At 49.3% G+C, this 69,668-nt stretch overlaps 4 protein-coding genes across 14 annotated transcripts in view; 1 reads left to right on the top strand and 3 right to left on the bottom strand.

The window, feature by feature from the left end:
* Window positions 1-13,733, bottom strand: part of SRC (SRC proto-oncogene, non-receptor tyrosine kinase) — a 26,706-nt gene extending 12,973 nt beyond the window's left edge. The window contains exons 1-2 of one of the 2 annotated variants that reach the window (XM_054845609.1): window positions 13,584-13,733; window positions 142-217 (exon numbers count right to left, since the gene is read on the bottom strand). The gene's annotated coding sequence lies outside the window, so the exon portion shown is untranslated. The remainder of the gene's footprint in view (window positions 1-141; window positions 218-13,583) is intronic. The other variant, XM_054845610.1, reaches the window with a different exon arrangement.
* Window positions 13,734-21,917: 8,184 nt separating this feature from the next.
* MANBAL (mannosidase beta like) lies at window positions 21,918-30,904 on the bottom strand. Of its 9 annotated transcripts, none has more exons than XM_054845064.1 (5): window positions 30,847-30,890; window positions 30,324-30,450; window positions 28,922-28,970; window positions 26,979-27,176; window positions 21,918-24,398 (listed from the first exon to the last, which is right to left on the bottom strand). In XM_054845064.1, the coding sequence occupies exons 4-5, from the start codon at window positions 27,126-27,128 to the stop codon at window positions 24,291-24,293; spliced, it is 258 nt and encodes an 85-aa protein (XP_054701039.1). In that variant the 5' UTR covers window positions 27,129-27,176; window positions 28,922-28,970; window positions 30,324-30,450; window positions 30,847-30,890; the 3' UTR covers window positions 21,918-24,290. The 9 variants fall into 9 exon arrangements, with proteins under 9 accessions (XP_054701039.1, XP_054701038.1, XP_054701046.1 ...); XM_054845063.1 differs by having other exon boundaries at window positions 30,324-30,453; window positions 30,847-30,888; XM_054845071.1 differs by lacking the exon at window positions 28,922-28,970.
* Window positions 30,905-40,886: 9,982 nt separating this feature from the next.
* GHRH (growth hormone releasing hormone) lies at window positions 40,887-44,671 on the top strand. The gene is made up of 5 exons (XM_054845061.1): window positions 40,887-41,360; window positions 42,188-42,319; window positions 43,160-43,264; window positions 43,846-43,983; window positions 44,323-44,671. The coding sequence occupies exons 1-5, from the start codon at window positions 41,281-41,283 to the stop codon at window positions 44,384-44,386; spliced, it is 519 nt and encodes a 172-aa protein (XP_054701036.1). The 5' UTR covers window positions 40,887-41,280; the 3' UTR covers window positions 44,387-44,671.
* A 3,722-nt stretch (window positions 44,672-48,393) lies between these two features.
* On the bottom strand, window positions 48,394-68,607 carry RPN2 (ribophorin II). 2 transcript variants are annotated; one of them, XM_054845059.1, is made up of 18 exons: window positions 68,335-68,607; window positions 68,023-68,225; window positions 66,179-66,274; window positions 65,288-65,463; window positions 64,375-64,450; window positions 63,853-63,987; window positions 61,604-61,780; window positions 61,132-61,250; window positions 60,618-60,723; window positions 58,131-58,222; window positions 57,151-57,265; window positions 56,282-56,476; window positions 55,661-55,747; window positions 54,981-55,076; window positions 53,826-53,901; window positions 52,804-52,933; window positions 50,849-50,935; window positions 48,394-48,768 (listed from the first exon to the last, which is right to left on the bottom strand). In XM_054845059.1, exons 1-17 carry the CDS (start codon window positions 68,345-68,347, stop codon window positions 50,884-50,886), a joined length of 1,944 nt encoding a protein of 647 aa, XP_054701034.1. In that variant the 5' UTR covers window positions 68,348-68,607; the 3' UTR covers window positions 48,394-48,768; window positions 50,849-50,883. The 2 variants fall into 2 exon arrangements, with proteins under 2 accessions (XP_054701034.1, XP_054701035.1); XM_054845060.1 differs by lacking the exon at window positions 50,849-50,935 and having other exon boundaries at window positions 68,335-68,485.
* Window positions 68,608-69,668: the final 1,061 nt, after the last annotated feature.

The raw sequence follows: 69,668 nt of genomic DNA, 5'->3' as shown, positions 1-69,668 counted from the left end.
AAATCCAGCTGTTGCTGAGTGCCTGGCACCCCAGATCTGAGCCCCCCCAGGGGGTTGGTTGGGAGGATTTCCCTTCTCCGGGGTGGGTTCATTCAGCAAAGCAGGCTGGTCCCCCTCCCCAGGCCATCGAAGATCCCTTACCAGCGCTTTCCGGCTACAGCCTCGCCGCGGGGTGGGGAGGGGCCGCCGGCAATGTCAGCTCAGCTCCTGCCGCAGCCTGCAAGACAGAGGGGATGTCAGCACCCGCGGCAGCTGCCGTCCCCGTGCCCTGCTGCCCTCTTCCCCCCACATCACGGACCAGCACCCAGGGCTGCTGCCGCCGCCTTCCTCTTCCTCCTCCTCGCCATCCCTCCAGCGTGGGGCCGGCAGCTCACACCCGCTCGCTCTGATCTCTCATGTGTGAAGAGGGGACAATTCTCTGCTCCACTTCATCAAACCCACCCAGGGACGGGAGAGGAGGCGGCTGGAGCCACCCTGAGTGATGTCCCAGGGTGAGAGGGGAGCACAGCCACCCCCAGCCCACCGTGACATTTTTGAAGGGAGAAGCAGAGATGGTTCCTCCGGATACACCAGCGTTTCCAGCCCAGCTGCTCCATCTCTGGACAGCCAGGACCAGTGGCAAAGAGAGTCGGCCACCAACCAGGGAGGGACCTTGTCCCCAGGGATGAGGGTTGCCTTCTCCATCCCTAACAGCACAGATGTGCTACGGCATGAACCAAGCACAAGGTCTGGGAGCACCTTGTGCTGCTCAAGCCCTGACTCAGCCAGAAAAGCACATTTTGGCCAAATTTTTTGTAGGTTTTTGCTACGCTGCCATCTAACCCTGCTGGGAGCAAGCCTGGAAGAGATCAGCTGCAGTCTCCTGCCTTTATGTCCTTGGCCACCAAGGTGTAGCGAGAGGAGGGCTTGCACAGAGACAGCAGCAAAGCAGCAAAGGAGAAAGAGCTGCTGCTCCCCCAGTACCGCTGGCTGCCATCGCAGCCTCCCCTGCCCCAGCTGCCCCGACCTGACCTGTTCAGCCTGTGCATTACCCGGATCACAGCACGCTGTCCCATGGCACGCATGCCGGGCTGGTTACCTTGCAAACACCGTGGTGCGATGGTGGAAACCACCAAGCAAACCTCCATGGGGGTCAGCGTAATGCCACCCTGTGTCCCTCTCGCTGGGTGGGCGCCTGCGGCGGTGGCTGCCATGCAGAGGATGTGCCACACCGCAGGTTTATTTTGATGGCCTCCCCCTTCCCACTGCTAATAAGTTTTGTCACTATTTTTAGTGCATTTGATTAGGATAATAAGCAGCAGCTGATTGACAGCTCTTTAAGACTTTGAATGGTTAGTAATTTGTACTTGACTAATATTCGCTGGCAATAATTGCACAGCGGGATGGAAGGTGGGGGAAGCTGCAGTCTCAACTCCAGGCTGCAGCACATACAAATAAGGCTGCGCTGCGTACGCACGTGGTGCCCGTGTCCCCGCTGCCTGCGCGCGCTGTGCCACTCGGGCTCCCGGGCACGCGCTGCGAGGCCACGGCCGTGTTTAGACAAAATAGGACCAAAATAGCCACTGGGGAAACCCAAATCTGCCACAGGCTGAGGTGAGCCATGCCCGGGGCAGCGAGGTGCAAGGTCCTCCGAAGGGGAAGGGACAGGTCCCCGCGCAGCTGCCAGGCGGATGGATGCACCTGCATCCCTCACGCTCCCAGGTTTGGGTATTTGGTGGCTGAAAGCAGCTGCAGCTCGGCACAACCTTGCTGTCGGCTCCACAGCAGGGCTGCGGTCCCAGCCGGCGCACCACCCACGTGGCCATGGCTGGGCTCAGGTACCATCCAGTGCTGCCACCCCCGTGCGCTGCTGGGTTCTGCATTTGGGGTCTTCCCGGCCCCCCCAGTTCCCCCCTAGGCAGCGGCTCCAGAGGAGAGAGTGCCAGGGCTGAGCCCAGCCGCACACCCTGCCCCGGGCAGAGGCTGCAGCAAGAGGCCACCCCCACCCTCCCCTCTCCAAAAGCAATTAAAAATGAAGCACACTCAGCTGCACAGCTCAGCTCGGATCAGATCACGGCACGCGAGACAGCGGCGTCCCCGTCCTCCCCCGCCGGCGCTGCAAATGCCGCCTGACCTGCCCAGCATCCCCGCTCCTCTGACACCCGCGTCCCCAGGGTCTCTCCCACCCCAAAAAAAATTAACTGGCAAGTTGGGATGCAGGAAAAGGCTCCATCCTCTGCCCTACCTCCCCACGGCAGAGATGCTCTTGGAAACACAGCAGCGACGGGAACTGCTGCTCTTCGTACGACCCGCTCTGGCTGTTTTCCACTGCGCGGATCGCTCAAGGATACAATGGCCGTGGTAACGCCAGGCTGATAGCGGGGCTGGCGGGGAAGCGATCTTATCTTCTTTTCAAAGACACTAACAAAAGGCACTGATTGGGAGCAGACAAAACACAGCAGTACGGCTTCTGCCAGGCAGAAACCTTGGGAAATGCCGCGACAGGCTGGGGCCCAACGCCAGACGCTGGGCCGTGGGGAGGGAGATGTCTCCGGCAAAACAGGCTCCGTCCTTGGGGCTGCTAAGGAGCCGGGTGGGTGCTGAGCGGCACCGCGGGCAGATGGGATGGGGTGGGTGCTGGGGGAGAGGTGGGCGAGGGGCCGGGGGCACCAGCACCCACCCGCTGCCGGAACAAGCCGAGCCGCATCCCCAGCTCGCAAAGCCCCGGCGAGATTAATAACGGCACCTGTCTCACGCCAGACTGAAAAATGAAGCGTGCGGGACGGCAGGCGAGACAAAGCAGCTTTGCAGCGCCCAGCCCACGGCAGCAGGCACTGGGGATGGGAAGGAGCAGAGCGCGGTGATCCCAAACCCACCCTGACCCGCTCCATCCCCCTTTGCGCACAACCGACCCCGTCCCAGCAGGACTGGGGTCCCGCCGGGGCAGATCCATGCAGGACAACCAGAATCCACCTACGAGGTGTGCCATTCAAACCAGAGATCCCAGGCTGGAGGCAGGCAGGCGAGAGCCAAAGGGCACTTCGCCATCCGCCGCGTCCCCCCCGTGCAGGCAGCACGAAGAGGCGGCAGCGCTGCCCCCGCGATCATGGCAGCCCAGGCAGTGGGGTCAGCGCCGCAGCACGGCGTCACGGGGAGACGGTGGCTGCCGCGCCAGGACGATGAATTGCTGCTCGGTCGGCGCTGCCGTAACCGCTGTGAGGGTGGTCCCCGAATGACCAGTGCCCCGTCCCCCTCCCTGCATCACCCCCTGCTCCCTCCCTGCATTTTGGTAGGACAGTCCTGGACACACTCACACAGCAGTTTCCCCCTCGGTCCCAGGGGATGCTACTGAAGTTTTGCCTTTCCCCACGGCAAGCATCACGGCCGGGGGGTCAGTGAACGGCAGCACAGCCCCCGGTGCTTTGGGGAAAGCCTCGCTGCCCCGGCTCAGCCCACCAGCCCCTCCTGCCACCCAATACACCAGGTCACCATGTACCCCGCGGAAAAAGCAATTCCCGTCCCCTGTCCCGTTCCATCGGGCTTTGCTCGGTACAAGGGGGGGGACACAGAGGCACGTCTCTGCCGGGCTGGGACCAGCCCCGCTGCACTGAGTCCCAGGTGCTGGTGAAAAAGGGGGAGCTGCTCCCGCAGCCCCGCAAACCAGGGTTTGATGCTGCAGACCCTCTCCCTGCACGGCTGATGCAGCGAGGGCACGCCTGGGTCACACCTCCAGCCCTTCTCCTCTGCAAGGACACTCGTTTCTCACCTGCACTGACTCCTAAAACAAGGAGAGATGCAGAGATGCTCACTTCATCTCTCAGCTCCCACGTGGGGACCAGGGAAGCCACGGACGGGTGCCCTTGATGTGCACCCCAGCTTCGCCCAGCGACCGCGTGTGGAAGACACCTGAGTTAAGGCACCCCGGCCCTCCCCTGGCTCCCCCCAGCCGATGGAAAACTCTCCCAGATGAAAGGAATCGCAGACGGAGGAGAGGGGAGGGCGGCATGGCTGCTGCACGGGGGCCCAGCTGCATGCTCCCCACATATGTAAGTCCCAGCCCCTCCCATCCGACCCTGTCAACTCCTGTTAAATTTTAAACCATCTTAATTAAAGCTCCACAGCCCCAGCTAACAGGGGCCAGTGGGTCATGAAAAGGGAAAGGATAATTAAATCAACCATCCAAATTCACCCCCCCAAGCATGGGGGAGAGTCACAGTCAGGAGTGATGCAAAATACCTCCAAAAAGACATGTCAAAACAGGGAGTTTAAAAGACCAAAACAACCCCCTGAGAAGCACAAAAGCAGGTTCTGGATATTTATCTGGCCGAGAAGTTAGGAAACACCAAACACATCCAGGGAGCCGGGCAGGGAGCTCGAGCTCTCCCCACCATCGCGGAGCCAGCCCCTCGATACGCCGTTTTTGGCTTGCCGGGGCGATGGGCAGCGGCTCTGCCAGCACCAGGATCTGCCCACAGGCAGTGCCCCCCGCTACCCCCGCAGCACCCCGAAGCTGGGCGAGGGCAGGGGAAGCCTGACAGCGGGTGCCCCACCAGCACCGTCTTGCTTAGGGCTGGCGAGAAAAAGTTGCAAGCCTTATCTCCCCGAAAGAACGCAACCAGCTGCCTGGAGCGAGTGGGACGTGCGGCAAGTTCTGCTTGCTGGTGCTGAGCCGCTGAGCGCTCGGGTTTAAGCCTTTTTCTCCCGCAAGGGACGGGAGAAGGGAAGGTGGCCTTTGCCACGCCGTGTCACATCCCCACCACCGAGCTGCAGCAGACCCGGGTACTGATGGGGCCACATCTTCAGATGCCCCTGGGCTGACCCACCGCGATGCTCGCCCACGGCCCCTGGGAGCTGGCAAAGCTTCACACACGCAAAGCCTCCTCCGAGGCAGCGGGTTTTTAACGTACATCGCCGAGCGGCGCGGACGGCTCCAGAGGGAGCTGGCAGCCGTCTTTCCCGACCGACGTGCCACCGAGCGAAGCTTGCGGGAGCTCTCAGCACACTGCTCCCTGGTGTCACACGCAGAGCTGTGTGTCACGACCTAATGTGTCACCGAGCATCATCGCAGACACACAAAGCACTGGCCGTCCTACCCAGCCTTGCGCAAACGCACCCCGCAAATCTAGGGGGGAAATAAAGCTGCTGGAAGACGGCCCTCGGCACAGGGTCAGCCCCCATCTCCAGAAGGACAAAGCTGGATTTGAGCCTCCTCCATGACCGAGAGGCTCAAGAAGCTGCCTGGCTCAGCCCTGGCCCCCGCGGAGGGTGGCTGCTTTGCTGCGGGACAGCAGCCAGCCCAGGGGCGAGAGGGGTGCCCAGCGCTCCCCGGCTCAGCAGCCCTTTGGTGCGGCAACCGGGCTGCAAGATGGAAGGCGGCAAGATTTGATGCGGCGGCTTCACGGAGGGGAGAGCGAAGCCAATGCCCTTCGCCGGCAGAAGCAGGGCACAGCTGGGGGCTTGGGGCACCGGCACAGCCCCCTCCCTGCCAGCACCAGTGAGCTGAGCGTGCCCGTGCTCAGCAGGACGCACAGGGGCTTTGGGACAGGCGGAGAACACGCACACGGGTCCCGCAAACCCAGCCCGAGTCCGCTGCTTGCACACACGGAGGAAAGGGGAGCCAGGGGGAGAGGGGAGCACCTCGCTTCCCGGCCAGCACACATCCTTCATCCCCTTCCGTACTGCCAGGGCATCCTGGCAACTGGAGATGGAAAAACAAGTTTTTTCACCACGAGGGTGGTCCAGCACAGGAACAGGGGCTGGAGAGGAGGTGGGATCTCCAGCAGGCGATGCTCAAAGCTGGCTGGGTGCTGTGCAGCCTGACCTCGCTGGCACTGCTCCGGGTCGGAGCAGGGATGCCTACCGGTGCCTCTCAGCCTGACTCAGCCTGCGCTTCCAGCATTCCCACCAGGACACCAGCCAAAGCCAGGAATTGCCCAACCAGCTCCAGCAAACACTTTCCAAAGGCACACAAAGCCTTTGGCCTTCGTTAACCTGAAATCGGCTTCTCCCAGACAGGTGATGAGGGCACTGCTCTCCTCCTGCCAAGTCCAGGAGAAGGAAACAGAAAGGAAATGCTTCCAGGGTGGGAGTGCCCGTGGGGCCGGGAAGTGCCGACGTTGGGCGAGGAAGCACCGATGTTGTGCTGGGTTGGCACTAGGAGACGGAGCTCCCAGCCCTTGGACTGCCTGGAACCATGGGGTGATACTTCCCCAAAACAGCACTCTAGCTCAGCACTGGGGGTTCAGTGTCCCCCAAAACACACATTTTTAATACTAACCCCTGGGCATGCTGGCATCCCTGAGGTCCCACTGCCCACCACCTACTTCTCCAGCTTCCCACAGCCCCATCACACCGACGCTGTTCCCGTCCTCCTCCAGGCGAAGCACCGGAACAAGGAACTGGCTGGCGGAGGGGGTGACAGAGACGTGGTGACACGAGCTGGCCTCTTGAGGAGGAGCAGGGGATTTCTGTTCTCCATTTCTGCAGCGCCTCTCCCAGCAGGGCCAGCCTCGGGCTCCAGGAAATAGAGTTTGCTTCTGCTTTCTGGAAGGGGACATCTGCCCCAGGTCCTCCCCGGGGATGGCCGCGGTGCAGCGCCCAGCCTGCCCCACACCTGGCTCTTGGGGAAGGCGGCAGCGAGAGGCTGATGTGATTCACGGGTGGCTCAGATCCGGCCAAAACGGTGCTGCCACCTGCGCGTGTGCCGGCTCGAGGGCTGCCGCACCCAACAGCACCCATCAGCGCCGCAGCAATTTCACCCCCGGGGCGAGGACGGCGGCGCAGGCGGGTGGCAAATCTCCAGGGCAGAGGGAGGAAGGGGGCAAGGAACACGCAGGAGGCAGAAAAGCTCCGGATCTGAGCAAGTTACAACCACCCCTGGCCACGCTGGCGTCACTGCTAAAACATTTCCACTTTCAGAGAAACCAGCCCATCCAGTCCAGCGGGGAGAGGAGCTCCCTGGGGCTCCAGCGTCCCTCCAGCACGGGGCCGAGCCCTGCCAGCCCTGCAAAGGGGTCCTGCGGGACCTCCACGGCACAAAACCTGCCAGCAACCCTCCTGACGCCCTCTGACGTGGCACAGGAACCGAAACACTCGCTGGTAAAAGAGGGAAAATGCAGGGAGGGTATTTGCACCCTCGACACAAACCCTGCGGGGCCGGGCATCACCCCGCTCCCGGCCAGGAGCCATGGGGACTTGGCAGGACACGTACCGGGGTTCACTGCGACGGGAGGGTATGAAGGAGAAGCCAAGCAGAGGCCAAGGGTCTTCCATCACTGATTTCCAACACTTCGCACTTTGCAGACCCTTGAACAAGTTTCAAATGAAAAAGCAAGATCCCACGCAGCAAATTAATGCTGATTATCGGCTTATTTTCCCAGGTTACTTTGGGACTCTGGGGCATCTGCCCAACACAAGCCACGTGCTCCGGGGAACCCTGGGGCCACCAACACCAGCACACATGCTATGGGGCCAGTGGGTGGCTGAGGGTTACAAAGCTGGGTGACAGGACCGTGAGGACAGGATCAGTCTCCAGTGATGCGCGCTTGACTCCCGCTTTCACTTCCATGGGCATGGATGGGACCAGGAGCAGCTCCTGTGGCAGTGGGCACAGCCCAGGACCGTGGCTTTGGTCTCGGCACCATCAGACCGCACGCCGAGGAATGCCCAGGGAGCCTGGACTTTGCTGGTGGCAGAGCCCAGAGAGATGCTGGTCCCCACGGCCACTCCCATCCGCACCACCAAAACAAAGCAACTCGCTCAGGATGCGTCAGAGGAAGCAACCGGGGAGGGTCTTGAGGGGCAAACAGAGATCAGCCAGCCCTGGACAGTGTTTTCATGCCCAAAAAGCTGCGTCGGATTCCCCAGCCGCTCCTGGGGCAAGTGGGATGCTCAGTAGCTCTGACGGAGCTGCCGGGAGAGGAGCTGGCCAGGAGAGGAGCTGGCCCCAGACAGCGCTTGCTATAAACAGCCCGAGCAGATGAAAAACAAAGAAAAACGCTGAGCTGGTGTCTTTTATCCCCGCCACTCCTGGAGGGGAGAGCTGGGCTCCGCACACCTCCCGGCCCCCCATTGCTCGCTGCAGCAGTGGTGGGGAGCGGGGCCGGGCTCTGGGCGAGGTGGATGGGACCTGCCCTGAGCTGCCGACACCAGCCAGCAGCGTGGGACGAGCTGCACGTGGACCTTGCACCCTCCCGAGGTATCTCTCCAGCCCTCCCTTCTGTGGGTCTTCCTACCCAAAACAGCCATCCCGAGCTGGAGCTGCCCTCGGGCAGAGCCTGCGGGGACAGGATGAAGGGACAAAGGGACAAAGGGCATCGCCTCTGCTCACTGGTGGCTCACAGTGGCTTCAGCACAGCCCACCCAGACCACGGCACGAGAGCTATGCCCATCCCCAAAGCAGCAAGAAGGGCTCAGATTAGTGTATGCACACACACGTGCACGCACATCCACGCACGGCTGTGCACATGTGCAGGCAGCCGGGGGGAGCAGGCAGCTGCCCCCACACGCGGCTCTCCTTGCCCAGCCCCAGCTGCGCACACCGGTCCCGGCACCCTGAGCCTTCCTCCCCACAAGCTTCCAAACTCAACTGTCCGTGATACTGGAGCATGACGCTCATCCCGGTCGCGGTGATTTTTGCATTCGCACACGCACCCTTCCTTCTCCCAGGTCCCACGACACCCTCCCTGCCTGGCGCAGCAGGGTGCTCACCGGCAGCTCCCCCCACCCCACCGAAGCTTCCCGATCCTTTCCCCGGCACAGCGGGGTCCCGCCACGCTCGCCCAATGGGCAGGGGAAGGAAAGGGCCTGGCCGAGCTCCCACAGCCTCTTCGTGCTGGTTTTTTTTTTTTGCAGAACTAACCAACAGCCCATTTCCACCCCAGGAGCATCCCAGAGCCCCCGATGGCACCACCTGACCCCGCTGTCGCTGGCACCGGCTGCAGCCCGACGGCACCGCAAAACCACCAAGCTGTGAGGGTTGGTTTCGGCTGGGGAAGCTGGTGCCCAGCTGGGCCATGGTCCGGGAAGGAAACTCTTGAAAACACCGTCGGAGGGGCTGGAGCTGAGCGGGCGAGGGAGCGGTGGTGCTTCACGGAGACCAGGTTATCTTGCAGGGCAGTGCAGCGGCGGAGTGAAGGGGGGGCGGGAGGGGAAAACTGAGGCACACACTCGGTATAAAGCCTCACCAGCCTCCGATGGTGGTGTGCACATCCTCCCTGTCCAGGCAGCTTCCCAAGTGCTGCCAGGGGAAACTGAGGCACGCGATGCTCCTTACCAGGTGGGGAAGCAAGGTGGAGCAGTGAAACCCAGACAGCCAAATTCCTCCATCCCCAAATTCCTGCTAAAGGTGCCCCGAGGTGAGACATTTTTAGGATCGATTTAGCGCCAACACCACCCTGTCACGCTGCCCCCAAACCAGGGCATGGCGTGGGACGGGGGATGCTGCGTGGGAAGAGGGCACGTGGCTCGGGGCAGGCTGGATTTGTCAAGTTCCATTTCTTATATTTTTGCCTTCAGTGCTCAGACAGTTCTGTTCCCCAAATTCCTCCAGATGAGCCCGCTGACCCTGCACGCCAGCCTACAGATATCTCAGATGCTGCATCTCCACCGAGACCACCTGGAGCCAAGGGGCTCGGGCAGATTTCTTTAAGGTCTGAATTAAAATCAACCAGCATCCCCCCCAGCAGCCGATGCCCCATGGCAGCCCCGCCAGCCCCCAGCCCTCCCGAACACCTCCCCGCTCCGCAGCGAGGGCAGCCAGGAGATACGTAGCCTGAAGGGAAGTCAGTGCAAGACGCAGATTCACAGGTCCTGGTTCCTGGCCCACGTTCAAACCACATTTGTTCCTGAAATCTGTTTCAGGGCTTTATTTTCAAAGCATGCATGTGCGGAGGCATGTGCAAAGCAGCACCGGTTCCTGCTGCAGCCAGCGCCGAGGTCGCCTGTGCCAACACGGGGCCAAGTCAAGGACCTGGGTGCACCCGAGCACCGACCGCAGCTCACACCAATGTAGCCACATTCGGCCAATTAATGATAGTATTTTTTTTCCCCTCCCTCCTACGTGGATGATACTGGACTATCTCACAGCCCTCTGCCTATTTAAAAGATAAAGGACCAAAAAAGCATTATGATTTTTCTGAGGCCCACTTTGAAATCACCCCGTGACACACTTCACATTTTTTGCTGATGGGCGGAAACTTCAGCAAAACGCGAGCCCCGGGGGAGTTAGTCCGCACCACCCGCAGCTACAGGCGGTCGAAAAGGGAAGGAGGTTGGACTGGAAACAGCAACAATCTGCCCTCCCATCCCAGGAACGGCCACGCAAGGATGGTTATTTCCATCCAGAGGTCCGAGCTGCTCTCCAGGCATGGGATTAAAGGCACCTCTCCCGCACGGAGCAGCGTGGGACACGCTGCCGTCTGCCGAGGCCGTTTCCCGCGGCCGATGGATGTGTCTCCAGGCGGGCTCTGGGGCGAAATGTGGAGTGCTGCGGAAGTGAGCTCAGATGGGAAATTGTTCCAAGAGATAAAGGAACAACTTGGAAACCGAGCTGCAAAATAGACAGTACAGGAAACAATAGTGCTTCAGATAGGCTTTCAAATTTCCCCCAGTGATGCCAGGAGCGCAGTGCTTCGTCCCAGCGATGCTCGGGGGTTTTCCCCCCCCTTAGACACGCTGGGAGAAGGCGCAGACTGTTTGCTCGCTCCTACCTTTTCTCTTTCAAAATGTTTGCTGGTCATTAAAACAAGATGCTATGGGCCAAGCCCTTCGGGTCTGATGAGATAAGAGTTTTAGCTCTGTGATGATCCTTGCACCAGCAGCAGGGAGAGGCGGACGGGAGTTTGGAGGCACGAGAACCTCACGGTCTGTCCCCTCCTCGCCTGGGTGAGCCCAGCAAAACGACGCCGCTTCCCGGGAGCTGCACACTCCGCTAAAGGCCATTCCCGCCTCGGGACCACTGACGTCCCCTTCGTGCCACCAAGGCAGCAAAGGAGCCTCCTGCCTCCGCAGCAGAGCCTGGGCGTAAGTCGGTCACCACGAACCACAGCTCTTTTCCTCTCGTCTCATCCCTCAGCTCCCCGGCCAGGGGCTGGGACGGCCCCTTCTGCCTCCCTGTGGTACCTCCGTGATTTTTCATCACTCTGGCACAAAGTCATTAAAGGGCAGAGCTATCGTTAGGGCATCTCCATCACACAGGGAGCACTGCAAGGCCACTAACGATCGAGACAGGGAACATTGGACTTCCCTTAGCTGCTGCTGCACCAGCCCATAAATAACCCCATCTCCAAAAAATCATCGGGCTGCATTTTGGCAGAGCCACCCAGGCGAGGTGTTCGGAGGAGCCTCTGCCCTGCTGCTCTCGGGTCAAAGCTTGGAATCAGGAATCGACCCTCGATCTTTCAAGCAAAGGTGCCCTTCTCTGACAACGAGCATTAACTGGCTAATGATTACAGAGACGCGGCTCCCCAGGGAGCCAGCACACAAGCCTCATCTCAGAGACACTGAACGGCAGAGGTTTTGCTATGGGCCGGATCCTGAGCCAACACAAAGTGGTGCAGAACAGCTGGCTGAGCCCAGGGCGGCCCAGGATCTCTCAACAACAAAAAGGATATTGCTTTAACATGCAAGGTCGCTGATGTCCCCATCCTCACACCTCCCCCTGCCAGCCCCTTGCCCTTGTCTGACCAACCCGTGCTGCATGGGGGGGCCTCTGAGCCTGGCAGGGACGATGGGCTTCCCACCATCAACGGCTGGACCCGGGGCGAGGTTGTCATGGCTCAGTTCTCCCACCCACACACCGGTCGCTGCTGGCAGCGGGTATCTGCTCGGCTGAGAGAAGAGCAACAAAGCCCTCCAGCTCCCTCCTGCCGTACACCTCCTCCTCTGGGGAGCACCACCCGGGAAGGAGGAAGAAAAACCAAGTCTTTTGTTGCCACCTTCCCGCAGCACAGTTTGCATACAGCACTGCTGGGGACATGCTGTCCTGTCCCTGTCCCCGCCGCATAGGCGGCACCAGCCCCAGGCAGGAGCTCGCCCCAGGAACCCCCAGGGCTCTACACCCTCCACTGCCCCCAGCTCTGTCTTGGGGCCCCCTCCCCAGCTCCACTGAGCAACCACATCATGTCCCTTTGCATCACTCCAGGGGAGCCAGGAGGACGGCGAGCCAGCAGCACACACAGGGAAGCATGACCCACTCCCTGCCACCTACAACCTTTACTGATCCACTGCTGCTCAACGACACTGGGACCGGGACCAGGACCGGGACTGCAGTCACCTCCCAGCCCCAGGCGCGGGGGGCTGAGCCCCGGCGCACCGCAGCAGTGGTGGTCGGGGTGGGGAAGGGCTGGGGGAGGAGTGCGCTGTGCAGGGCCAGCAAACCGTGGGGAGATGCAGCAGATCCCCACTCATTTCCAGCGGGTCTCGCGGGAAGCTGCACAGCTCAGCACCAGACAGGAGGGTGCCAGGGTCAGTGCTGCAAGACACCATCCCCCCTCCAGCCCCCGTCCCCAGCGCACACAGCCCTGCACAGTGGGCCCCATCCTGGCAGGCTGCTCCCCGTGCCCATCCCAAACAGCCCCAGGACGCAGCACAGCCCGCCCGAGCTCCTGCACAGCCCCCAGGCAGTGAGCAGGGATAAGAGCCCACCCCGACCCCAGTGTGGCTCTGAGCAAAACCCACAATGCTCTTCCGTGACACTGGGGGCTGTGACACGGACGGTGGGGACACACCAATGCCACCGCTCGCAGCCACACATGGGGGTTGGATCGCCCAGGCTGTGATGGGGGAACTTTCCGCTGGATAAAGCCTTTAATCAGACAAGCCGGGGCTCTGCAGCCCCCCAGCAGGCTGGAGCCAGCCAGCCCCGGCGAGGGGCACAGCGAGGAGCCTGGCCGAGCACAGCTCTCCAGGCCCACCAAGGCTGGACACGAGCGCCAGAATTACCGGTGAGCAAACACGACAAGGGAAGCGGATCAGGAGACATCAAAGCAGGGGGGCAATGAATATTTCATGTCTTGGCCTACATACAGCCCGGCTCTCCCCGCCCTGCGCTCCCGGGGGTCCCCCGCAGCCCCTGATCACAACAAAGGGGAGTTGCAGGCAGGCGGTGCCGCCCCACTGGACCCTACGGCCGCCCCGCTGGACCCTCAGCATCCCTGGCTGGGCCCATAGCTGCCCCGCTAGGTCAGATGCGACCCCAGCCAGACCCACAGCTGACCCACCAGACCATGTGCATCCGCTGCTAGACCCACAGCCGCCCCACCGAAACCCATAGCCAGACCGTGAGCATCCCCGTCTGGATCTACAGCCAGCTGACTGGACTGCGGGCATCCCCCGCTGCCAGACCCACAGCTGCCCCACCGGAGCCTGGGCATCCTCGGCTGGACCCATAGCCTCCTTACCAAATTGCCAGCATCCCCGATCGGACCCACAACCAACTCACCCCACTGTGGGCATCCCCCCGCCGCCCCGCTGGACCCCACGGGCGGACCCTGGGTATCTCCCGCCGCCAGACCCCACGGCCGGACCGCGGGCATCCCCCACCTGCCCCATAGCGAGGCATCCCCCGCCGGCCCCACAGCCGCCCCCCGCCGCTGCCCGCTCACCTCCCGCCTGTGCGTGCAGCGGGGCCGGCCCCGCCGCTCGCCTCCAGCGCTCGGCCCCGGCTTTGTCTCCGCGCCGGGGGCGCGGCCGCCGCCGCCGCCCCCCGCCGCCGCGCTGGGTGCCCGCACCGGGCCGTGCCGAGCCGAGCCGAGCCGGGCGCTCAGGGCTGCGCCGCCGGCAGCAGCATCGCGTAGCACCGCGGATCCGGCGCGCCGCTGCCTCGCCGCCCCCGCTCACCCCTTCTCCGGGGCGGGGGGGGGGGCAACCCACGGGGAGGGGAAAAAAAAAAAAAGAGGAATATGGCAGCAAACCGGAAACGGCGGATAGGGGAAAAAAGCAGCAGCCCCTCCCCTCCGTGGTTTGGTGTTTTTTTTTTTTTTTTTTTTTTTTTTAAGGGAGAAGGCTCCGGGCAGCCGGGCTCCGCGGGGCGCGCAGCGGGAGAGGGGCCGCCCCCGCCCCGGGCTCAGCCGGCGCGCCCCGGCCCGCGGCGGAGGGAACCGCCTGGTCGCGCCAGGGACACGCGTGGGAGCGGCGGCCCTGGTTCCCCTGGGTGCGTCTCCCGCGGGTGAGGGGCTGGGGGGGGAGCTCTGGGCTCCCCGCGGCGCTGGCGTTCTCCCACCCGAGCCCAGCGCTCCGAGCCCCGGCGGGCTGCGTTGTTGTGTTTACCTGGAAGCCAGAGCTGGTAACAGAAGAGAGAAGTGATTTTCAGAGGGTTAAAACCTGGCTGATTTTGGGGTTTGCTTTATTAAACCGTTCTAACGCACGCAAATAAGCAGGGCAAAATGGTATTTTGTCAGATTCTGCATTTGAATCTGTGCATTTCTGTTCCCAGGAGGGATGCCTCTCCATCCCAGGGGGGCTACAATCCATGTTCCCCCATCTCTGAAGTCAGAAGGAGGCAAAACTTAAGTGTAGAGGAAAAGCAGGGAAAGATAAACCAGGTCCTGGCCCCCCCTGGGGAACCCCAGGTAGCTGCGAGGCCCTTTAGAGGCCGTGCCCCACTGGGGCATCTGCCCCGTCTTTGCTGTGTCCCTCACTCACCTGTGCTGGACAAACACCTGGGGGGTTAATAGACACCCAGGTTGCTCCTGCAGCTGGTGCTGGTCTCCAAAATGAAGCAGAACAGAGCTGTGGGTGTTCGTGGGGTGCCCAGTCCCTGGCTGGCAGCCTCACCCCGTGCAGGGCCAGGCGAGGTGCGAGTCCCCCAAGTCCGGCTCGGGCAGACTGGGATGGTTCCAGCCCTGCGGCCGTCCTTCCCCTCACTGCTCAGCACCTTCCCTTTCCAGCGCGGGGAGGGGGTGGAAAATGCCCAGCTTTCCCCTGGCGCAGAGCACACCGGGGTGCACAGCTCAGGGCTCGGCCGGGCGCCCCGACACCTGTCCCGAGCCCGTTGGGGCTGCCCGACCAGCTCAGCAGTGCTGGCAGCCCTCCCGCCTCCCCCATTAGCCATCCACTAAGGTGTTCCCTGTCACTTCATCCTCCGGGAAGAAATGGGGTGAAGCAGTCCGCTCCTTAAACCCCCATTTAGCCGGTTTCCAAGGTGCTCTTGCCTGCTGGCTGGCTCTGGTGACCCATGGGCTGTATTTCCACATCCAGCACTGCCTCCATCATCCCCTGCCCACCCCTCCAACCAAGCCTTACAGCCCCTCAGCGGGGATTTCTGAAAATTCCATTTCCCTGAGCAAGACCTGACACTTCAGAAACAATTTGGGAAGTTAAGTTTCAGAGAACTATGTGGCAGAATTTTTCTTTCGGTTTCCCACTCCCCCCCGACTTGTTCTTTTGAGTTATTAAAAAAATATTTCCCATGACACTGGCGAAGGCCAGCGAATCTATGAGTCACCAGGAACAAGGAGTCACGCACACACGGATCCATCACTCCTGGCCAGCACATCGTGAGGGGCCCTTCCCTGGGAGGAGCCGCCCGCTGATAAGGTCCCTGCAGCCGTGCTGAGCCGGGCAGACGCTTTCCCTCCTGCCTCTCGGTTCCCTCCCACGGCTGGGAGAGGGTGGCCGGGCTCCCTGCACTCCCGTGGGGCAGCTGGTGCTGGAGAGCAGCCGGGGTAGGGGCAGCAGCCCTGCTTGCTCCTTGCCGGAGCATCAAACTGCAGCCCGGTTTGTACTGAGGCTTTTTGGGGGGGTGTTAATTCATCGGCATCCCCTCCACTATTCGGCTGGTGTAGGGGTGCGTAGGGAGGGATTCTTTGATTCCTAGGGATTCCTCCTAACATCCAACGTGGGATTAAGGAATTAACTGCACGGCATGGGGCAGCCCCGGGGTACCGCTCTGCTCGTTCATACTTCGGTCATACCGGAGGGCAAAGAGGGGGGCACGTCAGTGCCCAGGGTCCCCCACAGCTTCCACCCCCTGCGCCTGCACAGGGACACGGGGACGCTCCCCTCTCCCTCCCGATCCCAGGAGCACCCGCCGTCCCAGGGCAGGCGTGAGGAGCTGCTGCCGGAGGGGAGAGCACCCCGGGGGAGCGGGGACTCGGCCCCAGCCCCGGGTGAGCTGGTTAGGGTGACTCAGCCTCTACTGGATCCAGACCCAAATCTAAGATACAATTATGACTTATAAATATTTTAATTTTGTTTTCCTCTTTTGCAATCAACTCCTTTTCTACAGGCTGTCCTACAATCGTAGTTTCTATCTCTGGCGATGCTGGCCTGTTGCTAGAAGGCAAACAGCAAAGGCGCTGTGCCGTTTCACATGCTGGACCAAGTCCACGACACAACGTCTTCTTCGAAGAAGATGCCAACGTACAAATTTAAAATGGCAAAGAGATGCTGTCTAAACCCAGCCTCTTATCTTTTGGACTCGGATTCAGGAATGTGCCCTCACAGGACTCTGACATTAAACATGCAGCACCGGTGATAATGCGATTTAAGACCGTTTTAAGTTTAAGCAACCCAGCACACCTCAGTGCGTCCCTGGCTCGCCCGCAGGTCCTGAGCCTGACGGACACCCCCAGCCGCCCGCTTTCCTTTCCCTCCTGCCCCACTCCAAGTATTTATCTTCCGTAATTATTTTTTTTTTACCCAACTAGGGATTTCAGTCACTTCCCTGAAACTTATTTTCTTGAAATGATTCTTTCTCTTCACTTTTAAATAGCACTGATAACTCCACCCTGAGGAGGGGAAGAGGGTTACAGAAACTGAAAACCAGGTACTTTCAAATTAAAAAAAGTAGCATTGAATATTTCTGGTGGCTCAGTTATTACAGCACATCTTGAAATGATATTCTAACAAGAAATCAAGACACGGTCAGGTATTTCTGAGCTTTCTTGCAGACCTTTACACAAGTTTTATCAGGAAAAATGAGAGTTACTACAGGCATGAGTAAGTAAGTATGTGGCTCCTTCCCCCTCCGGGTGTGCAGATCAAACTGCTCCACAGGGCTCCTGAGATCTTCCTGCAAAGTAAGAGGGTGCTTTTTGGGTCCAGTAATTGATCTGAGTCCTGACCTCTCCAACGTAGCTGTGGATTTGCAACAAAACATCTATTCATCTCCAGCCAGATTTATTTTTAAGCATCCCCTTGGCAAGTGTGAATAAGTTTTGTCTAATAGATTCTGTTCCTGAGGCTAGCTGCATTTTCTTCACTGCAAATTCCAAATATATTTGCAGGAATTATTACTATTAATAATGTAATGGTTCTGTTCAAGATGCTGGACAAACTCAGAAGCAGCCACGGCTCTTGCCCTGAGATTTTACAATCATTGAGCTTTACAGCCTTGCAAATAGTGAGTGTGCGACGGCAAACGATCGGCACCACCAGCCCCGTTAGGGAAGCTGCAGTTACGGGCTGATTTACTAAGGGGGACTGACCAGAATAACTCCTGCAGTACGAGCCATTTGGCAATATTTCATGCTAGAAACACTAATTCTGGTCATTCTCTCCTGTACTGAGCATCAGGGCTGCAGGAGCAGAGCGGAAAATGCCAGTGTCCCACGGGCTGTGGGATAAAGAGGGGCAGCTGAGAAGAAGTCACCAGGAGGAGTCCGGACAGCTCAAGACCCGTGGGGTCCCTCAGTGCAGTGACAATATGCCCTGCAAAAGGGGCCCTTAACCCAGGCACCCAGGCGGCCCCAGCCAGGAAGTGTCACTGCAAAATTCCCTGGGGGAAAGGACGGAAGGAAACCACCGACTTGGTGATGTGCAAATGTTTGATAAGGAGCCACCGAGTTCAACAGCTATGGGGGGAAATTATCTGCATGTTCAATAGAGGCACGACGTTTCCCGTCAGGTTTCTGACTGATAAAATATGATGTTTTGATACAATCTGAATTAGGTCTCTTGGAATAGCTCATTTGGGCAAAAATCCGACACTTTCTGCTTCTTGCCTCAGCTCAGCAGAAAAGCCGCACGCAAAATGTTAGCATTTCCCAGAGGCGGAAATTCTGCTTTTAGGCCAGTCTTAGTATCAATAGAAAAGAGCGGTTCAGAAAAGCCCACGGAAACTTGTCCAGATGAGATTTATAGCCCTCGTTCCAGCTTGCTTTGCTAACAGAGCAGCAGAGGGATGGCTGGCTAGTGCAGAGCTCTGGTAGCCACATCCCGGTGACCCCCCCCGCGGCGGCAGAGGAGTCCCAGGCAGCCCCCCTGCCAGCACCCGGCCGCAGCCTGCGCCAAGCGGACCCGGAGCAGACACAAGGGTGTTTCCCCTTAATCATCCAGCCTTGGTCCTTCGAGCGAGGGATGGGCTAAGAAGGCCAAAGTCTGACTCTGAAAAATTTAAACCATATGATGTTTGGATCCATACTCATTTTAAAGTGAGCTAAACAAAGGGGGAGGTAGGGAGCAGAAATGGTTGCGGCTTCTCCCCTTCTCTCCAAAACTGCTCCCCCTGCGATTCCCTTCACCGCAGAGGCCTGACCCTCGGGGACATCTCCCAAAGGAGCCGCCGCCGCATCAGAAGTAGCCGCTCCACAGGGACCACAGCCTCGAGGACCCTCTCCTGTGCAGACCCCAGCAGCCACGGTCCAGCCGTTCGGCCACAGCGCGGGCCCACCCAGCGCACGCCGACAAGCAGGACCTGCCCTCGAGGAGCAGGAGGGACGCGACCCCACTAGCCCCACGTTGGCCCCACGGCTCCTGCCCAGAGCTGCCGGAGCAGAGGCACAAATAACAGCAGGAAACGTCTGGAGTCGGTTCCCTGACGGAGAACTCGCCGGTGCCTGTTGTAGTCTGGACTTTGGCTTTTGGCGAGGTGAATTTGCAAGCTTGGGATGGCTTTTGCAGAAGCAGCAGCCAAAGGGAAGGCAGTAGGAACTGCCTGTGAGAGGTCTTAGCCCAGTGCTGATGCCTTCCGAGGCCCCAGTCCATGAACTGGGTCTGGCTGAACTTGACGCTTACAGGGCTGGCACCTCAGAGGCTCAGGCAGACTTCTGGCAAGAAACAAGGGGACAGTCCAGAGTGCAGGTTTCACAAATAAGGAATGCTGCATTTAGCGTGCAAATAGGACTGCACGGCACTTGGGACACAGGTCCTTGCTCAGAACTGAAGACAGGAAGAAGTGAGAGTCCTTCAACCCCCTCCACCCAGAGCACTCCCGCTTTGGGAGCTGAGCTCTTCAAACGCAACAAGAGTCATCAACCAGGCAACAGATGTTTTTAAAAAAGCAAAGATGTGATCCAAAGCAGGTTTACCTCGTACCCACCAGCCAAAAAGGTTGGACTCGAACCAGGGAGGAACCTGTCAGCCTCTTTGCTCCAACCACCCGCTCTGCGTTGCTGCGGTCCTCGGCGGGACTGCGGTTTCCTGGTGCGTGGCTGCTCACGCCTCCAGCAAGCAGGGTACAAGGAGCATCAAAGCCACACCGGGGCCTCCAGGCACTAAATGAAACCAGGGAAGCTGGGAAGAGGGAAGCGAGTGCTGCGAGAGCCTGGGGATTGCCCAAGACAAATCTGCGTGCGCTGGCGGGGAGCAGGATCTGAACGGGTGGTGTGAAGCACGCACAGCACCATAGCGCTCACTTATCACAAGAGCTCGGAAGCATGATATTTGCTTGTTTTAACTCCTCGTGGCTCAGGGGTTGGCCGAAGCGCACAGCACAGCTTTCTTGCTAAAGGAGCTGATTACAAGGGGACACCTTTCTCCATCCTGGATGCTTCTTCATGTGTTCCTTCTTTGTCCTTGGAACAGCAGGTGATACCCACAGTCTGTCACTGGCAGGTAAAATTTGGCTGCAAGGACAGAAGAATTGCAATGGACGTGAATCTATAGGGTGGAAGCAACAAAAGGGGGCATGGGGGTGAATTACAGTGACAGAAAAGCCACAAATTGGGAAGAATGAACATGAAATGAGCAAATCAGCCAAATTTCAAGGGAGAGGCAGGAAGCCGAGTTCATCTCCCTGCAATTGCCAGCCCCAAGCAAGAAACATTTGGACCAGCTACTGCACACTGGCCTGGGTACCAAAAGCCAGAAAACACCCCCACAAACAACTGCTCAAAAGCCACAAACTACCAGAGGAGAAGAGCAGGACCTTGGATCTGCAGTAACTGCCAATTTAAGAAATGCAAACACTGATTACAGACCATGTCTCTTGCCAGAGAGAAAGGGAATGGTCCCTAACCAAATCATCCCTTCTAGCTGGATGAGGAAGAGGACGAGGGTCAGATCCCTTCCCAGTGCCAAAGCTGGCAATCAACCTAATCACCAAACAAGCAGCCATGCTCTGTGCTCCAGCACTCTCCATTCATCATCCCATTTTCTCGCTGCAGTCAGTCTCTGATGCCTCATGAGATTAATAAACAAACAACTAAATCAATACAGTCATCTCGATCCCTGCAGGCCACAGGCTGTGAACAACATAACTTCTGCCTGAGAGAAGTATCAGTGTATAACAGAGGTTCTCAAGAGAGATTTCCAGCACCCCAGCTCTCAGCTGTCCAAAAATTAACACACACACAGGGGGGAACAATTCAGCAGTGCCCTGGGAAACAGAGATAGTGAGCAGGTCCTCCTCTCCTACAGCTTCCCGATTTTCTCCTCGAGCATCATCACATCCAGCCTTGGCCCTTCCTGAAACCCAGGCACTGAAGGAATATTTTCACATTCTTCATGACAGGCTGGGAAATAATCTTATTGACTTGATGAGGGGGCTGCTCTGCAAACATCAGTCCTCCTCAAAGATGGCCTGGAGCTCTTCAGTTCCTGTCAGTAGGGAACCTCACCAGAATCTCTCTGAAGCAGAGAAAAGCGTGTGTATGAGAATGAAAGTAAATTAGGTCTGAACAAGATTAACAGGGATTTAATTGAACTATGTGAACTGGAACTCCAGTCACGAGCTACTTATTAGCCTGTCTCAAGGGATTGTGCTGCTTGCACTGGACGAGCACAAGGATGCATTGTGAGCTGGGGACAGCTCAAGGGGGTGGCGATGGCCACAGCTCTTGAGATCGAGATGAGCGTGGCCAGAGAGGCAGAGCTGCTTGGATGCCATCAAAAACGAAGCAAGGAATTCTCAACTCCCAGCCACGTTTCTTCAGAGCTGAGGCTTGGCCTGTTGAGGGAAAGAAACTTCGTAACACACATTAGCAGAGGAAACCCAGCTCTCGGCCCAGCTCCTGGGCTTGGGGTGGCAGAGCAAGGTGCCATCACCGAGGTGCTGCCTACTTGCTGGTATCTGGAGGCAGACCTTTGAAAACCTCCCCTTCAATAAAAGTGACTTAATGAGGTCTTCAGCTCCCTTTGGGATGTTAATTACAAAACAGCCTGGAGAAAAGTGCTTGGGAATTAAAGGAGTCACCACACTAGTCCTTCTCTCTCGTTTGTTTTCTGGTCAGGGAACCAAGAGACGCTTGCTAGAGCCTGGCTACCATGCCGGTCTTACGGCAGCCAAGAAGAGCCACCAGACAGCTCCATGTTCCAGCCATGTAAACCTGAGCTACAATCACACACTGAGGGGCTACTGAAAATCCCTGTTATCAGGCTACTGAATCCCCATCTAATCCCCTGCTCGTATTATTAACAAATGATGCCTTTATTATTGCTACCTTCATGGGGGGTTCTTGGAGCCAAAATCTCTCGTGAGCAGCAAATTAATTTAGTCATCGCACCATTTCCTCCTGCCTTCTAGGAAAGTAAAGCTGTACTGGCAGATAGTTCACTACTTCCAAATCAAACACAGATACACACATGCCTGACAGTATTAACTCACCAATTTCTAACAGATTAAAGGATCTGAAAGGCTTTCCCTTAATGGATCATTTTTATGAATAGGTTATTTATGTCTCTGCATTTCTATAGTCTGAGAGTTCTGGCAGCTTTCAATGAATGCACGGAAAGAGGCAGCACAACTTTAAAAGGAGATTTCTTTTTGAACAATGGAATTCTGATTGTATTTATTACACATTTCAGGAGAATCTAAAATACATGGGATATTGGTAATCTCTAAAAACATACTCTAAGTTCAGCTAATGAGAGCATTCAAATAGATATAAAGCTGTTAGGAACAGACTCGGAAATTTATCTTAATACCTCTTCACCCCAACAAAAACACACCCCAATATCCATGATTTCTATTTAGCAATGAGTAAGCCAGCCTGCAAATAGCTAGATGTAGATGCTGATGTAGTAGCCTGCTATTTCAGATAACAACCACACAGTGCTCATCACTAACTGGTTCTTAGCTGTGGAAGCACCTCTATATTTTGGGTAATGCACGTGCTACTCTTTCAATAGTTGCAATTCCGTTAAAGCATTAAACCCCCCCTTTAGGTAACCTGCAGAAAGCCAGAGTTGTTAGATAAAACCACCACCATCTTCATTTATGAAAATGGAAGAAGTGATCTGCAGTACCTATCCAGGGCAGCATCAATGCTGTTCATTCCCCTGCAGATCAGAGACAGAAACACAGGTCCTAATGGAAACTCATAGCACAATATTGTTCTTTGTTATTTGCGTGGGAAATATTTGTAATGTTTCTTTGTACTGAGAACTCAAAGCAACTTTAGAGTGCTTGTGTCTCCCATGCTTTGTTCTGTCCTTCCAGTATTCCCTTTATGTAGCTCAAAAAAAAAAAAGAAAAAGAAAATGCTGAATTTAAAGCAGAACCCTAAACTGGATTTTAGTGCGACTTGGTGTCAGCATTCTTGTGAAGAGAAGCAGAGAGCCTGGAGCAGGGAAGCAGTGAGAGGTTACAATGAAACTGGTACTGGGATCCATCCATCTCACCCACCAAAAGCAAGGGCGAGCAGAGAACGTGGCCATTCTCAACACTGATGGTTCCTGTAAATGTGCTGTTCAACTCCTGTTAAGAGAACACGCAGCACAACACTGCTGCCGTGTCCGGGCTCACGAGGCATTCGTGAATTGAGGATGGGAGCCTATGTATGCAAAAAGGATTGCAGACTTGCAGCCCTGCCAGAGAACCCTTTCCTTCAAAGCCACTCTGAACCCTGGGTGTGCCTAAAAGAGCAGGTTCTCCTCCCATTGACTCATTCGTGATCAAACAAACCAAGATGTGAGCTGGCATCAGGAAGCTTGAGCTGCCCTACAGAGAGACTGTGGCTACGTCACCACCTATCTCTTTCCAGTCCTGTCTAGCCATATTTAAATCTAATGCTACATTGTCCCTGGGCCTGGAGAGCCAGTGCCTGAAGGAACATAGCGTATATGTCTCTTGCCATATAGTTAGGCTACAACAGACAGCTTGCCACCCCTTGGATCTTAAAACATCACATCTCCTCAGGCTGAGATCATATTTAACTTCAGGAAGAATTCAGCAAGGGGAGATGCAGCAGAGTACTGCAGGTAAGGCTGGGAGCGAGTTTGCAAATGCAACAAACCCCAGCTGTGTTGACACGGAGCACGTGGTGAGGACTCGGCTAGCAAACAGGAGGTTTTATCAACAGCACAGCCAGGCAAAGCTGTTCCATACCTGACCAATGCAGCACTCTGAAACTCACACCTCAGAGCAGCTTTTCTCCAACGTGCAGTACCTGGTCTTCCCAAGCTTCCAAGAACACCCCATTAGCACAAGCATTACATTCTGCACCTTCCAGAATCAAACTGGTCCCTGATCCTTACAGTCCCCACCGCAGCCTCAATTCCCTGAAATGTACCTGCTTTCAAGGGTGGGAAGAGAAAGGAAAAGTGCATGGGTGGGGAATAAGAAGAGGTAGCGACGCTGGGGAAATGAAAGCTTTCATCTACAGCAGTCTGGAATCTGATGAGTTATTACCTAAAGAATTAAAGAATATGACAAAGACATTATTATTAAGCCATAAAATGCAGCTATGTATTTCAGACTAGATGACAACAGAGATGAATACAAAGCTGTGTAGTGTGGTATCCTTGATCCATTTGATCCCTCTGCCTTCAAAAAATACAACACAAACCGGTATCCAAAGTAGCAAACCATGCTCCACCTTCCGCAGGGACTTTACTACAAATCCCAGCCAGCATGGAGGAGCCAGGATAGCAGCCCTCTATACCCATCAGAAATGACAGAAGTCCCTTTAATGGTCAATTTAATCATGTCAAATGAAGTCCTGGATATGTGAAGTCCTCTTTACTTGTATGGAATCTATGGCAGAACCCTGCCCCTTCACTCTTCTAAGTTCCTTCTCCCTTGTCCCCGAAAGGTAAAGCATGGCAATGCCAGAAAACCATTTAATAGAGTTAGTTGCCTTTGATGTCATCTCTGAAGAGGCATGATTGTAGATGATTATTTTGTCTTTTGAGGCTCATTGGTCATGGCTTTATCGTTTCTTTTTGGTTTCCTTCTTGGGTTTCTTGCTTATCTGTGGAGCGGTTGCCTTTGGCTTCTTCACTGTCTCTGAATTCTTAGGCTCGAAACTGTCCGAGTCCTACAAGAATCAATTAAGAAACAGTCAGTAACTCTTTTTTACAATTTGCTGACAGCTCACTTTGGGAATTTGAGTATAAGCCAAAGGAAGCAAGTGCTGGGTATCTCTGTTGGAACACATCTATATCAAACTGTGTCCACGTTTAATGAGACTTGAGCAGCACCATTTCTGCTCCTTCCGCCTGTGCTTTTTGATGAGTGTGAGTTTATGCACAGAAACAGCTTGTTACCAGAGAAGCTGTTAAAGGCTTAAGTGTCTAAAACAGGCTTCGGAGAAGAAAAACAAAACCAACACCAACTTTAAAGGCAAGAAGAAAAACAACACTAAATGAAAACTACTCAAATTAGGAAAAGGAGAAGATACCATATAATCACCAGTGTGCATGGAAACATTCAGCAGGTATTTCTGCCAAATGTTAATCATTATCATGTGCAAGACAAAAAATATTCCCCAAAACAGCAGTAAGGATGTAAAGTTCAGAGCCTCTAAACCAAGTCCCAAAATCCAGGGAAGGAATTGCAAGCAAAGCTTTCTTCACCTGGACTAACAAGGAATGCTTGGGTACCCTGCTTGTTTCCTTCAGGGGAGATGACAGATAATATTTCAGCCATGGGAAATAAAGTCTAGTTATCTTGTAAAAACACAAGGGAACAGCGCCAGTCTCATCTGAGAAAGCACACACATGCAGATTGCCTCCTTTCATTAAATGCATTTCAGTATAAATATTGCTTTAGCATCTTGGTTTCTATCAGTGAGAGCGTGCCAACTGGAAAAGGACACACAAAAAATGGCTGAGCAAGACGTGCTAGTTTCAAGCTTCCAAGACAGCGCTCCAGATAATGGAGGGGGAGGCAAGCATCTGACAGAATCCTTTTAATCAAGGAGCTTGGTTCAAACGTCTCTCAAGTTACTGGGCTATTACAGTTCACATCTGTGTGGCTTTCCAAGGAAGGAGACTTGGCTGGCTTTCCAAAGGCTGTAATCGGTGCATGGGGAGCTGGCAGGCTCTGGAGAAATGGAGCAACATGCAGTTATTACTCGGGGATGCAGTGTGCTGCTGCCATAAAGGGAACACTGTTGCCTTCTAATGTTCAAACCAAGGTAGACTTCAAAGCCTGAAGCCTCCAAGACAGAGAAGCTCCTCAATATCCTACCAAGACTCAAGTATCATTCCCAAGATCTGGAGGGGTAGCCTCTGGTGTTTACGGTCTTGTAAATTAGTCATATGGACTGTAAATCAAGGGGACGGTATACATGTGGAGAAAATAAAAAGTAGAGCATGCAAACATCAAAGCTTACTTGCAAACTTAAACAGTAACAGGTCCTTGAGCTTTATCGTTTTAACAGGGGGCCTCGTCTTCAGTTTCTCACTTCAAATTAAAGCTCTCACTCTTTTCAGCTTTCAAGAATCAGGCTACTCAGTATTTCTCAAAAATTTATCAGGGGAAACCATAGACTCTGACAGAGAGGGGCTGGTGGCTGCAGAATAACGGTGCAAGACTTGCAATGCCACTGCATCGTGACTGGCAATCACCTACCTCATCTCCCTGCTGGGAGCTGCAGCTCCTGCGGCAGGACTAGCAGGAGGGAGCACGTGCCCACGATGTGGCCACGTCACTAATCCAGTACCTCAACGCAACTTCACATCATACCAACAGTTAAAGGTGAAAGAGTTGGGTCATGAACTGTATCCTTCACACTGTACCTCACCCTCAGGCATTCCCTTCCCCAGACAGGCTGAAAATTTCCATGCTTCCTCTGCACAAGAGGGAACAAACATGGCAATAAAGATAGCCTGAAAACAAAACTTCCCATGCTGAGTTGTTCCTGAAAATATACCATAGACATTTAGACAAAATCTGTATCAAACCACCAAACCTGCAGCCTGATCACCAATGCTGAAATATCTGTCCCCAACACCACAGACGTTACCAAGCACGTGGAGCTCTTTTTTCAGAAAAGCTAGGCAGATGCAGGTCACCCCACTGTGGATGTTGTCTAAAGGAATCAGACTCCTGTAACTCAGCTCAACCTTTCACTTTAACCTTCTCCTGTACTAACTGCATCAAAGGATCCTCCGCTTGTCGGCCAGGATTGGGTGTCAGTACTGAAAATTGCCTTTCTCACGTTAGAACGTACTAGAAATTTCACCTGTATCTTGTTTCCAAAAATCACCAAACAAATTAGAGCCTGAGTCATTTCCTGAAAGGCAATGCCTGCAAAGGTGACATCCTGCCTGGCAATTAACAAAGCAAATCAGCAGCAGGATGACAACATGGGGTCAGGAACCACGTGTACATTTAGCACACCTTGTCAGTGCTTCAGGTCACTTTTTTTCACTGATATTCAGAGAGACCCTGGCTCAGGTATTTGTTCCTGACTTGCTAATCTGGGGGTAAATCACAAGACAAAAGCTGGAGGTGGGAAAGCTAGAAGGAAGGAAGGACAGAAAATGAACAATGAAACTGTCATCAATCCCAGGGGCAGACCACTGTGTCTCCAGTAGCTACTCAAAGTTCCCTCCCATCCTATTTTCTCTGAGTCTGCCCACCTATATCAATACTAAAGAGCACTGCTTACTGTCTTATGGGACTTGGAAACTGGCAGGATTATGGCTAGCACACAGATAAGCTGGAAAATGGCTCCAAAGAAGAGTCCGTAGCGTAGCACATTCTCCATGAATGTGGGCTCAGGGATTTCAGGTGGGGAGAAATCCAACTCAGCAGCCATCGTGAGTACACCCTTCTTCTCCTCTAATGCTCTCAAGAAGACTGGTTACTACAAGGGGAAGGAAAAAAAAAAAATTATTTGCATCATGCTTTCTGTTCTTCACTTTCCAGTATCAAAAAATGACAGACTATCTCATGCAGGTTTTTTGAAGACACCCTTGATCTACAAACCCAGTAACAAAGAGGGAAATGAAACCTGCATTTTATTGGGATGTTTAGCTTTTACCACCTGCCTAAGAAAATAGTCCTCCAATGCTAGCATTAGTCCATTTGCAGGTGAGGGCAAGACAAACAAAATATGAACAATATTCATGAAACAATAAGGGAAAAGCTTAATAACAAGAAATAGGCTTCTCCCTGAAGTCGATCACGCATGCAAGGTGACTGTTATTCATTTTTATTTACATTGTATATGCGGTCACAGCCTTGTTGGTTTAGATGGTGTACAAAACCAACTACTACTTAAATAAACCACACAGAAGGTAGATCTGTTGAAGACAGAGGAATGAGTCATGTGTTTAAAGTTAAGCATGGTTTTAGTGGCTGGTTACACTAAGCCCGATATACCTTGCAACGGTCACACAGGTAGTTCATGGCAGAGTTCAATATTGATCTCCTGGTCCCAAGCTAGTTTCTCAGCCATGAGTCCATCCTTTCTTCCTTCCTTTATCTTTTGCTAATGGAGTTGTCAATTAATTCTGTGAATGACTAATGGCTTTCCACAATAACGGAGAACCCTCCTGCCACAGTTGCCAGAGCACGCCACAGGAAGTCCCAAAAGGGAAATTCAATTAGTCTGAGATGCCATCAGAACTCAGCAGTCATTACTGTCTTAGTTTTCCTGGCCTGTCTGATCCTGGTGTGTACTTATTGAATCAGCACTACTTACTGATATTTACAATTCTCTATATTACTAAAGCTTGGGTGTGAGATTTTGCTGCATACATGTTTCAGCTGAATGTAGTAATTTGCCTGCTAGAAATTATCTCCAAAGCAGGCTCTGTATTTCTCAGGCTAAGAGATTTCTACAATCCGCAGATGTGACCCAGTTCAGAAAGACTTAAGTAAAGTAATAGTTGATAAATTTGAGAATCAGTCAACAACTCAGTGCCATTGCATAGGAGGCAAATGTCATTTGGGGGCATACAAAAAGGAATGGTATATAAATTACAAGAAATAATTATTTTGGTTTAATTCAGCTAAAGTACAGGATCTTGTTTTGAATTTTAAAAGACAGGAAAAAATTCCCAACTGCACAAACTGCCAGTGACTGGAATGCAGAGACTGTGAAATCCCCGGTGCTGGTGATTCAGAACAGATCAGATAAGCATTCGCCTGGGATGGGGTGTGAGTATATATAAACCTGCCTTTGAATCAGGCGATAAGAATAGGTGACCTCTCGCGGTCCCCTTCCAGGTCTGTACTTCAGTGAAAGAAAATTTTTCATATTCTGATTAAAATTCCATAAGCGAGGGCTGCATGGGACATGTACATGAAGCCAGAATACACACTGGGCCACCCAGGCTTAGCAAGTCCCAGCGCAGACCCAAAGGCTGCACCGTACAACGGTGTGAACAAAGCATGCATAAATGTGGCTCATCCTTAACTGCTTTGAACTTTTAAAACACCCCCTCCCCCAATCCACTAAGGTGGCGGCTCCTAAGCAAGAAACAAAATCATGGGAAACTTCACCATTGAGTTGCATTTTTATTTTTGGGATATCATTTGAAAACACTATTTTTGCCCACCCCCTTCCTCAAACAGAGCAGGAAGGGATGTTGCTTCATTCCTCACCCAGAGTTTTCTCAGGACAAACTCCTACTGATAATTCTGATTCATACACCTGAAACACAACAGACAAAAATAAACCAGGAAAGGAAACCGATACAATGAAAACAAAAAATCCCTGTCCTCATCTTCCGCAAATCTCCCCTCCTTTCCCCTTTTCTATTTCACCTCCCTTGAGGGTATTAGTAATTTTCTAACAAATCCCCGGTGACATGACCAGCATCAAGATCTCTCGCACAGGCTGGCAGCAGCCGCCACTACCATTTTAACCACTGGCCCATGAAATATGCTCAGAGAAGACCTGACATCATGCTCCAACTAGTCATAGTAGAGAGTCCTCGCTTGCACAGTAGCCACAGCAGGCAACCCACATTTGGACCATTAATTTTTCTGCTATCAGTGGAGCTCAACTAATATTAGCAAAATTCTTCCCATATTTACAAAACTCCTGTGGTTAACACAATGCCCAAACCTGCACCAGCATGGAGGCTAAACCTTACACAAAGGAGCAGGCCAAAGCTGAACACTGGGGAAGCAGGATTCAGCGTCAGGCACGCCGCCTTCTGCACTGAACACAAAACTTGCAAAATGAGTTTTCTCACCGAGAGCAATACCTCCTTACACTTTGCCTGGCAGCTAATCCAGCAGGTCCCTGGATGATAATGGAGTCTTCCTCCCTGTTCCCGAGAAGCTAACAGTTTCACCACCTCTTCTTTGGCTAACATCTCTTCTTCTCCACAGGTATCAACCACCTGTTTCCTCAGACCACCTCACCTATTAATATGGCTACACTTAAAGTAATTGCTCTTAAACTGCATTTAAAGATCAGCACTCCTATTTCAGACCCTGCAGATTACTCATTCGGTCTAACAGCAGCTACCATGTCCCCACAAGCCTGGCCACCTCACTGGAACATAACAGGTCACAAACAATTTGCACTGCACTACAAAAATTGGTTTTGACTATCATCTGTTTAAAAACATTCAGTCCTGACTCTATTAGGGTTTTACAGCAAGCTAGCTAAACCCCAGAAAAGGACTTGGTCCTGTTGCAAAGCCAGAGCTGCACCACAAAACGAGCAAGGGGCTACTCAGGGCTGCAGGCTCATGGTTTTGCTCAGTGACACCACTGGAAGACGATGTGGCTGTCCCCCTGGGTGCAAAATCAGAGCCTATGATAAATAACCATGTATTTTCAGGATCAGGACCATAAAATGGCCATCTCAATAGAGCTAGGCCAGACTCAAAACTTTCTTTTTGTTGTCCTACATCTCCCAGCTGGCATCTTCAAGAACTAGCACTATATAAATAATTAGCGTAGGACAAAGCCACAGGAGCACTTCGGGTAATATATATATATTAGCTTCCTCTTGGGATGGAAATAAAGAGCAACAGTATCGGTACAGAACCTGAAAGCTTCTGTTAAAGGATGAGGCAAAAGAAGCTCACGCTGGATTTCTGAAATGATTTGGTCGGTGTTGGGATGGAGACTGGCCAGTTCATATTGGCTTCAGGGGGATTTGCGTGTGCTTGGCACTGCTGAAAACAAGACCGTTAGCGAGGCCAAGGAGCCTGTCTGTAGCCTTACGGGCCCCAGGCCGGGCAGCCGGGTTTGCCAGCCGTGCCCGGGGGCCGTAAGGAGAAGCAGCTGTGCAGCCTCAGAGCAGGCGACACCCGGAGTTCCTCCTCCCTCCTCGAGAGAACAGCTCTGTGCGGCTCCCTCCTGCAAGCCGCGGTGTACAGCCCTGGCTGCAGCAGGAGGAGCGGGCCCTCACGGAGCCATCGAGGCTCCCTTGCCCGCTTCCCGGGTGCCCAGAGCGATGCTGAAGCCACCGCTCCACCCTTCCCCACGGAGACGCGTCCCTGCAGACCCCCAGGCCGCTCCCGATCCCCGGTCCCGGCCTCCCCCTCACGACCGCCCGACTCGCTCACCGCCCCTCTCGGCCAGGCCTCGCCGCCCCGGAAGTGATTCCCGGCGACAGGAAGTGCACCCCGCCCCGACCCTAGCAACCCCCCGGGGCGCCGCGTTGCTAAGGGCGGCCTGCGGGCAGCTCGGGGTCTGTGGGGCCGGGCCGGCGGGCGGCTTCGCCGCCGGGGTCCTTCCGAAAGGCCTCTGAAGCCGCTCGGCTTCATGCTGCCGCGGGTCCTGCTCCGGCTGTGGGTGCCGACCCCCTGGAGGGTCCCCACGGCCAGGCCCGGGCTTTTACGCCTCAGGGTTAATGTACTCACCCCCGAATCAGTGCGAGCGTTTCAATCCCTGCCATCGATAGCGTGGCCTTTCAGTCCTGGCGGGTTTCTTTTTATCCACGAGGTTTTGATCTGCTCCCTTGAAGTGCTCTGGCAGCAACAATTAAGACTCGTGCTTCTGGCTTTGCTCTTGCTGGGGACTTTTTTTTTAAAAAAAAATTTTAATGTCCCGATTCAGTATCCAGCTCTGAAATGGAGATGTCTCGCTAAGATGACCTACAAAGGGAAAAATGCCTTGTGTTCTGTTTTGCTGCTTTGTGGTATTTAAAGAATCTGATTTGTTTTGCCCTTTTCCTAACCCTAAAATATCAGTAGTGCCAGGTTAGTTTTGCTGCAGAGCTTTATTATCAGAGACCCTAAATACTGCGGGGAAAACCTAATCAGTTATTTATCTACTGAGGGAGTAAGGTATGGCATTTGTAATAAAAGGATTTCTTAGGCTGTTACCAAGCATTTGAATTAAATGGGTATTAATGAAAACAATTTCAAAGGTTATGAGCAATTGGATTAAAAACCTTTCATCTTTTTTAGTGCAGAAGACTTTACAGACAACTGGAGAATGTGCACGGCTGTGAGTTGCAGAGGACAGAGACACTTGTACACAGAAATTCTTGTAGCATAAAAATCCTAAGAAAAAAAAATCCTCTTAAATAATTACTAGAGCTTTCACTGCCCCTGGTGAGTGGCCGTATTGGCTCAGGGCTCAGGAAAGGCAGTAAATTCTGCCCTTTCAGCTCCCAAACACTGATTATTTAGGACACAGAAACACTGAGAAGGGAGAAATAATTCTGTGAAAGTGAATGTCAGGAGAGATCCTATCAGTGTGGATTAAGCGGCAAGATTAAATTCTTCCCAGTCCTACCAGTACACTGAATTCGGTGGTGCTGCTGTCCACATGCATCTTCCCACAGGCTCTGATCCTCACAGTTTGAAGTTTGCAGGCAAAGGGGGAAAAGACACACTTAGATTGCAACCAATACTGTACGTTTTCTTCCTTTCTCCTCCAACAGAAACAGCGCTACTTATTCTAAGTAGATATAGGCAGGTGGGGAACTGCTAGTGTGTCCCCCCGAGACTTTCAAAGACTCCTGTGGCCAAGCCAGCACTGCAGAGAAGACACTCAGCCTTTGAACTGCAAGCAGGTGGTGCCATTAGCCCACTTTGGCTGCATGCCTTTCACCAGCACCACGCAGACCCACTTCTTTCAGCTGATTGTGAAATGATAAAAAGAGGAAGCTATTTCTAAAAAAAAAAAAAAAATAAAAAAAATAAATTTTTTTCCCAAAGCTTACGAGAAGCGAGTGGGTTTCAAAGCTAAAATTGATTCAACAAGCATAAATGGCAATTTTGTCAGCACCCAATTCTAAGCAGAGACAGAGCTCAGGCATGATGTGTTTCTCCAAATCCAAATCATCCTTAGCTTTTTTAGTTCTTTCTACATTTATTATTTAGTTTGCATTGCAGTATTTCCTGCATGTCTCTGCTGTGAGACCTATTTATTACCAATCCTTGTATGTATACCATATCCTTGTGCACCAAGGTCTTCTCATCGTCAGGCTGCATATTATTCAGCCAGGAAAAAAATTAGCAATACGTGTTTTCATTTTTCAGCCCTTACTGGAAATGTGGCCTTCCTCGCTCCTTCTCTGTGTGTGGTAACACAGCTCACTCAAATTCTGGTTTTCAGCAGAAGCTTTCAGAGGACTTTCCCAAGGTGAGCAGTAATAGCAACGCTTGGATTCTTACAGGAAACCAAGTCACAGAAAATAGGCAGACCAACACCCAGCCTGCCCTGATGGGTCAGGCTGTTGTTGGGGTAGTCACTGGCTGGGCATTCACAGACCCTTTCCTCCACTGCCTCTCCATCCCAGAGTATGAAGGTCTCGGTGCTTCCAAAAATCAGAAGTAGGGCTCTCAAGTGCGGCATTGGCAGCTAAAGGACCTTTGTGAGCCTGGGCACCGCGAGCTGGTCACAGGGTCAGGATTGAAGCCCTGTTCGTTGATTCTTGCTATAACGTGCTGTGTAACCTTCTAGCCAAGGCTCCTTTCCGAACTGAAATGAGAATGGTAAGACCAAAGACAAACTCCTTAACTACTAAGATTCACTGCTGGCATCCGAGCTCTGTCTGCCAAGGTTGGAAGAGGAAGGAGATGGTATTTAGAGAGCCAGAAATTCAGGAACCAGTAACTCACAAGCCTACAGCCGACTGTAACATGCTGACATCTGGCTGAAACTCTTGGCAGTTCACTTGGGCGATGCTGAAACGCTCCAGCAGCTCTGCTAGGAAATAAACAGCCAGACAGGTATGGGCTCTATAAATGGATCTCACCCGCAGAGCTCATCAGGCCTCCTGACAGATACACACCTCGCAGGCTGGTGCCATTTGTTCTATTGTAGTCTCAGTGATACGTTAATGTTTGAAGATTAAGTAGGCTTTTCAAGCAGGCTTTAACACTATGAGACAGTCCTTTCTGATCGCACTTCCTTGCACATTTTGAATTCCTGATTTATTTTGTTTCTTTTTAATCTGATCTCTTGCTTCAGACTCATTCTCATAGTGCAAACTGTGCTCTCATCCAGAGGGACTCTGTCCTTGAGATTATTTTGATTAATGTTTGTTTTCAGCTTCGTACCAATCTGAATTCCTCAAGGGAAAATTCTCCCTGGGAAATCTATTGATGTTTGAAGGATTGAATCTAGAGGACCTGAAGACCCAAGTCCCGGCATTTTATTCTTCCAAGGTGGAGAAACCAAGTCTTGTGTAATTTTCTAATGGAGAGTCTCACCACACCTGCTGGGTTTATGTTTTGGATCCTCTGTTTCTTCCTTAGAAGAAACTGGCAACATGGGCCGAATCTTGTCTTTCTCATGTCACTTTTGTGTCCTTGCCTTTCACAGAAATGATTGCATTTTTGCAAAGAACTTAGGAATGAGTGTTACTGTGTATGCACCAGTAATGGACACTGTAATTAAACGATTGATGATCAACTTAGTTATAACGTACATTAGTTCTGCCACTTGGGATAAGACATTTGAACCAAAATGTGTCTGATCCTACCTCTAAGATGGCAAACCTAGGCAAAAAATTAACTTCCAATCTCAGGCAGTTCTGTTTAATGTAGCGTTAGGGCATTTGCAGTTAAGTCAGTCACCACCACATCTCCCAAGTAAAAGCAAACCAGAGAGAAGAGTTGTGTGGGGCTCTCTCAGCAGTAGAGGGCTTGTAGAAGCTGGGGACCAACAGCCCCCATCTGTACCATTTAGGAGAAGTGCAGAAAAGCTTTTCATAGCTGAGAATACGGGATAACTTTTTTGCCTTTTGATGAGTTGCTTCTTACTGTCATTAGTTTCAACCTCACAAGGTGAGCAGGACCATTTCACATGCTGCTTGGCTTATCTGAAGATGTGCATTGTGCAGCTGGAATAGACAGTGGTGATTTTTTAAAGCATGGCATGGAGACCGGAGGAGGTAAAGCTAAAAGGAAATCAATATCTGGGAAATTGCTGCAGGATCCTAACACTGTGTCCTTTGTCAGCGAAGGATCGGCACTGAAATAAAACTAGCTGGCATGTGTTTCACCCAAGGACCCTAGGGAGGGTAGGTCTGCATGGATATGACTCCAAAATCCAGCAGTTCCAGCTGCAGGAGGTACCTGCGGCAGCTCGGACCTGGTCATAGACTCCACCAGGCTTGCACTGGTGTTGGCTTGGGTTTAGAGGGCAAATCAACAGTTACCCACCGCACACTGCTAACCTGAACCGACGGCCTGTGGGAGGCAATTTGAGTGTTTCATACCTGTTTTGGGAGCCAGCAGATGCTGACAACACTAGCTGTGGTAGGGAGGACAGGTGGGGAGGAACTGGGCAGGTTCTAGGGACAAATCAAGAGATATTCTGAAGAGAAAATGCTGTTCATTTTGCAAAACAAGTTTGTCATCTGTTGTGCCAAATTATTATTGATTGATGTTCCCATGAGGCATGCTGTCACACAAGTACATTTAGCCTTTGAACACCACTGATACGCACCAAGCACCTCTCAGGCTGTGAGGAACTGCAGCCACAGTCACCCTCCTGTGTGCGCAGGGGCTACCAGCTCCACCTGCATGACTATTCCACTGAAAAAATAACCACGAGAACAAAGACCATAGTTGCCAGCTCAAACACATACCGCAACACGGATGGATGCAAAACTGGCTCCAAACAACACTGGATCCTATCGCAGTCTGTAGCATCTTTGTCCAGAGATGTTAGCAGCCAGAGCACCCATCGTGGGACTCAAGCCAAGGCGGAACTGCCGGTGGCAGTGGAGATCACAGCCGTTTCTGCCGCAGGGGAAGTAGCCTTGCTAGCCAGAGGGAAAGCTGAAGAAGTCTGGTGGAGGAGCTCCACAAATGACCCTTCTGGGTCCTGGGAAGATGCGAAGGTTTTGACTAAAGCTGGGACAAGAAATCCTGGGGACAGAAAAGCTGCTCTGTTTACGCTATTTCAGAACTCCTAAGCTGTATACACCCAAAAGAGCCTGGAGGGTTTTTAGAAATTTCTGCTGCCTCCCGCAATTAATCTGAAGTCATAAAGACTTGTTGTTGTGTGAGTCTTGCTGGGTCCAGCTGTGCATGACAGGAACCCAACCTCGGCAGCACAAGGAAACCCCTAGGACGATGGAGCTTTGTACAGCCTTCTTTGAAAGCAGCTCACTTGAGATATGAATGCGTGCCACAGCCCTCCTAATCCAAACTGGGCAGCAGGCAGCTATAAACAAGTCAATTACAGACTGATTCCCCTTGATCTGAGAGATATTGCTCAGTATCTTACAGCAGCCCTGTGTAAGGCGATGGGCCAGACGGATAGAGAATTAGCTCAAAACCACGCTATAGGATAATACCTTGAAACAGCGTATGGAGGCTCTCGACTGGTTTCACAACATGGTCTGATTCATCTGTTCAGCCAGTGTAGCACCAAGACAGTAGAAGAAAAATAAGTCATGCTGAAAAATTGGTGCAACTGGCCTCACACATGAGAGAACATGAACAGATTGTTTCAAAAAAGCAAAGAAAAATCCCTTTCCAGTTTGCAGAGACAGTGTGCAGCTGTGTGTACCAGTACAGGGATCTTGGAAAACCTGCTCTGTGCTACCCAGAAATCCCCTTCTCTGGTGCTCACGAGTAGATGATACAAGCGATATACCTGCCTGATTTGCACGGTAGCTCCTCTCTCCATGAACAGGCTGGTGCCATTTCTTTTTACAACTGGAGGAAGGCAGCAGTTCTTGCTTCTCTTCACATTCTTGCTCAGTTCGGGGTCAATTCAAGCTCCTGCTTTGGTCCGTTCAATGCTTCTTCATGATTTCTCTGCAAAGTGGCCTAGTCCTGATTTGATATCAAAGGGAATGTGAGCCCTTGGAGCACTTGAAGTAGGGAGCACCCAAAGGCCTTGGTGCACATCTGTCTAGGTACAGAGCAACTGTTATTTATGACCAGAGTCACTTGGTGTGCTGAGCTCACTCGAGCCTTTCCAAATGGTTGGTTACTGCTTACCAAGAGCCCACAGCTTAGAAGGAGGATATCGCTTCGCTATGAAGTGAGCCATCATCACAGTGCTGATTTCTCACCTTGGCAAGAAGCAAAGGGGCAATGGCAGAGAGTTAGACCAGCGCTGAATGCTTTCGACCCCCTGCACACGCAGGCACCCACACGCACACCAGATGCACCATCCTTCCCTACAATCCATCTCTGTCACCAATAGCTGCAACAAGCGCTCTGGTGCAAGGTGAAGGTATTCGGCAGCAGGCAGATATGAGTCATCTCACCTGCTGAAACTTCTTCCCAGCATCGAGTCACGCAAGCCCCGAGACAGGAAGGTCTGGGTCCCCATCAATTCTGGGTTTCATAAAGTCAATACTAAAAATCTGGCAGGTGGAACTCATGCTGGCACCTCATTTTTAACTCCTCTGAACTGTCCGGGTCTTCCTGGCACCAAGGCTATGTGCTCTTTTTAATGGGGCTTTCATAAACCTTGTTCCAGGAATGAAAACAGCTGCCAGCACATGCAGCACCCCAGGGTAGACACTCGCCTTCTTCCAGAACACATGAAGGGAGCAGGGCTCTCCAGCTGCTTTGTGTGCTTGATGTGAAGCTGTGATGTTTGTGAGGGACTGAAGCATGAACTGCCCTGCTAACGCTAGCAGGTGTGAGTAACAAAGGAGAAGGAGGAAAAGGCTGATAATCAAAGAAAAAGAAAATGGCAAAAAGATAAACCCTCCTGAGCAGGCAGTGTGAGAAAGTATTAATGGTTAACTTTCCCTCATTGTGGAGTAGGAGGAAAAAATGCAATTGCAAAGGGAAAGAGCAGTTTACCTTGCAAAGCAAATTTGTCATTTACTCTGCCAGATTATCCTTGTTATTACTTGCTCTTCACTCTTTGAATGATAAAGAGAAAGCATGCAAATGACCCTTGACTCCAGGCATAACCCTCTCCCTGCAACCTCCCTGCCTGCGTCCTTGCACACAGAAAAAAGATGCTGCTAAACGCAGCCTTTGAAATTCAGCAGGATAATTGATTCTCTGACGCGTAGAAGCCCACAGGACTCCTGAGGGAGCACAGGTATAAAAAGAGGAGATGCACCTCCCTGGCAGCCAGAGGACAGCTGGGGGGAGATCCGAGAGTGTCCTCTCTGCTCAGCACGCGTCCCTGTCCTGCCCAGGCAGTGCGCGGAGGGGACGGATCCAGCAGGGCTCACAGAAGTAGCCCCAGGAAAGAAGAACTTGTATTTGCAACAGGGGAAGGAAACAGCCGGGCAGGAGCCAATCTAGGAAGAGCTTGTTTTCTAAGGGAACGGTAAGTGTGAGTCTCTGTATGTGCATTTAACAAGATGATGTCTTTTCGGAAATTGGAGACAATTAAATTACGCCGAAATGCAATCAAAGCTGGCATCAGTAATTGGCTTTGCCAGGTACAATATCCTTTGTACCATATAAGGTTTTTTTGTACCAAGTTATAGAATGAAACAATAATTGAACTATAGGATAAATGCAAATTGATAGAATTATAATATAGACAAGTCTTGTAAAAACGTTAGATGTTTACTAGCTGTAGCACAGTTCTCCTCTTTTGCTATACTGATGCGATTTCCTTTTACCGTGGAAAATGAATGCTGTTTTACTCACCCCTCAATAAAACTGTGTTTGAGCCAAACCAAAGTGCGAGGAGAAACACAACGGTGTGTTACAGATAATGCGAAGCCAGCTACAGTGCGGCAGAGTAAGGCACTTAAAAGGATTTCTGCTTTTCTAATGTAGTATTTCATAGTATAAAAGTCTGAACTTTATAAAACTGCAGGCACAGTAAAAGCTTTGTTTCATCTACATAGTGGTATTTTAAAGACTGATCAGGTTAAGGTTTCAGAAACAGTAGGAGACAGTTACCCCATCTCTCCAACATCATTGTCACGATGCTGCTGTTAGCGTTGCACAGGATGGAATGAAGCTATTACGCTTTATCTGCTGGAATGATGCTAAAAGCTCTTCATCTTAAGGGGAATTTATTTATTAATCATTTTTTCACATGCTGCCAGAATGGAAAGTAAGGTGTCCCTCACCTCAGGAGAATTTCAAAGGTTACAAGGTTTTGCAGAGCTGTCAAACTGCCTGTACGCAGGGTGACACTTCAATTCCCTGGCTTCCCCTCTGAAATAGCAGACACTTCTGGGAAGGGGTTAGGACTTTCATTTCAGGGTCCTTCCTGAAGGAAAAGAGGAGACAGAAATACCCAAGAAGCAGACTGTAGTAAAGGGAGAGAAGACAAAGCAAGACAGGGGAAGAAAGGCAAAACCAGAAACTAAAAAATGATTGCAAAGAAATTAATAGCAGAGAAAAGGAAAAAAAATCTCAAAGGGACAAAAAGTGATTCTGGAGGAAAAGCCAGCATTCAAAGAGAAATTAGATACAGAAAGAAAGTGGTAATCAGGGCTGTATCCCAGGAAGAAAAAAGGGAAGCAGACAACATTGGACTAGGTTTTCTTTTAATTTACATTGATATTTCACTTCTCAGCTCACATAGCAGCTTTCCTGGTACTGATTAAATCTCCTGGTTGGCACTTTCTATAGATGCTGGTGCCACCATCTCCTAGTACCTCCTGGTAGATGCTTTAGATCACTTCTATCTAGAAAAGAGATCTGATTTGGGATTTGTCTTGGAGATATTTAGGGGAGAGAGGCACAAAATCAGCATGCTTTTTCAAATAAAAATGAAAAAGGGGAAAAAAAAAGGCATAAAATTTGCCCTAAAACCAGTTGTCCTGCAAGTCTTTCTCAAAGTCACTTTTTTGCTGCTTCTGAGCATTTCTTGGCTCTCTGAGGGGCCAGAGTGGTGCCAGAAGATGCCACATTTTGGAGTTAGGAGATGCCCCCCATGTGTTTATGAGAAGCTCTGCTAGAGCCAGGAGCCATGGCGCTGCTCCTGGGGAACAGATAGGGAAACTGCTGAACCCCCAGCCCATGGGCTGGGAGCACGAGCAGCTGGAAACAGGGACTGGGCTGAGAACGAGTTTAGGATAAGAAACCCCATTTCTTAGTGCACCACCTTGTCCGTGTCTGTCCATGCACTTCTGACACTACCACCAATTCTGTTATTAGCTTCCACAGTATCATGATCGGACCCACTTGCATAAGCACTGGTCCTTAATTAGCATTCCTCCCTTTCAGAAGAGCAGACAGCTATGTCCGAGCAGAAAAACAGAGCTCCCTGCTGATGCTTCCCGTCAGAACGGGCCCCCTCCTGCCACCACCATCAATAAAACCCACTGCTTGGAAAGTTCACTTGGGCAATTAGAAGCCCAACCAAACCCTTTTCATTTGGAAACTGCTCTTTTTGCAAAAAAAAGTATTGTTATACATTTGAAAGGTTTTTTAAAAAAATTCTCAAGTGTTTTTTTCTCTTACGGAGATCAAACACCTTTCTGCTCTTTTCTTCTATAAAATAAGACAGGGAACAGGGAAACTTGATATTTTAAAGATTTCTATCCACATTCTTAAAGAATCTCTTTTGAGCAAAAGATCAATCGCTTTCAATCAGAACTCAGGAAGAGCATTCATTGAAATACCTTCCTACTGTCCCTCGCTTCCAACGACAAAAGCATCGCATTCAGCTCCCGAGGGTGTGTGACCTCAGACAACTCTGCCCCGACTCATTCGCAGCACTTCAGCCAGCGCCGGGACGCGAAGCACAGTGGCCGTCTGTTGGAGGGCAGACACGCACGGCTCAAGTCCACCTCACCTTCTGCCGAAGCGGGTGCTCGGAGCTGTGTAGGTGCCTCGCTGAGCAGCGGAGGGGGCTCCTCTCGACACAGCAGCAGTTTAGCTCTCCCGAAGGGACATATTTTGGTCCGGTCCCCCTTCTCCCCAAGCACACTGACTAAAGGAACGGCCTGTGTTGTGTTTAGGCTGATCAAGTTCAGCGCTGTTGCCTCCAGTGAACAGGTTTGCCAGAGTTACCTCCAGGACAATATTACCTTTTGCCCAGGAATTTTATTTGGATTTCCCTGTTTCTCCCCGATCTCGACAGCCAGCAAGGCAGCCCAGTCAGCTGTTAGACATGGATCTGTGCCATACAGCCATGTGAGCAGACATACGTCCCCAGGAGAGGTCCCAGGGGCTGGTTGCAGATGGTCCCGTGCAGGCAGTGAAGTTGTTTTTGTCAGCCTCTGGCATCTAGGTGCTCTTGCACTTGGCTTTACAGCCTGTGCAGTGGTCCCCGGGGCTTGCCCCAGCCTGAGAGCTCTCCTTCAACCACAGCAGGCGGACAGGTCAATAAGGGGGTCCCACAGTGCAAAATGCTGCTACTCAGCCCTGCCTCCTGACCCAAGGGAGACACCAGCTCCCTGAGGGGTCACACGCAACTGCTGCCTCCAGGAACAGCACACCCTTGCCACATCAAGACACCTCTGCATTGGGAAACACCATAACCACAAACATGGAGGCATGTTTCCAGTCCCTTCATGCCGATAAGCGAGCAGGGGGACCGAGAACACAAAGATGACACTTGGCCTCCCCTCCTGGTCCTCAGCATCTCAGTGCCGCTGACTCAGACTGCTCTGCATTTCAGGTGACCCCAAAGGGTGGAAGATGCTGGATAAGGCCACCCTGCTCCTGTTCCTGCATTTAGTCGCATGCTCCATCTCCTCTCCTCTCTACCCAGCTCTCAGGTAAGCTGCTGAGCGTTTATCCATGCTGCGCCTCATCTCTGACCTTGTGCAAAATAAGCACTTGCCAAATTAAGGTTGCCAGCACTTCTGAAAGCCAGATGAACTGTATGTGCATTGGTAAACCTATTTCTTTACCCTGGCTTAATTTTTTGGGAACACTGCTAGCCTAGGGGCAGTGTCCAAAGAAGGCAGGCACCTGACATGGAATGTTTCAGCCCAAGCAGTTAGTTTTGGAATTAAATGCTGGGTCCTTTAAAGGGAAATCTGGCAATCTCCAGAGCAGCCAGCACCTCCAGCTCCATCACTGATTAAAATTTGTGCCTGCAGGCCACCTACATTGAAATCAAAACTGCAGAAATTCTAGCACATGAACTCAACAGCTGCCTATTAATATTTCAAGTATTTCCTTGACGACTGTTAGAAGTTACAATATTACTTCCTACCACTACGAATCAATGGAAGCACAAAATCGAGCATTGGGTTCTATAATGTGGATTTGCAGTGTCCCATAGAAAATGCTTTTAGCCTTGTGCCAAAGCCATGGCATAACGATACCAGAATCACAGGAATTTTGCTTGAGGATGTTGGGAGCTCAGCAAGGGGAAAAGTGTGTTTGGGCAGCTCTATCAACCATCTTTTCAATGCTGAAATGGCTTCAGGGCAGTTTCTAGCAGGGGAGAGTGATGGACAAAACTTGTGTTACTGATGAGATGAGGATGGCAAAAGGAGAAAGAAAAAGCAGAAGAACAGGGAGTAGTGGCCAAGATGACAGATCCCTGACTGGCAATTGAGCACGTCTTGCAGTATGCCTTGGGTTTGTCTTGCAGGTACAGTCCAGGGCCAGTTGCTGCCAGGGCCATGAACTTCCAGCTCCAGCACAGCAGCCCACTGCAGAGCCATAACCCCTCGGCGGAGGAACAGGATGAGGAGAGTTCATTAACAGACGCCACCGAGAAAAGGTTTGTACCCCACCTCTTAGCCCCGCTGCAGCAAGAGTACACTGGTTACGATCTTCCCCCAGCCCAGGAACAGACCAGCAGGTCGCTTAGTCCCATCCAGGCTCCAGGGGAATAACCCTGCAACCAGAGCAGAAGGCTGGGACCATGCCAGCTCTCACCATCACCCACATCCAGAGCCACATCCTGCTGTCCCCCAGCAGCAGGGACATACTGACAAGGGCAGGGTCACAGGCCCAGCACTCCTGCAGGGAACATAATTTTCCACCGAGCTCTGGGAATCCACCTGTACGGTTGTTAAAGCCTCTCCTTTCCACCCCTGCCAGGAGATGGAGGAGGGTTATTTCTGTCTGAAGCAGGGAGGACTCATCCTTGCAACAGTGGGACCAGCCAAGTGGCTTGTGCTTCCTTTCCTCGTGAACTTTTGGGAGCCTGGGTCTAACCACAGGCTAGAGACCTGCTGGAGGCTCCTGTCACCCTGTTCCAGACACAGCCCTCCCAGGAGGTGACAGCGCACAGGAATGTCCCAGTTCCAGCTCTGCTCTCTCCCAGCCTGTGGTTCTCCTCCTCCTTTCCACTGGTTCTCTGACCTCACCCTTGGTTTTCAGGCACTTCTCCTTACTTGTTTCAGTGTGGATATTGATTAACAGACATTTTATTTTGCCTGCTGCCTCCCTGTCAGGACTGAGCTCCCTCAAATCCTTTTACCCTCCAACATGAGCACAGGCCAATACCAAAAGGCATTTGCTCTGGTGTATTTTGACATCTAAACCACCCATTTCTCACCTAGAAGGTTCATTGCTAGCTCAGAGAGCACACCTTGTGCTTGTCTTTCACCCCTAGGATGCAGCGCCATGCTGATGCCATATTCACTGACAACTACCGGAAATTCCTGGGGCAGATTTCGGCCCGCAAATTCTTACAGACCATCATTGGCAAGCGGCTTGGGTATGTCACAGTGTTTTGCTGTCCTAGGGCTAATGTTTTGCTTATTACGCAGGCAGTTTCTTTCATGCACGTAGCAGAAATTGCTTCTGTTGCAGCGGAAGGCAGCTATCTCTCCGGCTGTTCCACATCCCGTAGGGCATCCTGCATCCCTATGTCTCGGATCCCCCTAATCACAACTATCATTAAACAGCCTAATTATTCCTTTCCTCCAAGGCTATAAATGTCAGATCAGCTGAGAGCTCTATCATAATATCAACAAGCAATAATATTTGCAAATAATAGTTGCAATGATCATATGAACACAGAAAACAGCGTCTCCACTACCACTCAGGTAGCTGTGGCTAGATACATCGGTGACTACCACTAAATAAGACCAACTAGTCGGATATGAGCCAGCTCCAATCCCTCTCCTAACACAGGAGCAAATACAGCTGACCAATTTCTTACTGAAATTCAACAGAATGGCCCTAGGCTCAGACCCAGCAGGTTCCCTTGCCAGGCTGCTCAGCCTGAGCCAAACTTTGAGCAAGGGACTAAAAAGCATCTCTGAAACAAAGATGTTTCTCATCTTTGCATAACAGAAGCAGCGAGAGCAGCCCAGGAGAAGGGGTGCATGAATTTCTGACAAGGCGCCAGTCTGACAGCATCCTGATGGACAGCCGCTACCACCAACAGATGGTACTAAGGGACTTCCTGGGAGCCATCCTGCAGAATCAAAGGTAGGTGGGAATCAGCTCATTATCTGCTCACCACAGGAATAAGACAAGGTCCTTATTGCTGTCTGGCTTCCAGATGTGAAGCTACTGGATTAAGTATCATCTTTCAGGTACACTCAGAGAAAGAATAAAGCTCTTACCTGACCCTATAATCCAGCTCTTCCCTTACGTGGGCAAGTAGGGTGCTGGTAAGAAACAGCCTGTCCTGAGCCAGCCCGCACCACACACACTGGCACATCACTGCGCTGTCTTCTCACCCTCATAACTGAGTAAAATAGCAGCAGGAAAAAAGAATTTCTCTCTCAATCCCAATTATGCCATTGCTGCTCTGTTCTCTCTCAGGCCTCAGGACATCAACAGCAGTCGGTTAGAAGGCTTTCCCAGCACCCTGGCTAAGCTCATGTAAATACTTCTCCATTTTTCATCTCCCCACACTCTGGTGAGTACCATTCCCTGCTCAATTCTATATGTAACACTGCTGCTGCACTGCTCAAGCAGTTTGAAGGCTCTCCTTCAGCAAAGACTCCCACTGCTGCCCATGAAAAAGGGCACTTGCTGCAATTTAAGGGGAAAAAACTCCCATCAATTTTGTCAAGTATCTAAAGCTGTGTTAGTCTGAACAGATAGACCACGAGTGTTGTGAAGCCACATGTGGATGTCTGGGAACAGGCTTGCAGCAACCAAAAGCAGCTTTGTAAAGCTATCTCAGCCTATGTGCCCAAGCGTCTAAGCTAGGCTAAAGGCAGGCAAAAGTCTTCCCCTAGGAGCAGAACATGCGTCTAGATCCCTGGGACATTTCAGGTCTTCCCTGTACTCAATAGGAAAGGAAGTCTTACTGTTTTCTGTACCTCTCACTCCTGGAAGTAGTCACCTGGAACTTGAATCTAAATCTTGCTAGTCCTGGGGGACCGAGTGCCAGCAGACAGTCCATCCTCAGGAATACCCTCACTTGTACAAACATCAGTTGTCCTGTTTGAAGCAACCTCATCTTACTCCTCTGTCCCATAGAAATGAAGACTGTCTAACCCTAGCCAGGGGTGTGGATACTAGACCTGTGTGCATACTAAACCAAAAAGGGGCTGGGGAGGGGAGAAAAAGCTCAGAACTTTACCTAAATCACACCTATGGACTCAGCTGGGAGAGCATGGTCTTTCAGCATCTCTTGCCATGCTTGACTTGGTTACCTTTCCAGAAATAAGGTCAGCCAGGAAAAGCCACCAAAGAACAAAAAAACACTTGTGTGTGCTCACAAAGTTTTCTCAGAATTCTCTTTTCCTCCTGCTTCTGTCTAGAACAATTCAGAGCTCATGGATTTCACTGTACAGTAAGCCCTTCACAGCAATGAAGACACTCCTGGATGTGACCAGCTGGAAACTGATGCATACACTCCTCAGATCTGTTTAAAGGAATGCCGTTCTGATGCACTACTTAAATTGTAAAAATTGAAGTAAATTAACTCCCCTCTCTAAATACTGGTAGGTGTACTGAATCAGGAAAAAAATACCTCAGTGGTTTAACCGCAGGCTACTTTACATACAAAGACTAAAACGACCAGTACACTTGTAATCCTGGGGACATATTGTCTGCTAATTAAGGCTTTCAAATCATGAAGCATAGCAAAATTTCTGCCAAGTCATCATTCTGTTTGAGGGCCTGATTAATAACCATGAGGCCACCAAAAGGCACCTTTAGGCAACTTAGTAAATTGATTACAGCCTCCTCTAAATAGATGCTGATGGCACAAGCACACAGGGAGCTTGGATCAGGGTGAGGTAAAACATGAATCCGCACATCTACCACCCATTAGAAACACGGCTGCGGGCTGCTGCTCCTTGATACAGAGCCCTGGCAGCAAAACTGAACTCTAAAAAGCTCAGCTACAGTTACTGCTCAGCCTTCAGATGGTGTTCGAGCTGAAGCTACAGCTCTGCAAGAGTTAAAGGAGATCCCTGTGCATCAGATTGGGCTGTTGCTATGTTTTAATTCACCATGCCATCCAGTAGCTCTGCGTTCCACTGTTACAGGGTTACAACTGTAAGTTTTCAAAAAAAGTTATTAACCAAGTGATCTCACACAGCTACTTCCTTCCCCATTGCCCCAATTCTCCTATTGTTTGTGTAATAATTACATCTTCAGAAATGTAAATAATGTCAGGATGGGGTCTGCTTTCCCATCGTTAGTAGGAAATAAAAGTTGTTCTAAATAAACCTGTCCAACAGCAGGTCAAGATGGCTCTTTGTCTGTTGAGACATTAAGTTTCTTGATTCTGGGCCCAGAATGGAAGATGTCACTCAAAGACAGTGGTCAAGTGCACTGAGGACAACTCGGAGCTGTGCACCAGGCCCAGCACCAGTAACACAAGACCAGGCTGGAAATACAGTGGCATGCAAACACATAGTAAGGTCTCTGAAATCACTCCTCCTTGTACCTGAACAATTCCTTCTGTGGAATTGTACCTGAACAATTCCGTCTGTGGTAGGTATGATCTCATTTTTCCACAGGTGACCATGTTTTAGGACAGCAGGCTCCAGCATGCACGGAAATACACTCATACTTGCACCAAATCCCTACAGATTACATTCTCTCTGTTCAGGTTTTACAACTCTAGCACTATGAAAATATTACTAACTGGGATGGGAAACAACAAGGGGATGTTGAAGGGAGATCAACGAAGCTGTGACAGCAGCAAGTGCACTGATGGGTAATCTGTTACCCTGCCTGCCAGGCAGCTGGCACAGCCAGACATAAGCCATCCTTCCACTTCACAGTACAGCTGGACAGAGAACTCGCAAAAGAAAAAAACACCTCAGTAGGCTTGGCTCCAAATGTGTTTGTAAACCTGTTCTGTAACAACTAACACACTTCAAGCCATTAGGACTTGCTCCAAGGAATTATAAAAAAGAATCAGCTTCCTAAAGTAGTAAGTGAACACGGTGGCAAAAAAATTAAAATTCTGTTAAGTGGCATAAAAGCTATATGCAAACACTCAATTTTATTTGGAGTATCCAATCTAAAGACCTATCAAAAACACTTTGGAAAGACCTAAGTCTGTATGATTAAACAGCTGGGTGAGTGCAGCTACTTGGAATAAAAGGGATTCCTTTCAAAGTTCAGTTTGCATCAAAATGAGGAAACAAATGGTCAAACTCTTGGAGATTAAATATAAAAGCAAATAAAGTAACCCAGAAAACATCTGAGGAATAAAAGGCCAAACAAATAAAAACCTTTCCTAATACATAGCCAAGGAAGTAGAAAATCAATAGCTAGAGAAGATACATCACAGTAGCACTCCATGATTTTCTTTTTGCATCTGTGCTCTCCTTGGATAACGTGCCAGCGCTCCACAGCAAAAACACTGGAGGATCTGTCCTCATGGGAAGCATCAGCAGAAAAAATAAGTTATAAACTAAAGCTGATGAGTGAGCAGTAACAAAATATGAGGCTCTAAAAAAAACTCACAAGGGTGAGAAGGAATTCCAGGGTAAAATAATACAAATAGTTACTTAACTATTTCTTGTTTAAAACTCCTTTAGTCCCGGAGGACTTTAATGCGGCACAAGATCAGGTTTTTGGAGTGCAGGGGAGGTCAGAGGAGTTCATTAAACCTCTATGGCATCCAGTATCATGTTCACAATGAACAAACGGGTGGGAACTATTACAAAGAACAGAAACAGTGAGCTAAGTGTGAACCACTGTAGTGGGGAAGAGGCAAGATGGCTTTTATAAAGTGGAGTCATGTCTCACACATGTGAAATTCTTTGGAGAATTCGGCTCCACATGCTTGTTGGTTGATATAATTTTCTTGGATCTCCAAAAGACATTTGATGAAGTTATTTTGCCAAAAGGCCTTTAAAGAAACTAGTCTGACATGGGACAAACAGGAGCCAACACACAGATGCAGGGGAAGGAGAAACTTTTAAGTTTCCCAGGTGGAAGCTGCTCATTAGGAGGAGATTTTGGCCTTTGGTTATTACTATCAGTGTGTCCGTGAATAAAGCCCAAGTCTGCTGCCTGAACACTGCTTAGTGGTCTTGAAGGTAGTAATTAAGGTAGAGCTCAAGCAACTCATATGTGGCCACGTGGCAACCAGCAGATTCCTGGCATTCAGTTGCATAGAACAGAGGCAATAACCTGAGTCAGACTCATATTTGGAGTGAACTGGCGCCATCCTGAAGTCACAGAGAACAGCCATTAGCGGAGAAATGCAGATGACAGCATCACACAAGGGATAGGCAGGAGTGGGAAGTGTTCCCCCCAATAAACATGTCCCTCTGGGAAAGGACATGAAAGAACAGGAAGCTTCACACAGCAATGACTCATACACAAAATTACCCACCAGAAAAAGCTCTTTTCATTCTCATGTGAGCCCAACTTCCAATCACAGCCTCCGAGACAGCCAAAAAACCCCCAAAATTCAGGACCATTCTTTCCTCTTTATTCACAGATCATTTAGGTTGAGGAGAGGGCACCTAGGGAAAGGCAGAATTGTATTTTCTTTTTCCTCGTGTTCTAAAGGAAATTAAAACGTCCTGGGAGAAAAAGGAGGGAGGATCTAGGGAAGAAAGGATTTTCCGGATTCATATGAAAAGCACTCAAGTAACATGAACACAACGATGAAAATCAGATTTTTAAAAAAGTATAACTGGCACCCTTTTGACTTAATATATATATAAAAAAATCTGCTTCTGCCTTCCTTCTTCTGGTCTTTCAGTTATTTATTCACTTCTGTTCTGAAGGCATTTGCTTTGTTTTTCCCCATTTCTTCCATTCTTCTGGTACTAGTGTGTCCTGGAAAGAAAAATCCAAAAAAAATTAACTCTTCCAGGCAACAAAGCACTCCCCTGCATATAAAAGCACCCCCAGACCCTTCATTCTCTCTCAAAGGAAGCTTGTTGGACAAGCTTCTCAAAGGAAACTTATTGGAGTGGTAAAACCAGTACTGCAATGGAATGGAGGGCTGAATTCAAGGAGGATGGAAATGGTCAGACAAAATGAAGGTTAATTTCTGGTGCAAAAGGGATGAACGAGCCTTGTAAAATACAGAACTGAACAAAAAAGCAGGGCCGAACGCAAAGCCTGCAGGTACCTTAACCGCTCTTCTACTTTAAACAGGGCCAATCTATCCACTTGGAATCAGCTGGTCTGTCCCACAAAGAAAAGATCTTCATGTCCCCAAGATGAAGTAACCTAATGTGGGCACAGCAGACCCATCTTTTTGGGGTCCTTTTCCCTTCAAGATGCCAGACACAGGCATAGCTATGGATGCTGAGCACTTGACAGTCCAGCCCTAGAAGTTGGTAACAATAGTCTTAGCTGATGTATGTGGAGCATCAGAAAACTCAGCAATAAGGAAAAATGTTTGTGACTGCACATGGCAGCAAAACCTAACATGGGTTGTGGATAATTGATTCGCAAGATCTTCCAGGATTACTTGCAGCCCATGGGGAATTAAGGAGTTAAAATACCAGACTGAGAAACAGAAAACATGCAAGTTGTGGAGAACACACTTGTGAGGCATTTGTTAACAGGCCACTAAAAAGCTGAAAACCAGTGGCCCAAAGCTATGGCAAAAAGAAGCTCCAGGGACCAGCACAGCACCAGCAAACATGCCCAGGATGCAGCCAGCATTCATCTACAACAAGCGATGGCCACATCTCCAGTTACTTGTCACAGCTTGTTCTGTGCTGAAATACCTCGAAACACTCCAGAGAGAGAAAAGATAGTAACAGGGTGTTTTAATATGGGACACGATGCCAAATTCTCTACAGGTAATTTTCAAGAAACCATCCTCCACACTATCTGATCTGCAGACAGGAACTTATACCACAGTGTACATCGTTTCTGCAACACAACCACCTACCCTGGTTTTGTTTTGCACCACACAAACTAAGCTCCGTTCAAACGCTCAGTGTGCATGTGTGCCTGGAGCACTGACCAGGAACGTGAGAGAAAACAGCCACTCATGAGATGTACCAGTGCAGCGCGTTGTGATTCCAGTCCCATTGCAGGACTTGTCCCACATGCTCTCTCCCTTACCCAAAATAAAACAGTGCACTGACCGAGAAATGAAGCCCCACACACACATTCAGAATTGGGCAGCATGCAGAGCAGCAGGCAGTCCTGCCTCCTACGCCACTGTGGATACACAAACTGGGATCTTACCTGTTCAGAATGAAAGGAAACGAAGGGCTTTGCACTGGTAAGTGATAATGGAGAACTATCGATGATTGTAGTGAATGGAAGGGGCTGGCTGCTGCTGTTGCCACTGACTGAGCCATCGTGACTGGTTCAGTCTAGTAGGAGGGTGAACCCCGTACTGGGTCATGTTCTCAGCTGAACGAGGTGGTGCTGACCTGGCTTCTGCTGCACACAGAGCTCTCGCCACCCCAAGCGAGGATGTAATTCAGCAGAGTGCCTGGCAGCTAAATAACCAGAATACTGCAGATGGTAGGAGTACCAACAGCAGGATGGGAATAACCCAGGTATCAGCCATGTTCATCATATTCTCCTCCAGCCAACATTACTAATCATTTATTTACAGGAACAACACAGCTTAAACTAGGTTTATTTCATCACCTGATAGCTGCTTGGTGCCCAAGACAGCATATTCACATGTGCACATATTACCATACAGACTTCAGATGATTAAGGACATCACACAAAGGTAATTTAGTCTCAGAGGACACGTACTGCTAATATGCAAACCCAGCTGTAGCCAAGGACACCCTAGGACTGATTTAAAGCCCATTAAACAAGGTTGGAAGGAAGTGGCTTCAGCTCAGCTATCTTTTTGTACAAGGAGTGAGCAATGAAGTGAAATGAAACAGGCAGCATGCCCAGGAAAGGCAAATTCCAAAAAAGCCCTTACTTCTAGAAGAGCTGGTCACTAGCAAAACCCCCTTTTTACCGCAGTGTTCTATACTTTGCCAACCTACTGCTCTGCTCTGCAGCGATCCTGCCAAAAGGAGAGAGGAAGAAAGGTTCAGAGAAGACAGGGAGGAGAAAAGTAGCCCTGCTCCAGGAACCAGAGCCAGCGACAGAAATGCAAAAAGCAAAACCAGGCCTTCTGGTAACTTCTGTAAAAAGACGGTTTACACAGTCCCCTTCCCACGCTCGCCAACGGCCTCCATAGTGGAACAGCAGCTTTGCCTCAAAGTGCGATCTAGTTAATTATCACCGCACTTCAACATCTGAGACAGGGTAGCAGCGCGTTAACAAAAAGATGTCTTTTTGAACTTTAAAGCCAGGTACAAAGGGTTTAACTTTAGCCTAAGGTAGAAGTTTTACTTTCAAATTTGCCATTGTAGTTGCAGCTTCGTGTCATTTACAGCAAAAAAGCATACAGACACCCCCCGCAGTGTTTTGAAGTAGGAACCAACCACCTGCATTTATGTGCTAACAGAAGCCCTGGTTGAGCAAAGACACTTAGAAATAAGCTTCATTGTATTCTTTTTCCCTAAATCTGTATCCTAGGCAATTTGTAATTAATAATGATTTTATCATTACTCTTTAAATTAAAAAGGAAATATTATTAAATGATATAGCATACTCCTGTTGGCAACAAAATCCCAGTAGGAACTGTTATGCTAACAAGAGAAAGTGCCACAGTGGAGGGGGGCTAGACATCCAAGGGAGCAAGGCTGAGAAAGCTGCGAGGATGGTATGGAAAGGTCTGATTACAATAATCATCTCCCTGCTACAGCCATGCAAGTAGAGATGCTTTAAAGACAACAAATCAATGCAGAACTCCTGAAAACTATATCCTTGTGGGATTTTTTTTTTTTTTTTTTTTTTTTTTTTACAGGTCTTGTCCTGGTTTTAATACAGTGTAATCAAAAAAGTGAGAACCCAGGGATATCTATGCAAACAGGTATGCAAGGATAAACAACTCCCAGTGGGTCAAAAAGGTAAGAAAAGCATGGATTTGATGGCAAAGCAGGTCAATAAGGTCATCTTGAAAGCCAAACTCGACATTAGTACAAAAGGACTAAAACTTATGTCTCAGACGGAAACCCCATGTGCAGAAGTGAAGGAGAGGGAACGGTTCAACCTCTAATTAATGCACTGTATTGGAAGCTTGGGTCAGCACACTGCCTGCAGGCTACCTAAGCCACAGCACATTCATGAGACGCTGCATGGCAGAAGACCCAAGCGTGAAGAATCAGTCCAATGCCAGTACAGAAATGAATGTTGTCTCCCTAACATTTCCCACGATTTTCCCTAGTTTTGCTTGCGTGTGTTGCCCTCTGTCTGTTGCTGCACGCCTCCGATAAGCATCTGCTTCCCTTTTCTCTATAATCCCCCTTTCGGTAGGGGAAGACAGCAGTAAGGTACCCCCACCTTACCTTCCTCCTCATAAAACTTATCTCACAAGCACAGCTACAGAAAAGTTGGGCCTCTTCTGCATTTATAGTAGCTTTCATTATCTAACAATATTGCAAGAGCTTGATATATCATGTAGTAAAATTTTTCAGTGAATGCCTTGCCAAATGTGGGTTTCCCCATGTCAAAGTGCACACAATTCCACCCTTTGCTTTCTCTGTGTGCCTGATCACTTTAGCAGGTGGCCACATGGACCATTCCCTCTGAGGAGCAGTCAGCTCTATCTCAGCAAGAGCAGCTCATTGCCCTAGGTCAGTTCGAGCCCTTATTCTGAAAACAGGCACAAAGGTGGGACCCAGCAGCCCCTCCCCACACACAAGATCCAAGAACAAAAAGCAGTGTTCATTACTGTATGAGTTATCATTACACAATAGCATCAATGAGATCTCCTCCCCACTGATTTTAAAAGCAGCTCCACCAACGCATCCGTCCCTGGCTTACCGTTTTACTGCTTTCTGAGCCAGCATCCTGTTGCCTGCCAGGAATGTGATGCCACCCAAAATTGCCAAGTACTTCAGAGTCTGGAACATGTTGAGCTGAGTCCAGTAGACATACATGAGTCCCAACATTGCTGTGACAAAAAGACAGGGCCCATGGCTGAAATTGCATTTCAAAGACCAACCTTTCGTTATCCTCAGGACAATTGTTAAGTGGTACTGCCAGGCCTAAGTATTGTGTTTCCATCTCATCTCTGAAATGGCAAATCTAAAGACCATACGTTATCGCCAAGGGAAGAAGGCATCTGGGTCTCCATAATGGAGAAAAATGTGACACTGATGGCTTGCAACCAACCCTCTTGTGGCAGAATTATGGACATATTATAGACACTAAGGGCTATTAAAAGGAGGAGGATGCTCTGGATTTCAATAGAGGATATTAACCTTGTAGGTGCTTACAGCTTTATAAAGCTTCCAAGGAAGCTGGTTTGGATTAAGCAACACACTGCCATTTGGGAAACAGTAGATCCAATGTTCTCCCAACCTGCTATGTTTCTGAAATTCTGTCAAGACAGTAAATAACTGTGCAACCAAGGGCACAATAAAATTGATGAAAAAAATGGTCTAGCCAAAGAACGACAGCAGCTTTCACAGGAAGAGCTTTAAAGAAAAGGTGTAGGCGGCAGTCCCGTGGGTTTCAATCCCCACAGAAACTCCCTGCTTACAAAGGATAAACATGCAATAAAGAAAGTGTGACCTCTGGAAATAAGAAATTCTATTAAGTACAGATAAATGGTGTGTGAGAGGGGCCCAGATAATGACCGCTGTTATAAGCTGATGGCCAAAACAGGTTTATCACCATATTAACAATCATGAAAAGCAGGAAGGCAGATCAAAACAAGAGAACAAATGTTATGCTATTATGTCATTATAGTTAATAGACCACAAGCCCATTAACCACCAAGGCTCTCATCTGTAACTCCCAGGTGAGAAGGTCAAACAGAGCAGAAAGCCTCTGACACTTACCGGCATGTCCCATGTGAAAAACAATGGTGCTGGGAGCAAAGCTGAAGTTGGAGATGTTGGCACCTATCTTTAGCCACTAAAAGGAAAAGAAACAAAACCTGAGTTACAACAGCCTTGTAAACACAAGCTTTTAAACTTCAGTATTTTTCAAGCCCATTTGCTTTAGTTCTTCAACGAAGACAGTGTATTCTCTACAGAAGCACCTGTTTACTACTACAAGAGGACAGAGTAGTAACTTTGCTAAAGACTGCACTGTTGAGCTCCTGTAGTGAATATTTCTCCTGCTGCTTCTGACTGACCACAGGCAGTTCCTCAATTATCTTAAACCAATGAGAGGGAACTGCTCCAAATCTACATTTTCCAGGAAAATAAACACTGCTATTTCTATCCAGCTGAATTAATTTTAATTAAAAAGACCAAAAAAATAATGTAAGGTTCTAGTTTTGGGCTCAGCAAAAGAACAGCTATAGATACAAGATGCATGCTCAAAAACAATTTCAGTTTTTAGAGTATGAAGGAGAAAGGCACGAAGGATGGCAAACAGGAGCAGTAGCAATGAGATTTTTCATTAAAGTGTCATCAACACGTACATTGTGAATTCCAGAGACCAGTGGACATGACTATCTGAATGCCAGCTTTCAGTGAGACTAGCTAATGGGAAATTACTGCCAAGCAAGTAAGGGACCAGTTGCATCCTCCAAATAAAGAGTAATTTAACTTGCGTAGATGAGATTTTGTATTGCATTAAGTCCAAAACAATGATGTAGTAACATAGATGACGTGATGGATATATTAAGTGCGAGGCAGAATCACTGCTTTTTTTCCCTGCAGAAGGCTAATGTTAGTTATAACTTAAGCTGCCCACTGTTATTCGTCATCTCCAGCAGAAGCACACTGGAGAAACTCACCCCACCTACTTCTACTTGGCAGCAGTGTTCTTCTGTTTTGACTATGAACTCAAAAAAAACCCCCAACAGTTTAGGAAAGACAATACGAGACCAACGCTCTGCACTGACATGTACTAGCTACGACTGCAGCACTGCTGCGCTACTCATGATTAACCAAGAGTTTTAATAAGAAGTGTAGCTGGTCAACCTCTTAAGTGACCTTGCACTGGATGGGAAAACATTTTCTTCTGTGGCCCAGTTCACTCACCAGAATGAGCAGCAAAAGCAGAGGGGAGAGAATCAATGCTGTGAAAGTGTTAGATACCACAGTGGGAGGCCTCTTCTCAGGTTCCCTGAAGAGGTGCTGCAAACAAACAAAACCAAGTCATAAGTAGAGTATTGTATCTGTATTCCAACAGAGCAGCTTCTCAGCTCCCCAGAGGACCAGCTGCAGCCCTGGTGCTCTTCCCAGACGTTCCTTTAGATGATAAGCATTCCTCTTAAGGCAAAGACTGACTCTTTAAAGTAGCATCTATTCCAGTCTGTGCACATCTGATCTCTTGCACAGTTAACTTTTTCTTGCACTCACAGAAGTACTTGTGAGCTTGTCACCAGCACAGATGGCTGGAATGGAGCAAGAGAAATCTTTGGAAGCAGAGAGCTTTCTGTGGTGCTTACCTAGTCAAATTTACATATTGGAATCTTCTCAGTGACACCAGTTGCTCTCTTACAGGTAGGACACACAGCTTATTCATTCATACTCCAGACAACTGCAACAAATTTCTTTCCATTAAGCAGTAACTCTGGTCTTTCTTTAATTACATTATTTACGCAGTATTAATTTTTTTAATGAGAGATGACTTATCAACAATAAACTATGATGAGAACAAATAATACTAGTGGGACTAGCCCCCCATCTCCGCACATAATTTTTGTTTTTGACTGTACCTGGATTTCAGGTTTGGGAACAAAGAGGTTCTTGGACTGGACTGTGGATGGTGCATCCTCTTCTGGGAATTTGATCACAACATCAGCCTGAAATAAAATTGTGCAGCTTCATGAAGTTTCATCTTAACGTATTAAAAGTTTTATAAAACCTATTCCATTACTGTGGCCTATTTCCTTATTTGTCAATCTACAATTGACATGATTTTTAAAGAAAACTACGAAAAAGCCACCAGATTTTTTAAGAAGCAATTTCTCCTAAACAGGGACAGTAATGCCATTCCCCCATCACTATGAGTTGGACTTACTTCCAGCATAGCAAGCACAGAAAGGCCAAACCTTGGAGTCCTTACTGTGAAATTACAATCAAACCCACAAATGTTCTGAAGTTTCTGTTCCACCACATGATGAAATGAATGTTCATTTCAGTCTTGCTTTGATGCTTACTTAAAAACTTAAAATGAGCAGCAAACCTCAGAGTCCATAAGTGGCCAAAAGGATTCTGCTTCACTACAAAGAACAGAGACATTTGAGCTTTTTTTCTCCCTTCCAAGCCCATACCATGCCCTCCTGTTAGACTGCCAGTAATCTCAAAACCACACCACCATGCTTCCAGCTACATACCACATTCCACAGGATTGGGTTTTCCAGAGTGGCATCTCCAATTATCAAGTAAAGAGTGTAGGTACCAGAGGCAGAGTCGAATTCAGTCTTTCTTTCAGAGGTATCCAGTTCAAACTTATATACATTCTTGCTATCGGGTTCTGCAACAAACACTACCTCCTGGCCAGTCTTTTGGTTGTGAAGTCGGACGAAAGTCTGAAAGGGAAGATCGAAATGTTTCTGGAATATCTCATAGCATGTTTACAAATGCCAATGAAACGAGAGATTTAACCCCAAATCAAAAAGCACAACATTAACAAAAGTCGGATATAAACTGGCAGCCCAGGTGTCTAGATCCCTGCAAATCAGCGAAGTTCAATGTCTCTTTAAGTGACTACACTAACACAGGACCAAGACCGTCCAGTGGCCCACTTGGGATACAGGGCAGTACACTGAATGTTCCTCCATATGGTATATGCAACAGCACACAACAGGGATGGATGCATATATGGGGCTTGTTGGTTTTTTCCCTTTTTTTGTATTTTATGAAGAAAAATTAAAATTTTAAAGGAAGTCTACATTCAAGGACTTTTTGAGCAAACAACTTATATTAAAAAACCACAGGTGTACTTTTTACAGTGCAGGCTACCTGCACTCATTTTGTTGAGTTAAATAAAACACAGCGCCAGAAGAGGCTTCATTTCACATACAGTTGAAACAAATGAACTGAATCCACTTCCCATCTACCAAGATCAGATATCTTTCACAGTCTGTGTCAGAAACATATGGCTTCTCAAAACCTATCAAATCTTTTCAAGAGCAACTGTCACCTCAGATGCTTCAAGACAGAACATTTCAGTGACACAGCAATGATAAAAATTTGTCCTAACCTGGTGAGGGATGAGTTCAGCTCCACTGTTCACGTCTATCAGCTGGAAGGATAAAGCAAAGTTCTGATGGCTGTCAGCAGTGAATGAGCCCTTGGCTTTGGCTGGGTAAGCTACCCTAGGAGGAAAAAAACCAAACAGAACTGAGGTGATCTTCCAAGAAAAGCTCTGGTTTTCAAAGAAACTGAGGCATGCAAGCCTATCTAGCAGTACTGCAGTCTACTCATCACAGATGAGCAATTTTATCAGAGACAGGTGAACTAGCATGTCTTTCTCTTCCACTGTAAGAGTAATGAAAAGAAATTAATGGATTTTTTTTAGTAGGGTTTTTCTGAGCTACATACCTTGCCTATTTTCAAGTAAAACACTTGTTTGTTGTAAGGTTCAAAGGAACACCAGAAGAAAGTTTTGCTAGTACTATGCCCCACATTCCATTTAGCCAAGGCTATACTACAACCAAAGGTGTGATGGCAGCAGAACAGAAAAAACCAGACACTCAAACCAGCACAGGAAGGCTGTATCACACACGCAGAAGGACTTCAGTGAGGCTGTGCGACCTATATTAAATCCCATACCTTACATTCTAACTGATGTCAGTTAAAAAAAACAATTACATTAAGTTCAAGTACCCCTAGCAATGGTACAGCCACACTCCCAGAGCATCTCTGCTGAAGCCCAATAATAACAGAAACATTAACACAATTCTTTTAACTTGCTTTTGCTATGGTGTCAACAAAGGAACAGAAACCTTGGGTTGTCTGGCTTCTGTTAGTACTTATGTCAGTACTAAGGAAAATCACCTATAAAATAATGAGTATTCTCCCAGTGAACTCACAGGTTTAAGAGAAACAGCATGGGTGTAACTCTGTAGTTATTCCAATACAAGATTCCTCTGGTTTAGCTGAGGTAGATAAAGCTCAGAAGAGCTCCGGCCTAGAGCCAGAGATGCCCCTGAAAGGATCACATACACGGCATCATTTTACCTGGTTGTTTTTGGTGCAATGCTCTGATCTCTATCCACAGTAGAAAGATCTACATTAGTAATCCCAACTTCTGTTGAAACTTTCACTTTCAGCTGCAACAAAACACAATAGAAAATTAGTCAGAGCACTCTACATGTACTAATTATGGTCAAGTTCTCTGCAGACACTTTATCTCTTCTGTCGCATTCCCCAAAGACGGTCCTACACTAGGCCAAAGACAGAACCTAACCTGAACAGAAGGATCTACAGAAATTTACCTTCTGGCAACGCTCCTGCATCAGTCACTAACCCTAACCCATCCCCTTCTTCCCTGTGCACGCAGCCAACTTCTCGGTCATGTTGGAGTTCACTGCCCTTTGGAGAACTGTTTGTAATGAAACAATCCAACTATCCAGATCCAACTAGTTTTCCTTTTAAACTAGCAAAAACTAGCTATTAAAGATTACACCACGTGTGATACAACTTAAAACTGCATAGGTATATGTACTTCTACTTGCTAGATACCAATTTGAGATGAGGGAGGTCTCCGGACAGCAACCAGCTATGCCTTTACTGGCTCCTAAAGCCTAACAGGTTTCTGCTCATTTTATTATCAGCAGGCAAGAGCCAAAGCATTCCTGCAGACCTGCACTTTGTTCAGCAAGCTCTCCTTTGGAGTCACAGCGTTTATCAGTTAGTGCAGGACAGCCAATAAGGCCCTGCCATTTATCACTCTCCTTTGTGCTAAGCGCCGTATAAACCCCAAGCAGAGAAATGACTTCCTGCCCTCTCCCTGGTCCCAAACCACAGACCATGTAGGCAGTGAGCCTAGGTGGGTTTGACTGACTTCAATCCTTCTCTCAAACATAAGCAGTTACTGCAGTCTGTAGTTTTTAATTAGCACATTTGTTCTCACAGCTTACAAATGCTCCCCTGGAGAATTAAAGTTTCACTGCCAAGATATTTTTCATCAGATACTACAATTTGTTATTACAGGTTTGCTCATGTGAGCCAGCCCCACACCCTCAATCCTGAAAAGTAATTCACAGGGAACCTGTGGGAAAAATATGTAAAAACATAAACCAAACTATTCAGGTCAGACTTCAAACACAACAATCTTGGCAGTTGCTTTACAACAAAAAGCATAATTTAAGATAGAGGTTACCCCTGAAAATGGATCCATTAACATGTAGACTATTCAGGCTAACTTTACTAAAGCCTTAGTTTGTTCCAAGATGGGAGCAAAGAAAGATGGACTAATGAAATATTCATTTAAAAAAAGTTACGTGAAGGCAACTTAGACCTGCTGCACACAGCCCCTCCAACTGAACAGTACACAAACATCTCTCAAATATTTTAATGCCAGGAAATGTAGTCTCTGCCTGGAGTAATAACCCACTGGTTCAGCTCATTACTGTCAAAACGATGGTGCATTAAGGACAATTAATGCTAATAACAGTAAGGAAAAAAAAAGCAGTTCCCCCAGCAGTCCTCCCCCATAACAATGTGTCTTATTAGAAGCGGTTCACACAAAGCCACCCCAGCGTTAATGCATTCCTACCGGTACCTCCGTGTGCCAGCAGCGAGCTTAAGCAGGACCAATCAATCCCCTTTTGACACTCCTAAGTGCCATTACTACTACAATGACAACATCAATTTGATACACAGAGTAAAGGTCAGCAGTTGTAAAGAAGCGTCTTCCTCCACTCCAAGCCGACTATGTTGGAAGACTTTAAAAGCTAATCTTTTCCTTAAATAGACGATTGAGGGCAAAAACTAAGCCTGGGAATAGACATGACTGGAGAAGAGCGTTCTCAGCTGTTGACACCGGAGTGACTATATGAATAGTCACAGAGGTCACATTCTTCTCATTGCAACAAACTTGAGGAAAGTAAAACTCTGAGCATTTATATAAAACTCTTCTTCAGAAAGGTGTGGTATAACAGCTTTTGCCACCAAAAAGGGGGTATGCATACATGAAGTGAAGACTTCATTTGCTTTAGTCACTGTTTCTGCACTACAAAAGCATCATCATATAGAGTTAGGAGATGCCAAAAGATCCCCTTGCCTCTTCTCTAGGGCTCTAGAACTTATACAAGAGACAACATAAATGCTCAGCTTTCATACATCAGGCAATCACCAGACAACTGCAAGCTAAGCCTTGAGATTTACAGATTCAAATCTCAAAGATTCTGAAGAACTAGCATTCTCAGTAATCATTTTTGCATAGCTACTTGGAGCTGCTATACAAACACTTTGTTAGCCTTTGTTCATATGCTGTCAGATCAGCAAGTATCTAAATAATAAGTCAGTTTTGAAATTCACACAAATCTCTTTTGATCATATATTAATCTGGTTACTGGTCATAATCCTGACTCAAAATCCAATGCATTACAGAAAAACGTGATAAAAATGCCATACAACTGGCAACATCCTTAACAGGTATAGATAAAAAGCTGTTTCGCTGAACAGGCACAGAATTAAAAAGCCATCAGAAAGCACACCCACCTCAACTTTGTTAGCAATAAATCGCTTATCTCCATCAACACTGATAGAGAAGTCGTAATATCCACTTGCAGGTTTCACATTCATGAAGTTCAGCTCAAAAACATCTCTGTAATAAAAAAAGCAAGGTGTTAAGTATCCTCTAGGACACTAACAGCAGCCTACAAATAGGTAACATCTTGCAACCAAGAAGTCTCCAAATATGCTAGATTAAGCAGGCAGACCAATGCAGCACAAAACTAACATGGCTAAGTGCAGCAGGAAAAGAATTCTTCAAAGTGCCTCTGAAGACAGAAGAAGATTGCAATTCCCGACTCCCAAAAGAAAAAGCAAGATTCACCATCACTACCAAATGCACTCAGTCACCCGTTACCAACCAAACGCAACTACAGCATTTTGAGTTTTTCATCATACAAACATTTATCTGCTGAAATCACACATAAGGAAAATAAGTCCATCACTGTTTAAATAACACCTGTTTGCCTTACGAACTGTAAAAATAAGACTATATTCTTACCCTGACAGAGCAAATGCTGTCTGCTGAAGGACAGTGGCTTTGCTAGATGCAGACTTGGCATAGTCAAGCTTTACAGAAGCTTGAGTCAGTGGCTGGGACATAACATCGGTCACTTGTAGCTACAAGAGAAACCCAAGAATTTCTGTGAAACCCATGGTCCCAGAAGGAATGCAGGGGCAGAGATGACTCACTACCCCTCTGCATTATATACCCAGATACACCTATTTTTTTCTACCATAATCAGGAAAGCTGAAGTTTGTAATCAGCAGAGCTGACTTCCACACAGTGCCTTTTTGAGGTAGTAAGCCCTGGGTAAGCAGCGGTTCCTAAGAATCCCTTCATAAGAGCTCCAGATCTACTGGAGCCTGAGACCTGGAGCTAAAGACATCACTTTACACACTCAGTCAGCCCAGACCTACAGCACTAAAGACTGAGGCAAGAGATGAGTTAAGATCTGGGGCTAAGGACTCACCCTGAGTACAGGCTGATGGTGAGACACAGCTGCAGGCCCATCAGGGACAATAATGACAGGCAAATGGTAGCGGTTCCGGGATAAAGAACCTGCGGCACACGCAACGCTGAAGGCTTCTGAGAGTGTCTCAAAGTTTTTCTTGCTAAAAATCGCATTCATCAACTGGATAATTTGATCCTGAAAGAGGAAAAGCAAATCACATATAAGCACCGGCAGCTTACCACAATATTGCAAACTGGCTCAGTATAATGTGATTAATAGAAACGTCATTCAGAAAGACTGTTTAATTTCACATTTGCTTTAAAAATAATTCAAGTTATGAGGTAACCCAAAATTAGCTACCTCTTGAATGTCATTCAAGCATTCTTATTCTTGGCTAGGAGGTTCCAACCACAATCACTCTAATTGCGCTAAAAACTTGCAAAACCAGACTTTCGATCTACCTCTTCGAACTACGTGTTTCAGAGCAGAAGATGCCCTCAGCTCAGCTATCCAGACTGCATGCAGCTGCAAAAAGACGATTTGGCTCTGGGAGCTGTACAATTGTCTTCGTACAGTGGAGAAGGACTCGGCTAGACGTCCCGGCTACCTACCAAGCTGGGAAGGCCACGGCATGGCGAGGTGATGCAAAGCATCCTAACAGCTCTGGAAGGAGCCAGTCTAGGCCCATGCAGGCTTATCCCCTTAGGCTCAGCAGTGTCCTCGAGCTAAGAGGATTAGCTTTAAAGCAGTACCACCAGGAGCACAGAGCCAGCTCTGGCTCTGGGATGTGCCAAGGCTAATTTGTTCTCGCCAAAGGAGGAGCAGGACGGAGTCTCCCAGCTGGTTTTGTAGGGTTAGTGTATCGGGGCCACACTCCGCAGGGTATGCCCTATTATTCAGATTCTTCCATTACTCCCTGCTAGTCTGGAAAACAGAGGGTTTGGTTACCTGTACTTTGATCCAAGCAAAGGATTGTGGGCTAAATTCTAATCAGAAATGAGAATAATCGAACACAATCCCAAATAAAGCAATAGGCATACAATTTAGTAACTACAAAGAACACTCCTAAATTAAATGCACTACATCTCAAATTTTCACCCTCCTACTTGTATTAATGAGCACCAACGTACATGACATAACTAGAGAAAGCATCCAGACAGATGCTACAGAACTCCCGCACAGTGCCAATCCTGCCGTGTTTTTCATTTATATGGAGGGCATGGCACAGATCCAGACCTTAATCAGCAACTGACACTTGCATTTAAATTGTGGAGGGAAAAAAAAGAGAGCGCTTTTTTTTCCCCTTCAAATACTACATGTTAATTTTTAAAGAGAGTTTTGTGGCATTCTGGAGGCGCTCTCACCATTCACATGAGATAAAGCGTTAAGCCCAAACAATAGCACTTCTGACAGCACAATTCTGAAACAACACTAAACAATTTTCCTTAATTGGTCTTTTTTTTAAACATCATTTGGACGCTGACAGTTTGAATTGTGTGTAGCAGAATCACCACCTCAAAAATGACATCAAAATTACTTTGCATTAGTCTGTTTGGCAGTGGCATGGAAGAGAGCCAGGAATGAACTCAGATGTCTTACACTGGCTTCTGTCTCAACCCTGCCACTTTGGCTTGTGCTTTAGGGAGATGCCATTCTCAATCAAAAGTACCTCTCACTCAGCTAGTTGTGGGGAAAAAAAAAAGAAAGAATACTAAGTGGATAGCTTGCAGTAACTATTTCTAGCTTAATCAAGCTCAAAAGGAATTTCCAGCAGTCTTTCATTTTAGACAACAAGTTTTTGCATCTGGATTCCTGTAGGTGTATGGTACTAATGTTGCTTCCCTTTCGGGCACCCAAATTAGGGTGCCTGCATTTCCTCACAGGTAAATAACATTTGCAAAACACTTTGAAATGCTGGAAAGTGCTAGACAAGTGCTAAATACCAGAACAAACTCTGAAACAAGAGGGTTTTTGTTCAACAGCTTGTCTCAATAAAGAAAAACTAAGCCTCACTTGCAATTTCCTTCTATACATTTGAAAAAGTAAAAAACCAAACCAAATTCAGCCTGTGATCTTGAAGGTGGAATTTCCTCCTACATTCTGTTACTTAGCATTCCCTCTGGGACATCCCTTTTCAATCAGTGTGCTCATTTTTCCCCAGTAGGAACTCTACACAGTTATACCAGCCTCTTTCACTGCACACCAGGGACAAGGCAGATCCTTTTGGTGAGCTACGGTGTGCAAGGGAGGAAAAGGTAGATACAGACCTCCTTCATTGCTGGCTCTGTACCCACATGGTCTGACAGCTTATAGGCAGCAGCAACAAACAGCGCGGTAGTCTCAATTCCTTCTTCAAACTGCAGATAAACTCCACCCAAGTCATCCAGGCGAGCAACAAGATCCTGACAGAAAGAGTTATTAAAATTTAAATTGCATGCTAGTAGATCCGCAGAAGTTAAGCCTGTTAGGTCTATAACCAAGAGTATCTGTATGGGATCACTGAGGTATTTTGTAATAGCCATTTAGAAACATGAAGAAAAAGAAACCTTCAGCCTTTAGTGTATTTAATTATATTTAAAAGTCCTGACTTTCTGTGTCTCAGTCCATCATGAAACAGTCAAAAGCCCAGAAGAAATATCTGCTTGAAAGAAAGAGCCAAGCCAACCCACATCATGCAGGCAAGGAATCAGTCAGGTTGGTTTTTCATTTTGTGTTTCATATTAATACATCTTTTAGTACTATACAGATCTAACAAATTGCTGAATAATTAGAGCATAGCGTGTTCCTACCTCTATCTCCTCAACGATCCCACTTAGATCTGCCTGCTGGGACAAGTAAGATGCCGTCTCCAAAGCTTGGATGGTTCTTAAACAAGAACAAACAAAACCAAACAATTGTATGATTTTTCCTTCCTTAAAACCCAAACATCATTCAAATCAAAGCAACCGCAGTTTCTATTCTGAATGAAGTGTAGAACAGCTGTAACTGCATTCAGTTGACTCAAGGCAATGAATCCGAAGTGATTTAGTGGAAACTTAAAATTCATTAGGGAACGCCACTTTAGCTGCATCAGTGCCGCAATAAACTCAAAGGCAGAGAAGAAATAAAACTTTGATCTCTGCCCAGCACAGATCCCCACACTTGCTAACAAGGTTTCCAGGAAGCAAGTTTTAAAGTTCCCCTTTCTTCCCTGGCTTTTAAAGAAATCTTTATTCTTTTCTTTCACAGTAAAATTACTGAATTCTTTGGCGATAAATGCCAAAATTCCTTCTGCTTACTGGCATGTTTTTTTCGACCTCGCAGTACAGGCATCCCTACCTACAAACCAGGGCTGTGGAAGAGCATCACATCTATTGCAACATAAATGACATGGAACCCTAGCTGGGTTTTAAGTCAAAAGTTTGCTGTGAGTCTTTTTAAAAGAGAAGTCTCCTTTGGCATGCGCCCTCTTTACTGACCATTATTCTTAAACTAAACCGAACACGTAAGGTCATTTGCAAAATCACACAGAAAATAGCTCAAAACCATATTTTTCATTCCACCAGAAGGACAATAATGAACTGGACAAATACATCAAATGAAAACACAGCACCTACTCTACTACATCTGTAGTACAAAAATTAAGTGTCAAAATACCCTTTACTCCAAAATCCAAGTGCCTAGAGGCTATATATAGTAAATCATTCCATCTGAAAGACTTACGCCAGCACATTTTCTTCTTTGCTAAGTCGAGCAGTGAGAGCAGCGAGTGCTTCCTGAGATGCCAAAGGGAGGCCAAAGCCACTCAGGGCCCCAACGGCGTGGAAGATCTGGGTGACTGAGGAGTCCTCACTGACAGCTGCAAGCAGCAGCTCCCTGGTCTCATTTGAAATGGTAACCTGAGGAAGAACACAGGGAACATGTTGAGTCACAGTTGAGAAAACAAGGCCTTTGTCACCACTGACTTCTTCCTGGAGCAACACACCTGACTGGTGAACTACTACGAGCTTTTGGAAAAAGCTCTTATTCTTTTAAAAAGCCCTGTTACCTTTTAGTTTAATTAAATCCCGAAGTTTTGATGTCAACTATCAATGAGTCAGGATAATCCATGATTCAGATTTATCCTGGTAACCTGCTACTGTTTTTCATTTGGCATCACATCATTGTGCAGCAGCTTGCGGTACCGATGAAAAATGGGGCTTGGAAAACCCACCCGCAATTCAGCAAGGATGGGCTGCATTTGTATCACTGCACTGTTTCAACACAAGGTTTACATCCAAACAGTTTATCACCTGCCCAAAACATGTAATTGACACAGCTGCTGTGAATTCTATTAAAATGCGCTGGCTCCTTTTTCCTTAGCCACCAATGTTTAATCAAGAAACATCCCCTCAGAATTACCGTGGACCAAATACTCGCTTTATAACTTTACACTTTGCCTTGCACAGAGTACTCCCAGACACTTCATAAGTTATCTACCTAAGACTCAACTGAGTACAACCCACTAAAAGAAAGTAAAACTAGAAGCTATGCATAAAATAAAACCAAGAAAAAGACAAAGGTAAATACATCCTTGGTAACACCTGTCTTCAGAGCTCAGGGCTCCAAACTCACCTCACAGCCAGACAGGACCCGGATGGACTGTGCAGCGTAGAAGAGGGAGTCAACACTGCTGGAGTCCACATGAGATTTGATGAAAATGCATGCAGCCTATGAAGAAACAGAAGTTAACTTACAGCAGCACTCTTGACTTAAGCCGCTGAGAGACCTAAATGCCACTCTAAGACAGTTTCCTGTACACTGTTGTGCATTTTTATACAATGAAGTCCCTAGTAATATTTGTGATGCAACAGAGCATGGAACCCCCCAGATCCTACTCTACTAAGTGCTGCACAGAAACAAAGGTGGTTCCTGCTAAAAGAGAGAAGTGATTTTCACATAAACTCTACTGCAACCAGAATTTAAATTTAAATTGAGTATAATTATACAATCTGTCAAAATATAAGTCCCATGCATATATTTAGCAGGGAAAAATCTCCCAGGATAGAGGACAGATGAGCAGAAATTCTGTGGGTGAGCTTCCTTCCCAGCTGTGTTATCACACACAATCATTAATGAATGCAGAAGACAGAAATTCAAAGCATATAGAAAGAGAAGTCAAGCAACGAGACTGCTCATTAATTTGCAAGCAGTTTATTATTAATTGACAACTAGATAGACAGATCATTAAGATTCCATTTTAACCAGAAAATAACCAAGAATTTAACTGCTCATACTCAAAGACCCATGATTTATGTGTGTGGAGAACAGGCCTTTACAAGTAGGACAGGATTTTAATGCTACAGTTACCTAGGGATATTGATATATGTTGAAGTGTTATGCCTAGTTAGTATTTTACTACCTCTACCTTTTCAATAGTCTTACCCCACAAAGAGGTACACTATCCAGAAAAAGAGAGTCATCACAAACCTCAAGGAACAAGTAAATAATTATTGTTTACCTGCAGAAGCAAAGGCTGTATTATCACTGCCAAAACTAGGAACTATTAAAAAACCCAGCCACACTGACATAAACAAAAGCAGGAATTCACAGCCTAGCCCACAGATGACAGTAAGCGACCACAGCAAGGTGTGCAGTGTGTGAACCACATCATTGTCAGGAGCCTCACAGCTAAGAGTCTGTGGTGCAAAAGCACAATGCTCAAAGAGAAATGAAGGCCAAATGGCTTAGAAACACTGAACTAACGGAATTATGAGGAAAAAAACACACTTATGTTTACAGCTTAGGTACACAGATAAGCACACATGTGCACGTAAGCAGGTATGCTTATGTAAACGGATAGTTATAAGAACAAACTGCAGCATTTAAAATAGAAATGCTTAAAGACATGAACGGTCAGTAAGCATCATGTTGATACCACAAGTCTTTGTTTCTAGTCTGCACACAAGGGAACATATTTTATATACAAAAATAGCAAGATCAAGTGCCCTGGTTGAATTTGGTGTTGGAACTGAAATGAAATGACGAGAGCTCTGTGTAACAGGACAGTGAAGCAAACATGCCACAGGCAGAAATCTTTTTCACAAAACAGTGTAACACATTAATAGCTACAGTAAAATCCCAACAGGCTATGGAGGAGCGAGCCCTGAAACCACCATTTAGAGGCAGTAAGCATAAGAGAGCCCGCGGCACGTTACTGCCCAGACAAAGACACAATTTATTCAAATAGCACACCTGAAAGATTGCCACTAATTACCAGTGATTTGCTCTGACACTTGCTAAGAACATAACGCACGCTTGCTTTACGTTCTCCTCACGCTCCTATCAAAGCGGAGCTTGCTAGATAAACCCACGATGCCTCGTCTTTTGCTGCTGGGGCCGCACGGCCTCGGGCGCGCAGGGCAGCCGGCGGGGCGAGGGGTGAGGAGCGGCAGCACCGCCGGGCCCTCAACGCTCACCTTTTCGTCCGCCACCCGCACCCCCAGGCTGTCGAGGCCCACGATGGAGTAGAAGGCGGCCTGCAGGTCGGCGAAGGGCCGCTCCAGCGCCGCCCTCAGCCGGGCCAGGTCGCGGGCGGTGAGGCGGTGGCTGGGGGCCAGGGCCTGGGCACCGGCGAGGAGGAGGAGGAGGTTGAAAGCCGCCGCCAGGCGCAGCCGCAGGCCTGCGGAGAGACAAGCGAGTTACGCCGCGGCCCTTCCCCGCCGCACCGAGGGCCGCGCCCGCCGCGTCGCCCTCCCCCAGCGCCCTCCCCGCCACGGCCCGCTCCTCACCCGGCGCCGCCATGATGCCGCCCGCCGCCTGAGCCACGGCGCCGCTTCCGCCCCGCGTCCCGCCCCGGCCCGCACCACCGCGCCCGTGCTACGGGGGACGCGGGAGGGACGGCGGATTTTGCACGGGCGGGTCCCGACCCCACGAGCGCCCGCCGCGGACACCACGGAGCTGTGAGAACGAGCGGAGCGCAGGGGACGGCCGGGAGGGACGCGGGAGGCGGGCGGCGACGTAGCAGCCCCTGAAGAGACAACGGCGGCTCCCCTGGGCGGCGGGAGTGGTACCGGCCTCCCGGCGGCGGGCGGGGGCGAGGATGTGGGCTGCGCCGATTGGCCGAGCCGCCCATGGCGCTCAGCGCGCCACGCGCCTTAAAGGAGAAGCGGCGGGTGCTGTGCTCGTGCCACGTTCTGTGCTCGTGCCGCGCCACAGCGTTGTGTCACACCATGTCACGTCCGATGCCGTGCCACACCACACGCGTGGTGCCGTGCCGTGCCGTGCCAGCCCACGCCTGTGGGAGCTCCCCACGCCGCCAGCCTGGGAGCCCCAGCGCACCGTTACGCCGCTGGCCCAGCGGCTCCGCGTGTGTCTCAGCACCTTCCCCGCGGTGGGAAGGCGCCCGCACCCCCGGGAAGGGCAGCGCTCCCCTGGGGTGTCAGCAGACCCCAAACGCCCCGGGACTCACCCAGCAGCCGCCCAGCGATGCGGGGCCGCTCATCCGCCCGGGATGCCGAGTTACCTCTGCCGCCCCCGGTGACAGGCGGTGGGTTTCGGCCTGCCCGGTCACCCCGCAGTAACCTCCTGCTCTTAATTACAGCTGACCGCCACAGCCAGCCTCCGGCAAAGCCACCGCTACTCGGCTGCCGCTCGCCAAAAAGCTCCCTCTTCCCAGCAAACCCGGGGTGGAAAGGGCCGCACGCTTCCCCGGGGGGTGGGTGACCTCCGACAGCCCGGGGTGGGATTTGTCCTGAGCTTCGTGGGTGAGACCCCGGGACGGTGCCCTCGTTCCTGGCGAGGGGTTCGTGGGGAGGACGGAGCTCCCGGGGCAGCAGCGGGGCTTCAGGAAGGGCGTTTGCAAGTGAACAAGTAAATCCGTGCAACGCTGCTCGCTCGGATTCCTCGATGGAGGCGTGCGAGGTTTAAGGGATCATTTCACTGACCCCCCATCTAGGGGAGCCCCATTTTCCACCTCTTCATTTTTTCCCTTGGTTTTCTCTAAGTACCAAAAAAAAAAAAAAAGAAATAAAAAAACCCAAATGTAAGGTTAAGCCCTAGCTCTGCTGTGCAAAACCCAATCCTCCCAGTTAACCGAGCTGCCTTTCCCCCGGGTGTGTAACTA

Source organism: Grus americana, chromosome 17 (genome assembly GCF_028858705.1).
Source record: "Grus americana isolate bGruAme1 chromosome 17, bGruAme1.mat, whole genome shotgun sequence".
In the NCBI taxonomy this organism is placed as follows: Eukaryota; Metazoa; Chordata; class Aves; order Gruiformes; family Gruidae; genus Grus; species Grus americana.
Note: the sequence above shows the minus strand (reverse complement) of the source record. Positions and strands in the feature narration are given on the sequence as shown.

Bases quoted from the DNA above. Each gene is read 5' to 3' on its own strand.
- GHRH (XM_054845061.1), top strand. From the start codon at position 41,281: ATGCTGGATAAGGCCACCCTGCTCCTGTTCCTGCATTTAGTCGCATGC. The intron at 43,265-43,845 runs GTATGTCACAGT...TTTGCATAACAG, and splicing joins ATCATTGGCAAGCGGCTTGG to AAGCAGCGAGAGCAGCCCAG. The intron at 43,984-44,322 runs GTAGGTGGGAAT...GTTCTCTCTCAG, and splicing joins GCCATCCTGCAGAATCAAAG to GCCTCAGGACATCAACAGCA.
- RPN2 (XM_054845059.1), bottom strand. The intron at 66,275-68,022 runs GTGAGCGTTGAG...GTTTCTTCATAG, and splicing joins TGCGGGTGGCGGACGAAAAG to GCTGCATGCATTTTCATCAA. The intron at 61,251-61,603 runs GTGAGTCCTTAG...TTTCTCTTGTAG, and splicing joins ACCATCAGCCTGTACTCAGG to CTACAAGTGACCGATGTTAT.
- MANBAL (XM_054845067.1), bottom strand. From the start codon at position 27,128: ATGGCTGCTGAGTTGGATTTCTCCCCACCTGAAATCCCTGAGCCCACA. The intron at 24,399-26,978 runs GTAAGCAGTGCT...TGATTCTTGTAG, and splicing joins TTTCCAAGTCCCATAAGACA to GACTCGGACAGTTTCGAGCC.